Here is a 53,419-nt window from a genome sequence, read left to right as displayed (position 1 = left end):
GCACCAGAAAATGTGTCACAACTGAGGTCGTCCCTCGGGCTGGTGAACTACTACCATAAGTTCTTGTCGAATTTGTCTACAGTACTACACCCACTGAACACCCTACTGCAAACGGGGGTACCATGGAAGTGGAATGACGAAAGTAAACGAGCTTTCCAGAAGTGCAAAGAATTGATCACATCAAAAGAGGTGTTGGCTCATTTCAACCCAGCACTACCAATTCGGTTGGCGTGTGATGCATCACCCTATGGCATTGGAGCGGCGCTGTCGCACAAATTTTCGGACGGCTCGGAGAGGCCAGTAGCCTTTGCGTCTCGGTCACTAACTTCAGCCAAGCGTAACTACACCTAGATTGACAGGGAGGCCCTCAGCCTAGTGTGGGGAGTGAAAAAGTTCAACCACTATCTGCACGGGCAGAAGTTCACCTTGCTGACTGACCACCAACCACTTGTCTCCATCTTTAATCCAAAGAAGGGCGTTCCGATGATGACTGTGCAACGGCTACAAAGATGGTCCCTTTTTCTAGGGGCGAACCAATATGAAATCGAGTATAAGGGCACGAAACAGCATGGAAACGCTGATGGGCTATCACGCCTGCCACTGCCTACTGCGGAGGAAGCACCAGCAGTGGACCCTGTCGAAATATTTTATTCGACTATAATTGAACGCTTGCCAGTAACTAACGCTGATATAGAGAAGGAGACCCGAAATGACCTGACACTGTCTCGGGTATATGACTTGACGGTGAAGGGATGGCCAACACATGGCGACTCACTGTTGCCAGCATTCTCATCCAGAAGAGAACAGCTGTCAGTATGCCAGGGGACCTTGATGTGTGGATCCCGAGTGGTAATTCCACCCAAGTTAAGGGAGAGAGTGCTCAATGAGCTTCACGAAGGCCATCTGGGTGGGGTGAAAATGAAAAACCTTGCTAGGGCTTATGTGTGGTGGCTGGGAATCGATCAGCAAATCGAGGACCTGACAAAGAGCTGCTCAGGATGCCAGAAGGTCCAAAATGCACCACCACATGCCCCTTTACACCCATGGGAGTGGCCCTCATCTCCATGGCAACGAGTGCATATTGATTTTGCTGGTCCATTCGTGGACTCAATGTTTTTAATAGCCGTGGATGCGCACTCGAAATGGCCTGAGGTGATCAAAATGTCCTCCACCACCACGGAGAAAACGATTGCAGTCCTACGGACCATATCTGCCAGGAACGGCTTGCCAGAGCAGATTTGCTGTGATAACAGACCACAGTTTGTGTCCGAAGAGTTTCGAAGATTTATGAAAAGGAATGCGGTAAGGCATTACACATCCGCCCCGTATCATCCAGCCACAAATGGATTGGCTGAGAGGTTTGTACAAACCTTTAAAAAAGCAGTAAGGGCCATGTGCGATGACGACATTCCACTGCAGCATAAGGTGGACAATTTCCTGTTAGCCTACAGAAATGCGACACATGCAGTCAGCAACCAGACCCCGGCCATGATGTTCTTTAACCGAAGGTTGAGATCTCGTCTGGATTTGCTCAGACCAAATGTACGAAGAGATGTTGAGAGTAAGCAATTCCAGCACATCAATGAGAAGCCGACAAGGAGCTTCAATGTAGGGCAACCAGTCTTGGCCCGCGACCACCGAACAGAGAAATGGCAGGAATGATGTGCACACGGCAGGGGCCACTAATGTACACAGTGGATGTTGGAGAGAACATTGTGAGACGCCATGTTGACCAGATCCTAGAGTCACAGGAATGAGTCAACCCCATGTCTCGCATACCTGGTGATGAACCCGACATACAGGTAGCATCTACCCCAGAAACAGTAGCATCGGAAGCTGATGAACCAACCGATGACAGGGGCCACAATCGCCTCCGCACCAAGAGCAAGACACTCAGGAAAGGTGCTATCCAGAAAGGATCAGGAAGCCTCCCCAAAGACTGAATTTATAAATAGACTATTTTCAGTTATTGTTGCATGTTAAAAGTGTTAATTGTAATTAGTTGATATGTAATTGTTAAATGAATGTTATGGTACTGTTAATCTAAAAGGGGAGGAATTGTAGTGTATGTACCTTTAAGGGGAGAACTACTTTTTACAGCTCCTGTATACTGTAGTACCGACAGTGACCACACCGGTATATAACCCTGAGTAGGGATCTGTACGTTTAGTTTTAGAGTAACCCTCATCCAGTAAACACCTGTTGTTTGTTACCTGCAGTCTCTTGTCTAGTTATTGAAGAACATACAACATCAAGATACGCGGATTTAACAAGGACAGCCCAGCCCCGTGTTATGCCCCTCTTGCTCTATGTGGGAAATCGGGGACGCTGCCTGTGTCCCTGACGACCATGTGTGCCAGAAATGTATCCAGCTGCAGCTACTAGTAGACTGCATTGCGGCGCTGGAGCTGCGGATGGATGAGTTTTGGAGCATTCGCAATGCTGAGAGGGTCGTGGATAACACGTTTAATGAGTTGGTCACACCGCAGGTAAGGGCTGCACAGGCAGAAGGGAAATGGGTGACCATCAGGCAGAGCAGTAGAGGCAGGCAGGTAGTGCAGGGGACCCCTGTGGCCATCCCCCTCTCAAACAGATATACCGATTTGGATACTGTTGAGGGGGATGACTTACCAGAGGAAGGCAGCAGCAACCAACTTCCTGGCACCAGGGTTGCTTCTGCTGCTCAGGAAGGGAGGAAAAAGAGTGGGAGAGCAATAGTGGTAGGGGATTCTATTGTAAGGGGAACAGATAGGCGTTTCTTTGGCCGTAGACGTGACACCAGGATGGTTTGTTGCCTCCCTGGTGCCAGGGTCAAGGATGTCACTGAACGGCTGCAGGGCATTCTGAAGGGGGAGGGTGAACAGTCAGAGGTCGTGGTTCACATTGGGACCAATGACATGGGTAGGAAGAGGGATGAGGTCCTGCAGCAAGAATTTAGGGAGCTAGGTAGCAGATTAAAGAGCAGGACCTCAAAGGTTGTCATCTCTGGATTACTCCCGGTGCCATGTGCTAGTGAGTATAGGAATAGGAGGATAGAGCAGGTGAATGCGTGGCTAAAGAGTTGGTGCAGGAGGGAGGGCTTTAGTTTCCTGGATCACTGGGCCTGCTTCTGGGGAAGGTGGGACTTGTACAAGTCGGACGGGTTGCACTTGAACCAGAACAGGACAAATATCCTTGCGGGGAGGTTTGCTAGCGCTGTTCGGGGGGGTTTAAACTAAAATGGCAGGGGGTTGGGAACCTGAGCAGGGAGACAGAGGAAAGGGAAACAGGGATAAAAGCAAAAGATAGGAAGGAGAAAAACAAAAGTGGCAGTCAGAGAAATCAACGGTTTAAATCAAACATGGCCACAGTAAATAATCATTCTAATAGGTCTAAGAGCGTTAAAAAAACAAGCCTGAAGGCTTTGTATCTTAATGCGAGGAGCATTTGTAATAAGGTCGATGAATTGGCTGCGCAAATAGAGGTAAACGAATACGATTTGGTTGGGATCACGGAAACGTGGCTCAAGGATGGCCAAGACTGGGAACTCAACATCTAGGGGTATTCGATATTCAGGAAAGATAGGCAAAAAGGAAAGGGAGGTGGGGTAGCATTACTGGTTAAAGAACGGATTAATACAATTGTAATGAAGGATATTAGCTCTGATGACGTGGAATCTGTATGGGTAGAATTGAGAAATACTAAGGAGAAAAAACATTAGTGGGAGTGGTATATAGACCTCCAAACAGTAAGGCAGAGGTTGGGGATGGCATTAGAAGGGAAATTAAAGAAGCGTGCAATAAGGGCACAGCAGTCATCATGGGTGACTTTAATCTACATATAGATTGGGCTAACCAAATTAGTAACAATACTGTGGAGGAGGAATTCCTGGAGTGTTTATGGGATGGTTTCCTGGACCAATATGTCGAGGAACCAAACAGAGATCAGGCCATCTTAGACTGGGTATTATGTAACGAGAAAGGATTAATTAGCAATCTTGTTGTATGAGGCCCCTTGGGTCGGAGCGATCATAATATGATCGAATTCTTCATTAAGATGGAGAATTAAGTAGTTGACTCAGAGACTAGGGTCCTCAATTTAAATAAAGGAAACTACGATGGCCTGAGGAGCGAGTTGGGTAGGATTGATTGGGGAATGGCACTCAAAGCGTTGACGGTGGATAGGCAATGGCAAACATTCAAAGACCGAATGGATGAGCTACAGAATTTGTTCATCTCAGTTTGGCATAAAAATAAAACAAAAAAGGTGACTCAACCATGGCTAACAAGGGAAATTAGGGATAGCATAAGATCCAAGGAGAGGACATATAAATTGGCCAGAAAAAGCAATAATCCTGAGGATTGGGAGCAGCTTAGGATTCAACAAAGGAGGACAAAGGGATTAATTAAGAAAGGGAAAATAGAATATGAGAGTAAGCTTGCAGGGAACATAAAAACTGACTGTAAAAGCTTTTATAGATATGTGAAGAGAAAAAGATTGGTGAAGTCAAGCGTAGGTCCCTTACAGTCAGAATCAGGGGAATTTATAATGGGAAACAAAGAAATGGCAGACCAACTAAATTCATACTTTGGTTCTGTCTTCACGAAGGAGGACACAAATAACTTCCCAGAGATGCCGGGGAACATAGGGTCTGATGAAAGGATGGAACTGAAAGAAATCAGTATTTGTAGGGATAGGGTGTTAGGAAAATTGATGGGACTGAAGGCCGATAAATCCCCAGGGCCTGATAATCTACATCCCAGGGTACTTAAGGAAGTGGCCCTAGAAATAGTAGATGCATTGCTGGTCATCTTCCAGAACTCGATAGACTCTGGAACAGTACCCATGGATTGGAGGGTAGCTAATGTTACCCCATTATTCAAAAAAGGTGGTAGAGAAAAAGCGGGGAATTATAGACCGGTAAGCCTGACATCGGTAGTGGGGAAAATGCTAGAGTCTATTATAAAAGATGTAATAGCAGAGCACTTGGAAAGCAGTGACAGGATCGGACAAAGTCAACATGGATTTACAAAAGGTAAATCATGCTTGACTAATCTACTGGAATTTTTTGAGGATGTAACTGGTAAAATAGATAAGGGAGAACCAGTGGATGTGGTGTATTTGGACTTTCAGAAGGCTTTCGATAAGGTCCCACATAAGAGATTAGTGTGCAAAATTAAGGCACATGGGATTGGGGGCAAGGTATTGACTTGGATAGGGAACTGGTTGGCGGACAGAAAGGAAAGAGTTGGAATAAACGGGTCGTTTTCCGAGTGGCAGGCAGTGACTAGTGGGGTACTGCAAGGATCGGTCCTAGGACCCCAGCTGTTCACAATATATATTAATGATCTGGACGAGGGAATTGGATGTAATATCTCCAAATTTGCAGACGACACAAAGCTGGGTGGGAGGGTAAGCTGTGTGGAGGATATTGTGAAACTCCAGTACGATTTGGACAGGTTGGGTGATTGGGCAGAAACATGGCAAATGCACTATAATGTGGATAAATGTGAGGTTATCCACTTTGGTGGCAAAAACAGGAAGGCAGATTATTATTTGAATGGCAATAGATTGGGAGAAGGGGAAGTGCAAAGAGACCTGGGTGTTCTTGTGCACCAGTCGCTGAAGGTAAGCATGCAGGTGCAGCAGGCGGTTAAGAAGGCAAATGGTATGTGGCCTTCGTAGCAAGAGGGTTCGAGTACAGGAACAAGGATGTCTTGCTACAGTTGTACAGGGCCTTGGTGAGACCGCACCTTGAGTATTGTGTGCAGTTTTGGTCACCTTACCTGAGGAAGGACGTTCTTGCCATGGAAGGAGTGCAGCGAAGATTCACCAGGCTGATACCTGGGATGGCAGGAATAACGTATGAGGAGAGATTGTTTCGAATGGGCTTATACTCACTGGAGTTTAGAAGATTGAGAGGGGATCTCATCGAAACCTATAAAATTCTGTCAGGCCTGGACAGACTAGATGCAGGAAGGATGTTTCTGATGGCCGGGGAGTCCAGAACCAGGGGTCATAGTCTAAGGATAAGGGGTAGGCCATTTAGGACTGAAATGAGGAGGAATTTCTTCACCCAGAGAGTGGTGAACCTGTGGAATTCTCTGCCACAGAGGGCGTTGGAGGCTAGTTCATTAAATATATTCAAGAAAGAGTTGGATATATTTCTTAAGGCTAAAGGGATCAAGGGATATGGGGAGAAGGCAGGGACAGGGTACTGAATTTGGATGATCAGCCATGATCTCATTGAATGGCGGAGCAGGCTTGAGGGGACGAATGGCCTACTCCTGCTCCTATCTTCTATGTTTCTATGTTACAATTCCTACCCGTGATGGACCGATATAAACTGAGTTTGAGAATCTCAAAAGAGTCATATTTTGTTTCTTTACATGTCCCATTATTATAATCTCCTTTTGCCTTGCACCATCATCCCTTTTGTCTCTTAATCTCTCCTGCCTTCCATCCTATCACAGGCCTTCCCTTTTGTTCTTCCCCCCCTCCCCCCTCTCCCTGCCCCTACACTTGCTTAAAAACCTGTTACATCTCCAACTTTTTCCAGTTCTGATGAAGGTTCATCGACCTGAAACGTTGACCCTGTTTCTCTCTCTACAGATGCTGCCTGACCTGCTGAGTATTTCCAGCATTTTCTGTTTTTATTTGAGAATCTCAAAGCTTTTACTCATGGTAATGGGTCCATAATATAAAGCTGCATAAAATTCAAGAGAATTGACACTAAATTGGGAATCTTATTATATAATGTTGCTTGGTATAAAGTCGTGGTCATTATTCCTCCATCCAATAAAAATTACTTTAAGTCTGCTGGAGAAAAGCAATTATGGATGTGTGTGAGGCCATGTCATTTACAGTGGCAGGAAGCTTGTGGCAGGATGCTACCTTTACACATCGAAAACATAAACATCTCCACGTTGCTGCTTTCACAGCACTGCAAAAACTCCTTAGGTTTACAGGACAGTTCTCTGTCTAAATATAGATTCCTAGTCATTGTCCGCCCTTGGCAAGTCTCTGCTAAATTTAAAACTGTTCATTAAGCTGTAAGCATATGATAAAATAGCCCCACCCCCACAACAATATGTGCTTCAGTACAACATACACTTCAGCAGTTTCTGTCAGTGTAAGCACACTCTCAGTGGTGCATGGTATGTCTTCTATTTCAGTCCTGCAGTAGCGCCATACAAAAAGAAACATGATATTCCGGTATTAAATTACTGAAACCATATATGGTAAGAAAGCACCTGCCTTGCTCTAACCTTGGTAAAATACAACAGTCCGCTAAACACACCGAGGCAAAATTGCAATGCTCAAAGTAGAGCATAAAGATAGATTTATACTAGTGGATCTCCAGCAGCCTTGCTCATGGGTAGTCTTGGGTCTGAACTTGTTTGTGATCTTTAACTGCTAACCAGGCCGATGCCCCTAAGGTCACTATTCTCAGTAGGCAATTCCAGGTAATTGGAGCTACTTATAAACTGTTGAGGTCGATCAAAGGGCAGTTGTAACTGCTTATAAATTTCAGGCTAAAGATCGGTAGCTGACTTTCTCTTTTTTAAATAATTTTTTGCTTCTGTAATAACACGTGACATCTAGGGGGGAATTTTAACTTTTCGATGCGCTGGGATTGTGGTGGGGGTTGGTCCGGTAGCGCACGGGAAACCCTGAAGTCTGGGTTTCCCCACATGATCTCCACAGCGAGCGTCTCCTGTCAGCGACAGATTCCCCGCCCGGAAGTCAGCCTGATTGACAGGCTTGGCTTCCAGTCGGGTGGGAAACGCTGGAAAGGAGGCCGCAGGACCAGGTAGGTCCAATCCCCGACCCGAGGGGTGGGGTGTCTGACCCTTGACCCCGGGAGTGGGTCTGACCCCAAGGCGGGTCCGATCCTATGGGTGGGTCCAATCCCTGACCTGGGGGTCCCATCCCCGACTGGGTGGGGGGAGGGGTTGGGGGGTGTCCGATCCCAGGGGAGGGTTTGTATGGGCAGGGAGGGTTCTGATGGTGGGGGAGCTTGTGGGCTGGGAGGAAGCACACCTACTCCTCCCGGTCCACAAGGAGTGCTCCCTGAGGCCTTGTTGCAGCTGCCGGCTGGCTGTAGTAAAACCTGCAAAGCAGGTTAAATCCGAGGCTTCCAGCCTCATTAATATATTTAAAAAGCCAACCCGCCTCCAGGAAGCAGGTTGGGTGCCCGCCTCTTGTCCTGCCTCAGTAGAACTCAGAAGTCGGCGGGTTGGAGTCGACTTCCCAACACGCTTTGATTTCTTGCGCATTTAACCCCCCACCTGCACCCACTCCCACCCGCTCACTCCTGTTAAAATTTCCCCCTAGTGTGTGAGTCGATGGATGCGTGTTAGGTGCAAGAAAAGTATAAAAGTCCCAAACTCCCAGGGGCCTTTGATCCAGGTGTTACGACCGGAATCTGCTCGCAGGTGTCCTAATTTAAATGTTTCTGGTGAGCCTCCGTGCCATATGTGGTCCATCTCGAAACCTTGTCTGCCCCAAGAGGCCGCAAAGTGCAGCAGAATTCACTCACTCAGCCAAGTTCACCCCCACCGCCTCCATCCCCGAAATATGCTGCACTATAAGGGGGCTGAAAAAACCTTTTAAATTACAAATTTTCAGAGGGTGCAGGCTGCGTCCCAGGCTGTGCCCCTCAAAGTGGTTGCACTTCTCCCGATCAACAGGCCAGTACACCTGCTTTCTCTTGATGTACTGACCTGCAGATATCCCCCGATGCCAGGAACAAGCTGTCCCTGTTTCCGGCCATTTACCCTCCTACACCACTGGCCTTGTTTTGGGCGAGTGAGGGCTCTGCCTTTAATAAACCTCTGTGAAAACTGCTGGAGATGGCTGGGACCTTGCCAACTGGAGTCTTGGCCTTCTGGCAGAGTTACAGCTGGAGTGCTGCAGAAGGGCTGTGGATATTCAATCCCCGATATACTAATCAATCTCCCACAGTGATGCACATGTTGAAGCAAGACCAAGTGTAGTGTTCAGGTGAAGTGGGGGTTACAGGATAGGAGATAATTGGACCGGGGGTGCAGACATAATTCAGTCCCTATTTTAAAGTTATACATTCTGTCCTTATTTTTATGTAATCCTTTGATTTTATATTCCTACTTATAGTCAAATAGCAAAACTTGCCGCAATTTGAGATGTAGAGCTGGTTCGAGCATAAGAATTTCTCTGCAGTTCAGGCTGAGGAGCTGGAAGATGCAAAACAGAGGCACTACAGTGCCACCACAGGTGGGAGTATGTAATTACAGTGTGACCAGTTTACACAAGCAGTTTTCATTATAAATGTGGATGTAGGAATTTATAACAGGAAAAGTTGACACAAAAGTGTGACAAAAAGTGACACATGGAAGTAAGGTGTTGTAGCCACAAAGTGCCTGCAGATGTAAGATTTTTAGCTATATTACAGATAAATAATCTGTAGACTGTTCTTGCTAATATGATGATTGTTACTATGGGCAAAATACCACTATTTAGACTCATGCCGCTAGATTAGGGAGAGAAACAATTACCCAGGGTTCTCTTTCCTGGCTGCTGTTGAAAGATTTCTCCTAGAAAATATCTAGGTATGGTTGTCAAATGAAGACAGGACTCGGCTGTGATGCCCCCCGATGCGAGAATAGCCTGCCAACACTCACTGGGCTAGGTATCCTTCCCCTTTACTGAAGGTTCTTGCCACTTCTGGGGTTTTATTCCGGAAGTGATGGCAGACTCTGAATACACCAGGCCAGCAGGTGAATGAAAAAAATGAAAAAATATGCTTCCAAGGTATTTTTCCTTCATTCGTGTCTTAGCAACACTGTATACTGTTGCAGTCTCCAGTGTTGCTAACAAGGTGAGGAGGGGTTTTAAATTTTAAACGCAAGCCCACACAATAGCATGCCAAATTAAAAATTTGCAAAGATTTTGCACACTTCTACAGCTGCCCCAGAGGTAACTGGCCATGTTTTGTTGCTGGAGATGCCCGAAGCCTGCACCAGTGACATTCCAATCTCACAGAGGAATGCTCCCTAGTGCTGCTGAGCCTGCTTAGAGCCTGTCCAACAATATTTAAATTGTCCAACTCAGGAAAATCCAACAGGGTCAGCACCAGGAGCCACTAGTGGGCAAAAGGCCTGCCCCACTGGTAGGCAAGAGGCCTGCTCTGCTGGTGGGCAAGAGGCCTGCCTTACTGGTGGGCAAGAGGCCTGCTCTGCTGGTGGGCAAGAGGCCTGCCTTACTGGTGGGCAAGAGGCCTGCCTCGCTGGTGGGCAAGAGGCCTGTCCCACTGGTAGGTGAGGCCTCCCCCACTGATGGGCAAGAGGCCTGTCCCATTGGTAGGTGAGGCCTCCCCCGCTGATGGGCAAGAGGCCTGCTCTGCTGGTGGGCAAGAGGCCTGCCTCGCTGGCGGGCAAAGGGCCTGTCCCACTGGTAGGTGAAGCCTGCCCTACTGTAGTTCCAGCAGGATTACTGCTGAAAAGGAAAATCTAGGGCTTTGAGGTTGCCATGAAGAATGACCACTTAAATGAGGTGTGAGAGGGCGCCAGATGCCAGTGGATCTGTAGCCTAACAAGAATAAACATGCTCAGAAGGGGAGGGCAGGAACCTGGGGCAAAACCTCTACCTATTCAAAAACAAATTCTATTGTGAAGGAAGTTGAATTGAGTTTGATTAACAGGTCATTGGAAAAACACTCATTGAACAAGAATGTAACTGTGTTCATATAGATGAGAACCTGCACTGTTAAATGGATTTTTTCAGCATATTGGGGAGATTCTGCTGCAAACTGAGGCTCTCTCAATGCCTGGAGCTTCCAGTAACCACAGTAGAAAGTTGCTGCTACAGCAAACACTAGCAACTGAGCCCAAGCTTTTGCCTTGTAAAATAAAATATGTTCATTTTTTTTATTTGTTCATGGGATGTGGGCAAGGCCAGCATTTATTGCTCTTCCCTAGTTGGTCATGAGAAGGTGGCAGTGAGCCGCCTTCTTGAACCGCTGCAGTCTATCTTCTTTGTAGTGGTTTGGTACAACTGAGTGGCTTGCTCGGCCATTTTAGAGGGTAGTTAAGAGTCAACCACATTGCTGTGGGCCTGGAGTCACATATAGACCAGACCAGGTAAGGACAGCAGATTTCCTTCCCTAAAGCACATTTGTGAACCAGATGGATTTTTACGACAATCCTTTAGTTTCATGGTCACCATTACTGTTATTAGGTTTTTATTCCAGATCTATTTAATGAACTGAATTTAAATTCCCCAGCTGCTATGGTGGGGTTATGAGCTCATCTCTCCGGATCATTAGCCCAGGTCTCTGGATTACAAGTCCAGTAACAACCACTATGCTACCGTACCCCTAATTTTTACTTAACATTATCAGATTTATGGCTGGTAAGATGATGAGATAACTATGTCACTGATGTCATTAGGGATCCCTCTGATTACGGATCTGCTAATATGTCTTGCAAGACACTTCTAGGTGATAATCCCCTTTAAACCATTGATAACTTTACAATTCTACCCTGATGAAAAACTGCAGTAAAACATTTAAAACAGACTGATTATTTGTTGTGCTTTTTGTACACGGAGCTTTATGCAAATGAAAGCTTTCTATTTTTGTACAAAAGAAACCACTTTTTATTTAAGAGATCAAAGAACATTTATTGTGAGCCTTTCCTTTTCCTTAATGATGTTCAAAAATATGAATTACAAAAGGATTAATTTTACAGAGCAAAGAAAAGAATAATGATGACATAACACTGCTCTGAAAACTGACAAACATCATGACAATCAAATGAATTGTACTAAAAATAATGCCTCTTTGCATTAATACACTGCCTAACATGTCTCCTCTCATGTTACAAAGTACATAAATGTGATGATTTTACATTAATAAATGGAGCAACCTTACATTGACAATGAAAATATCTAGCAGAGCTTGTAGTGTATGTAACCGTTCTACCTTTAAGAGAACTATTGTATGTAACCGTCCACCTTTAAGAGAACTATTTTAGGTGTTGCACGACTTTATCTTGGCTGCTGTATACTGTAATACCGGGAGTGACCACACCGGTATATAAGTGCTGTGTAAGGATTTATTGGGCAGATTCGCCCTGACCTTCGAATAGTAAAGTCCTGTTAAAGTTACTCTTGTAGTCTGTGTATTAATTCACCATATAACCCACAGACTTTACAGTGGCGACGGGTTCGATCTTACCCTGCGGCAGCGACACACCCGAAGCAGTTAACGAGCGTCGAGAAGAGGCACCCGCCCTCGTCGTTCTGCTGAGAGAAGACTCGAGTCTGCAGAGCAAGGAAGAAGGAAGGATTCAGACACGAAGCCTTCCATCAGCAACAGGCAGTGATCGTCCCTTCTGCCACGGCGGTGAGTGAGCCGATCAGCCAAGAGAAGCAAGTCGGCCACGTTGACTGTGAGTAGGGGGAAAATAAAAAGAAACGGAGGATAAGGGCGGTGAACTCGGCCACGGTCGGGGGAAAGGAGCCGGACAGAAGTCGGGCCCAGAGGCGCTGAGACTGGGGCAGCGTAGGGCATGGAAGCCATGGTACAAGCGGGAACGCAGCCGGTGTGAGAGACCGGGATACAAGCGGGAACGCAGCCGGTGTGAGAGACCGGGCTACAAGCGGGCTGGGAGACGCAACAGCGTCATGAGACAGCTAGACCGCGACCGGCGAAAAAGGCCGGGCAGCTACCGAGGCCACGAGGCGCTGCGACCGGGATTGTAAGGCGCGGGAAGATATAAAAATAAATAAAACCGCGGAGAACTCAGCCGCAGCCGGGGGAGGAAAGGACCGGACTGCGAGAGGGCGGGGAGGCGCGATTGGAAGCCGCTGAGGGAGAGACAGAGCCCGAGTGAAGGGGGAACGGGACCGAGCGAGGGAGACCGAGCGAGATTCCGCCCAGCGGCTGGAACTGTTCGCCGCCAACGGGTTGTCCCCAGCGCCGGTTGCCGGCCGAGAAAAGGGAACAAGGAACGCACTGAAGCCGGCGCGCAGGCTGCGAACACCGAAAGCCAGCGGTCGTCACCCGAAGGAAAGCTTACCCCTCCTGCCAGGGGAAGAAACGCGGGAAGCCGCCAGTAGGCGGGGGAGAAGACAGAAGCGGGAAACCGCCATTTTGAAAGTGGGCGGGGAAGAAGACAAGCGCGGGAAACTGCCATTTTTGGCAAAAAAAAGTAACGAACAAATTCGTTGTGGTTTCTCAAAAAGATAGTGAAGATGCCTAAGCATGGTAACATCAACAACTTCGATTCCGAGGTGGAAGATTGGGCCACGTACGTAGAACGCATCGAGATATATTGTGAGGCCAATAAAATAGCAGATGATGATAAAGCGCTCACCTTATTAAACGCAATGGGGGCGAAGACATACGGGCTATTGAAGCGTCTTCTATCACCAGCTAAACTGGCGGATCAGACTTTCGCTGATATTGTTGCTGTCCTGAAGGATCATTTGAACCCCACACCGCTGATGTTGGTGGAACGATTCAAATTTTATGCGAGAACGCAACGGAAAGAGGAAAGCAACGCGGAATACTTGGTCGAACTGTGTAGACTAGCGAAATACTGCCAGTTTGGGGAAAATCTGACAGTGGCATTGAGAGACAACTTCGTGTGCGGGTTGTCGAAGGAAGGAACACAAAAGCGACTGCTCGAAGAGAACAATCTTACACTTGACAAGGCTGTCCTTATTGCAGCATCACACGAAGCAGCCGCGAGAGGCACTGCGGAAATGCAGCTGAAGGCAGCGGTACTCAGCGTGGATCAAATGACTTCGGGTACAACAAAATGTTATCGTTGTGGGAAGACAACACACGACCAGAACCAATGCTGGTTTAAAAACAAGGAATGTAGAAAATGTGGCAAGCTTGGTCACATAGCTAAAGTATGCCGGTCAGGAAAGAAGACCAACAACAGAAAAAAGTCACCGCAGGAAAAGTACAGCAAGGTGGCTGAGAAGAGTTCAGATGAACAGAATTCGGATTCAGACCCGAACGGCCAGGAACTGGGTAGTCTGAGAATTTACAATGTGAGTAAGGAAGCTGACCTACAAACTATCTGGGTCACACTAAAAGTAGCCGGAGTCCAAGTGAAAATGGAATTGGACACAGGATCAGCCCTATCAGTCATAAATCGAAGGGATTACAACCGGCTATTCTCACATATACCCTTGAGAGATACCAAGATCGTATTGCAGACATACACGGGGCATAAAGTATACCCCATGGGAAAGATACAAGTCAAGGTGAGAGACAGGGGCAAAGAACACCAAGGAATGGACTTATATGTACTACCTGAGGGAGGTCCACCACTTCTGGGACGGGAGTGGATCAGGGAAATAAACATGGAATGGCACTACCTAAAAGCAATAACGAGTGAGAACTCGGTGAAGACAATCAGCTCAGACTCTGAAACTGATGACGACAAGACCAGCCCAGGTGCGAAAGACAAGTCTAAAATGGACTTGCTGACTAAGGTTGGAAAAACGAAGGAGTGCATAAATACTAATGCTTCAAAGGAGAACAAAGTTTCAGAACAGAATTCCACTGAACAACAACAACATAGTTTGGCAGAGAATTCTGAGTCTGTCCAGTTTACAGACATGCACAAGTCTGAGGAACACCGGGCTCGAACTCAACTCCATTTCAAATTACAACAGCAATTAGAACAATTGAGTTGCCGTCTCGAGCAAGAGATAAAAGCAATGAAAACGTTCTTTGACACAGAGTGGGAGAATCTGGAAAGACAACAGAAACAGCTGAGGGAGAAAAGGGAGCAGGAGCACACAAACCGTCTGCGCAAGGAGGCCAAACGAATCAAAGCTGATTCGGTTTCTGAAGGGGCGTGCTCTAATCTGGTGGAGCAAGATGTTCAGCAACTGAAGGCGCTTGTTAGCAGATTGCAGGCAGAAAAGGCTGAGTTGGTCGCCATGAATTCCGAGCTCCTACTGAAGTTGGGTGCAGCATCACCGGACGATTCATTTGTGGAAATTCGAATGGTGGAGGCTGCGGATGATGGCGAAGTAGAAACAGCAAAGGAGCCCCAGGGCAAGGTTATAAACAGCCCTGCAGCTACTGGGAAACAGATGAGGTCAGAAGAGTCAACGGTCAGCCAACTCCTTTATATGCTGAGGGACAAGACTCTGAAATGGGAACAATTTGGACATGAGTCTAAATCTTCAAAGGAGAGGGGTTTGGAGCTCCCAAAAGTTATTGGAATAGCTGAGGTTGCAACACAGACTGAGAAGATGGCAGCAGAGCAAACCTTGGATGCCAAAAGTACGCTGATTCACGTCAATGTTGAACAACAGAATGCTGAAACAGCTGCTCCAGTAGAGGGATTGAATAATACAATCAATCAATCTCCCAATGAAGTTGAAGTATTGAAATCACGAATGAGGTCATTAGTAAAAGACTTGCAGGAAGCCCAGAAAAAGCTGGATGAAACTGAACGCATGAAGAAGTCTCTTCAGGAAAGATGTCTGGATTTGGAACAAATGCTGGCTAACGTCCAGCTGGGTATGGAGGAAATAGAAGATCCTCTCGCTGGCCTAGCTCAGGACGACACCGAATATTACCATGACCTGTTGGACGACACCGAATATTACGATGACCTGCTCTGCCCAGCTTGTGATGAAAACTCCCAAAGTGCGGAAACCATGAAGAATCACCTAAAGTCTAAGGAACATCGGGAGATGGTGGCGCTACTACGGAAAAAGGAGGACGAGTAGGAGGAACGGTGCATGCAGCTGGCAGCTGACAGTGGAGCCCAGAGAGTCTCCAAGAAGCAGAAAAGGAAAAGACGAAGCAGAAGATGATGACCATCTGAACCATTATCACCTCTACCAGGTCACGCACGTGGTCTCTCCGTACGGAGCCAAATCAGTTTGGAAGTAGAAAAACTTCCCAAGGTAGTCAAGCTTTTAAAAGTCAACAATGCTGTTCAGAAGTGACGGAAGTTCAAGCTGTTAAGTCCAGTGAAGGACTATTGGATGAGTCACTCCAGCAACGTGAACCGACTACACCGAGACTGAATCTGTGAACTGTTTTCCGCAGAGACTACATCTGTGAACTGTTTTTACATGAAGTTGGATATATGTTATGTTTAATGGGGAATAAGTATGTTGTAAGCTAAAAAGGGAGGATTGTAGTGTATGTAACCGTTCTACCTTTAAGAGAACTATTGTATGTAACCGTCCACCTTTAAGAGAACTATTTTAGGTGTTGCACTACTTTATCTTGGCTGCTGTATACTGTAATACCGGGAGTGACCACACCGGTATATAAGTGCTGTGTAAGGATTTATTGGGCAGATTCGCCCTGACCTTCGAATAGTAAAGTCCTGTTAAAGTTACTCTTGTAGTCTGTGTATTAATTCACCATATAACCCACAGACTTTACAGAGCTAATTATCCTAAGGGCCTAATTAAGGTAATGCCCTTTCGTAATGTATAAAAGATAATAAGCAGCACACTTACTGTTTCTTTTTCAAAAAGCACATTTGCCATCAGGCACCTGAGATAGGGCATTGCAAATTCATCATCTGTGTTAGTTAATTATCCAGCACAATGATAATTGAGTTCAAAGACTGTACATGTAAGTACCTTTTGAGTTATTTTTGTAAAATACTCAGCACCATCTGAGACGTGTCCAATACCCGATTATTAAACTCTTGTATCAGAAAACAATCTTTGAAATTTTACAAATATAATTAATGTCATTAAATATAATTTTCACTGTAATACGGCCCTTGGTCGCCATAGAACATTTGTGTAATTGGCTGCTTAGAGTGGAGTATTTTCTGCCTGTCTTTGAGAATTTAACTTGCAGAGAACGATTAAAAAGCCTGGACTGCTAAAATTGCAGACAAGGCTGAGGAAGCTCTCTGAAGTAACAGAATCAGCTTTTGCAGCATTTAAAAGAGTGAGACATTAAGGCTCCCATATCTCTGCCCCTATCAAAGCCTCAGATTAATTCTTGTTGGTGGATCAGAATGCACAGCTGCAGCGATGGAGAGAATACTTCAGTGGCCTACTTACTTGTCCACCCACCCTCCTTCTGAGGTGCTGTCCTAGGTGGCTTCCATGGCTGTACCTGAACCAAGCATTTCAGTGCCTGCTCCATCATGGGAGGAAGTCACAAAGGCAATTGCAAGTATGAAGCAGGAAAAGGCGACAGACTGCTACCACTCGAACTTTTTAGAGCTGGTGGAGATATAATTATTGACTACCTACACCACTTTGCTGGGGTATGGAAATTTGAAATTATTCCTGAGGATTGACTTCACGGGGTTATCTTGCTGATCTATAAGGGCAAAGGAAGCAGAGCTGAATGTAGTAACTATAGGGAAATCATCCTTCTTTCTGTCACGGGAATGATGTTTACTCATATACTTCTCAGTAGATCAGGACCTCTTCTTCATAAGAAGAGAAAACAAGAGCAAAGTGGCTTCACCCCTGGCAAATCAATGATTGATTGGTTACTTCGGCTCAACCTGTTTGCAGAGACCAGGCGAGAATATCATCACCAGCTACATCCTAAGTCAGCATTTGACCTTGTGTATAGGCTTGTCCTTTAGCAAATATTCTCTATCCTTGAGGTCCCTGACAAGCTTATACGTTTGGTCTTTACCTCATACTCAGAGACCAACAACTTGGTGAGCATTGGAGGGGACGAGAGTCTGCCTTTTCTGATCAATTCTGGTGCCAGACAAGAGTGCTTCATCGCTCCAAATTCCTTTGATACAGTCATGGATTAGATTCTAGAAAGGAGCACTTATTTCTCAACAAATTGAGCCTCTATTGTTAGCTACTCCTTCATGGACCTAGGTTTTGCAGATGATGTTGTCCTGTTGGCAGAAATTATTGCTGTTCTTGTCTCGATCCTTGAAATCTTTGTGGAGGAAGCTGGGGTTGCATGGCAACTGAAAGAAAACACAAATCCAGTCACTCTGTGGCTTTTCCTGCAGCCACCTAATCTTGGGATTGCAGGTGGGACTGTGGAATGTGTGGAGCAATTTACATATCTGGGATCAATGATCCATTGGTCATGTTGAAGCACCCCAGATATACAATGCAGAATTCCGTTGATGCACCAGGCAATGATGGGCTTGGACAAGAACATATGGTCATCGCATCTCCTGCTTCAAACAAAGCTTTGCCCGTAAATTGCTACATCACTCCAATTCTCCAGTATGTATTGGAGATTTGGGATGTCTCACAAGCAGACCGAGCAATTAGCAGACCAGTGGTGTCTTCTGTGCACCTGCCACATTCGACGTTTGGCTATGTCACCAATAGTCTGGTCAGAAAGATGGCCGCCCTCCCTCCCCTGAGGCTTTATCGCTGTTTGGGCACGTGGCCAAGCTCACATGACACCTCCTGTCACATGACACCTCCAGGGCACTCCGATCCTATCCTCTGAACACTGGGAACACCTCCCTGGAAGGCCAAGAAACACCTGGCTCTCAACCGTTACAGCTGATCCACCGAGCAATGCTCTAGAATGATGATGATGATAAATTTATTGCTCATTAAATAACATCACTTTGTAATGTGTGGCTTATCCTGCAGAATATTGCTGCATTTAATACATCGGTTAGCCTGTAGAATTCCACTTTCTAAATGTACTGTTCATTCTATAACCATTGCAATGTACAGTACTGTTCATCCTAAGGGTCATCACTAATATAGATTCACCATCTAATATACTTAAGTATATAGAATTCTATTGTGTTGTGTACTGTTCAAACTGAGGTGTGCTCTATATAACGTGCTATATGTTTTGTAGAACTGCATGGCATAATAAATTGCTCATCCTATGGAACTTCAGTATGCTATGCACTGCACATCCTGTAGAATGCGACCGTGTACCCCATCTCCTGAACTTGACTGTGTAACATTCTTTTCTGTTTTTGCACTGCACTACATTTATGTTGGCATAGAACACTGAAAGCTGCATAGACATATTTAACTTTTCAAACCCTGCATTGTGCAGAATTCAAAAACATAAAGATTTGGATTGTGCGAATGCAGCCAATTACACAATGTTAAAAGAAATAGCAGACAGGCTGAATCTGTTTCAATTTTTCTATTATACATAGTTTGGGCTGTTTTGGTTCTCACATAAACATGTTATGAGGATCCCACTCTTCAGATTATTCAAAACTCAGCTCGATATAAAAATATGTTTTGGGGTATATGTAAAGTCTGTGGGTTGTGCAGTTAATAAATACACAGACTTCAGAAGTAACAAACAAACAGGTCTTTACTATTCGAAGGTCAGGGCAAATCTGCCCCAGCAATCCTGCCACAACACTTATATACTGGTGTGGTCACTATCGGTATTACAGTATACAGAAGCCAAACAAATAGTGCCACACCTAAAGTAGTTCTCTTAAAGGTGAACGGTTACATTCAATAGTTCCCTTAAAGGTAGACGGGTACATACACTACAATCCTCCCTTTTTAGCTTATTACTTACAGAGTCCCCGTTAAACATACATATCTTCAACTTCCTATAAAACAAATTACAGATATAATCTCGGTGGAGTCAATGTCATATAAAACAATTTACAGATATAATCTTGGTGGGAACAGTTCACAGGTTCAGTCTCTGCGGAAACAGTTCATAGATTCAGTCTCTGATCTTGACTCGTTCCAAACAACATCTCTTTGGTGTAGCCGGTTCACATGGCTAGCGTGACTCCTCCATAGCCTTTTTCTTGACGTAACAGCTTGAAATTTCATCCTGTTGAACCAGCAGTGCGGACTTTTACAACCAACTGGCTGTCTTGATATTTTCCAGTTTTTCAACTAATTTAGTTCCTTTCGTAGTGTCCCGCCTGAGATGGTAGAAGTGCTAATATTTTAGACAGTTATTATCTTCTGCTTCTTCTTTTTCTTTTCTGCCTTTTTGACACTCTCGGAGCTCCTTTCTCGGCTGCCAGCTGTAGCGCCACCAACTCTCTATGTTCCTTAGACCTTAAGTGCTTCATCCGGATTTCAGCACTTTGGGAGTTTTCATCACAAACTGAGCAGACCAGATCCTCGTAATATTCAGTGTCACTCAACAGGTCATGGTAATATTCGGGGTCGTCCTGAGTTAGGCCAGTGAGAGGCCCTTCTACTTCCTTCTTATCCATCTGGACGTTAGCCGACGGTGGTTCCTTCCCTAACCATCTTTCTTGAAAAGACTTCTTCAAACATTCATATTCATTCCGCTCTTCCGGGGATGTCTGCCATTCCTTCACTACTGGCCTCATTTGTGAGTTCAATACCTTCCCTTCCATCGGGGAATTCGTTGTCAGGCTATTTAATCCTTCTACTGGAGTATCTGTTTCCACCCCCTTCTGTTCCCCTTGACGCAATTCAGCGTACTTTTGGCATCCTTGTAAAAGCTGTGTTGCCCCCTCAGCTATCTCCGTGACTTTTGGAAGCTCCGAATTCTTTCCCTTTGAACCCTGAAACTCGTGTTCCCATTTTGGAGTCTTGTCCCTCAGCGTGTGTAAGAGTTGGCTGGCCGTTAACTCTTCTACGGGGACACTGTGGATTAGAGTCTTCTCCATTTCATCCACCTTTCCCTCCAATGTTTTCACCTTCCTTTCCTCCGGTACTTTGGTTTTAAGCGCTCGAAGAAGTTGCGCCTTGATGTTCTCTAACTCCTGTTCAGGGGCCATTCCTACAGTCTCTGTGATCCTTCCAGTTGCCTTTCCTTCCACTGCCCGGATTCCTAGTTGAATATGTTCTTCAAGTTGTTGAACCTCGGCCATTGCCGCCTCATATTTGTCCTGGGTTGCCTTCAATAATTTAATGAGTTCTTGGACATCTTGAATTTCATGTTCTGCTATGTCTTCCACCTCTAATTTTTCATCGATGGATGGAATCTCTACCGATGAGTCTGTCTTGGCCTGGAGCTCATCAAACATTTCCTGCAGCCTTTGTAATTCTCGCTCATGTTCAACCTTTAGCTGTTCAGATGCTTTCACTAAAACTAGCTTTTCGGAGGTTGCCGAATTAACCCCTTCCAGGATTGTAGTCTGGGCCTGTTCATACTGTTCTTTCAACTTGTTACACTCTGCTTGCAACGAGTCGTAGAGATGAACTGGGATAAAATCCTGGCTTCCTGAAGATTCCTCTTCCTTTGGTTCGTTCTGTAAATATTCTAGTTCCTGAACAGCATCAGGGGAATGTGATTGGTATTTGGCCACGATGGCTCTATGGTCGCTCTCTGCTTGAGCTAGCTGTCTCTGTTGTCTTTCCAGGTTCTCCCATTCGGCGTCCCAGAACTTTTCCATATTTTTCATCTCTTGTACGAGACGGTCACTCAACTGTTCTAATTGTTGTCGTACTTTGACATAAGTTTGAGTCCGAACTCGGTGTTCTTCCGTCGTGGATGAATCCTTTGCTTGAACAGGCTCAGAATTCTCTGTCAACCTGGAGTTCTGCTCTGCAGCTTTATTCTTCTTGGTAACATAAGTCCTTCTGCATGTCTTCGTTTCCTTCCCCATCGTCGGCAAGTTCCTTTTAGCCTTGTCTTCCAGCTGATCGGCTCACTCCGCACCGTGGTAGAAGGGTAGTCAGTGCCTGTTGCAGATGGAAGCTTTTGTTGCTAAAGTCTTCCTCCTTCCTCCTGCTGCAGCCTCGTGTTTTCTTTCAGCAGCACGACGAGGGCGGTTGCCTCTCTTCGGCGCTCTTCGTTGCTTTGGTAGTCTTGCCGCAGGGTACGATCGGACTCGTCGCCACTGTAAAGTCTGTGGGTTGTGCAGTTAATAAATACACAGACTTCAGAAGTAACAAACAAACAGGTCTTTACTATTCGAAGGTCAGGGCGAATCTGCCCCAGCAATCCTGCCACAACACTTATATACTGGTGTGGTCACTATCGGTATTACAGTATACAGAAGCCAAACAAATAGTGCCACACCTAAAGTAGTTCTCTTAAAGGTGAACGGTTACATTCAATAGTTCCCTTAAAGGTAGACGGGTACATACACTACAGTATATATTAAGTTGCATAACAGCAATTAAGTTGAAGGCAACTGTAACAAATACAGATGTCTCGTGGATTTGATTGAACAGAAAAACATTGTGAAATTATACTGGCATGTGAGTGGGTGACCCAGATATGTTTTATAAGTGCTGATTAACTACTTTTGGAATCAGGATATAAGATACAGAGTTCCAGGCAATGATTTTAAGTGGGAGACAGTTCCACATGAAGAAGAAGCTATGTGGCCTTGTTGCAATTCTGTGCAGACCTTTTTGATTGGTGCAGAATGTTGAGGTATAGTTGCAGAAGCCCTTGTGTTCCTGGCTTAAGCAAACACTATCTGACACTGAACATTTGTAGCACCGGCAGATCAGAAGAACTAGAAGTCTTAAAAGGTTCTAGGTTGGCTTTTCAGTAAACATTTAAAACCAGCAAATTCATATGCTCCAATATTTATTTAACATTGAATTCATCAGCATTTCATCTTAATGACATCTGTCCTTTTTAAATGTAGTTACATTGTTGTTGCCTTATTTTATTTGAAACAGATGTATATAATGACACGAGGCCCTCGAGCGATATGGACTTCACTAATGGTGGGCAGAGACTGCAAAGTTGGGCCTACAACCTCATGTGCCCAATTCTTGGCATACTACATTTAGTGGCACCCAATTTGGGAGGACATAAAAGATCCAATCCAGAGATGAAAAGACTAACATGGCACCAGGCACCTACAAACATTTAGTTCATGTGCTATTTGCTGCTATTTATTTGTAAAAACAGCCCACAGTTTTACTTATATACTGTCTTTGTCTTCTAATTTATATAAATGCCTCTTGTAATTGTAATGTATATACCTTTAAGGGGGGAACTATCGTTTACAGCTCATGTATACTGCAGTACCGGCAGTGACCACACCTGTATATAGTACTGAGTAGTAATCTGTACAGATCAGTTCCCGTGTGAGCCACGTTGAGTAAACACCTGTTGTACCGTTCTCCTGCAGTCTGTGTCTTCTTATACACAGACACAACAGTAATAATATTCTGTATAAATAGAGACAGCTTTAGAAATGTTTATAAGACTGAAAATAAGAACCTTCACTTGTTTTGGTCGCATCTGTCTGAGGCTGAACCACACTGTTCGCAACCTTGGTGTCATATTTGACCCTGAAATGATCTTCCGACCACATACCCGCAGCATAACAAAGACCACCTACTTCCACCTCCGTAACATCGCCCGTCTCCGCTCTTGCCTCAGCTCATCCGCTACTGAAACCCTCATCCATGCCTTTGTTACCTCTAGACTTGACTATTCCAACGCACTCCTGGCTGGCCTCCCACATTCCATCCTATGTAAACTTGAGGTCATCCAAAACTCGGCTGCCCGTGTCCTAACTCGCACCAAGTCCTGTTCACCCCTCCCCCCATGCTCGCTGACCTACATTGGTGCCCAGTTACGCAGCACTTCGATTTCAAAATTCTCATCCTTGTTTTCAAATTCCTCCATGGCCTCGCCCCCTCCCTATCTCTGTAATCTCCTCCAGCCCCACAACCCCCTGAGACACCTGCACTCCTCTAATTCTGGCCTCTTGAGCATCCCTGATTATAATCGCTCAACTATTGGTGGCATGCCTTCTGTTGCCTAGGCCCTAAGCTCTGGAATTCCCTGTTCTAACCTCTCCGCCTTACTACCTTTCTTTCCTCCTTTAAGATGCTCCTTAAAACCTACCTCTTTTACCAAGCTTTTGGTCACCTGTCCTAATTTATCCTTATGTGGCTTGGTGTCAAATTTTTTGTCTTACAATAGTTCTGTGCAGCACCTTGGGACGTTTTACTACGTTAAAGGCACTATATAAATACAAGTTGTTGTTGTTGTTGTTTCATAAAGATGTGTTGATCATATATATTTTAGTTTTCAGTGTTTCAAGTGATGCGGTTTGAATTTTTATTTTTCTTATATTTTAAGTTCCAGATATTATGTAACAGTTTGAAATAACAAAGCTGAATCAGCAATAAAGCCTATGGCTCAGTAAGTGCACATAGACAGGATTCCACAGAGCACCAATGGCTTTTAGGAAGTTAAAACAGAAGAGGCTGGAAATACCCAGCCGGTCAGGCAGCATCTGTGGAGAGAGAAACAGAATTAATGTTTCAGGTTGATGACCTTTCACCAGTTCTGACGTTAACCCTGTTTCTCTCTCCACAGATGCTGCCTGACCTGCTGGGTATTTCCAGCATTTGCTGTTTTTATTTCAGATTTCCAGCACCTGCACTATTTTGCTTTTGCTTTTAGAAAGTAACTTGGAAATCATTTTCACAATTGTTCAAATGGAGAGAGCTTCCATGTTGAGATATAAACATTGCTGAATTGTAAACGGACTTCTTCAGGTTAAATAACAAAAATATTCCAAGTCATTGTCTGAAAAAAAAAATGTCAATCTACATAATAATTAGGCATGGCTGTATTAGATGCCTTTAGGTATAGTTGGCTTTCTCTGTCTGACAAGGAAGTACATGGCTGGGTCTGCAGCCTGCAGCATAACTGGATCTATTGTAACTGCTTAGATCTATTATTACAATCTTATCAGCATGAATAGCCTTCACAATGTTATTTGGCATGATTGGAATGTAAATGTTTCCAAAACGAACTCCGGTTTGTTCTTGCTAAGTCTCTTGGGTAGCCTCAGAATTATATCCTATTTTATGTAAAATAATACAAAAATATGGTATTATTTAGGGTATTCAGATCTTTCAATTATTGAAGTAAGCCAACTAGAAAGCTACATTACCTGATATAATATAGTACATCAGAAAACATTGTATAGAACTAGCATGTAGAAGGAAAAAGTCAAACAAGAAAATATAAAGAATACTCAGATATTAAATCCATCCTAGTAACAAGCTACACTGTATAGCAAAGAGCCATGAAATATCACTATGGCAACAGCACAATATGGCTGCTCTCTCAAGACTGATTCAGGTGCATTTGAATTATGTAAATTTTTCTGAGTGAACGATCGATCACATTGTACTGTGACTGGTATGATAGTCTAATTACTCTATGGGGCATTGTTCGAGTCAAGTTTTAGACTTCTGTACTGAGATGTGTGGTAAATTTTAGGCAATGAAGGAATCTTCCATTGTATTGTTTCAGGTTTTTATTAATTCATCTAATTTTGTGTAGACGGTGAAAATAACACTATATACTTGTCCCATACATCACATAACATAAATTAATTTCCACAGGATGAACCTGAACAGATATTGCTCCAGTAGCAGCATTTCACTGGATTATTTCATAATTTTGAAAGGCCCATAATTCATAAACCCTGCAGACATGAGTGGAACAGAAGTTTTTTTTTCTCATTATTGAAATCAACCCCGTGATGCACTGCTCCATGTGTCTCGATACGAGCTTAGTTTAACCCTTTGATCACTGGCTTCAGATTATACGTATACTAGATAATCTGAGTGACAATCATTGCCTCTCTCAGCGTGGTGTTATTTTATGACTAATCTGCTGCTGACTACTTTTGTCAAGTAGTCTTAGTATTTTAATTATCTTAATGCCCACATGTGTTGCACAATAATACAAGCAGGTTTAATTGATAACGCACCACTAAAACGGCAACTTTGGCCAACAGAAAGCAACATAACAGTGAAACTTGATGACAAACTAGGTGACAAGATCAGTCAACAAAAAAGGTTTTTATTGCTGTTTACGTTATGGGTATTCATCACCTAATACAGTAATACAGTGGAAGGAGTGCTGTGAGGATGGTGTTTGGATTACCTAGTTGCAGTGTGCCGAGTCTGATATTGCGAATATTACATCACGTGCAGAGATTACTAAGTGGCCTGTAGTTTGAGAGTCAGTTTCTCATTTCACTTTTAAAACCCATAGGCCTAGAAATTCAGTTGCGTTCGCCAGCCGTTAGCGCCTTAGGAGGGGTAGATCTCGAGCGCTAGGCACTTAGCGCCCGGGCGCAGGACGATCTGCGCCTACGCCCAACTTCAGTAGACATTTAGCGCCGGCGCAAAGTGTTTGCGCGCGCTCAGCTGCGCGCGCAACTTATGACATCATTTCGTCGTGCAACGCCCTTTGTGCGCCCCAAACCGGAACTTCAGTCGCGCCCGCCCAATGTGGGCGTGGCGGTGTTAAGAACTGTGAAGTGGAACGCAGCAGAGGCCCTGCGGGCCTCGGGGAGCGCTAATTAAAGGGCACTTACACTGAACTATAAAGGCCAGCCATTTTGCTACAATGACTTTTCTGCAACGGATTTCTGGACAGAGACCAAGGAAGAGACCTTACTGATTTGGCCCAACATAGGAGAGGTATTTTTGGCTTCTGGCCAGAGCTTGGAAATTTGCCTCATTGTGATTTCATTGTTTGCAAGTATATTATGGGGGCTGCATGGGGTTCCAACCCTCAGTTCCAGCATTATGTGCGAAGGGCTCGCAGACGCTGTGTGAGAGGGGCAGCCATGCCTAGACGCAGAGGGGGCATCAGGCGTCGGCAACGTAGGCCTTACCCACTCAGGGAATACCGCCAGCAGGTGTCCTATCTCACCATGACTGCCGCGCAGTGTGTTAAGAGGCTGCGCTTCAGAAGGGAGGTGGTTGCAGAGATCTGCCAGCTGCTTCACAGAGATCTGCGTCCACAGCTGATGTGCAGGACGTCTCTGTCGGTGGAAGTGAAGGTCACGGTGGCTCTGAACTTTTATGCAAGCGGCTCCTTCCAAGCCGCTGCTGGGGACATAGCTAACATCTCCCAGTTCGCCGTGCATCGCTGCATCCGGCAGGTCACCGATGCCCTTTTCACAAGGAGACACCAATTCATCTCCTTCCCCATGACCCTAGAGAGGCAGGAGCAGCGTGCAGTCGGATTTGCGAGGATCGCCGACTTCCCCATGGTGCAGGGCGCCATTGACTGCACGCATGTGGCTTTGCGGGCACCTATCGACAATGCCGAGGATCACCGCAACCGGAAGGGCTACCATTCCCTCAATGTACAGCTGGTGTGTGACCACAGGCAGCGCATCCTAGCTGTCAATGCCCGCTTTCCAGGCAGCAGCCACGATGCATTTATCCCACGCCAGACTACTGTGGCTGACATGTTCCAGGCACAGCCTCCCCCAAGAGGATGGCTTATCGGGGACAAAGGCTATCCTTTGTGTACATGGCTCATGACCCCGCTCCGCGCGCCCAGGACCCCTGCTGAGGAGGCATACAACGAAAGCCATCAAGCCACAAGGAACATCATAGAGCAAACGATTGGCGCCCTCAAGCAACGGTTCCGCTGCCTGGATCGCTCCGGCGGATCTCTGCAGTATTCACCGGATAGAGTCTCCCAGTTCGTCGTCGTTTGCTGCATGCTGCACAACCTGGCTATCCGCAGGACTCAGGCACTGCCACCTCACGTTGGACCACCACCTCAGGAGGAGGAGCAGGAGGACCATGAGGAGGAGGAGGAGGAGTACCAGCCCAGGAGGGAGCCACAAGGTCCAAGGGCCGTCCGTCGCCGGCTTATTGAACGACACTTCTAGGCCCCCTGTCAGGGAATGGCTTGTGGCAATGAAGGGACATGAATGCAGCCGCTCCGCAAGCCCTCAGCCGGTTAACGCAACAACCACTTGAAACATCACACATGGACAAGCTGAATAAAGAAAAAGCTTTATTGAACAAACTCAGGGCCCTTCCCACATGAAACCCAAAAACAGACAACGCCCCCAAAAAACAGTCAAAAACATATCTCACTCCCACAACCTGGGGAGGAATAACAAAACTTGTCCATCCAAATGGCCTTCATCCTCGGCCTTACCAAAAGAACCCCCCCCCATAGACAACACAACCACCCCCATATAAAAAAACATTTGCCAACACACTACTTTGTGTGCCGAGAGGGCGAGTCCTTGTCCAGCCTTTTCCGGCCCCTGGCCGACCTGCTGCTCCGCCTCAACCTGGGCCCTGTGGGTGCTGCAAGGCTGGGGGAAGGCTCCTGAGGGGCACATTGCGTGACGGCAGATGCCCTTGGGGGTCGGCCTAGACGAGCTCTGGCCCTCGAGGGGCCAGCTGCTGACTGCTGCAGCTGTGGCTGGGCAGCATCAGTCCCTCCAGCAGCTCGTCGCAGCTTCGCTGGGGGAGTGGCAGTGGCGGCTGCAGCAATGGGGGCAAGCTGGCTGATGCCAGGCGCTCGCTGCTCGCCTGAGACACTGGCACTCGGCCGGGCTGGCACTGCAGCAAGCGCAGCAATCTGGTGAAGGCCAGACCGCTGTGCTGCTGCAGCGCGGCGGGTGCCCTGGCGATGCCTGCCTGACACAGCGAGTGTGGCAGCAGTGAGTGCCCGTACTGCCCTGGTCTGTGCCCGCATCAGACCAGCCAGTGACTGCACGGCACCACTGATCAACTGTCCACTCGCTGCCTGTGCTGCCCTGAATTCATCCCGACTCACGTCCTGTGCTGCCCTGAATTCGTCCCGACTCGCGTCCTGTGCTGCCCTGAATTCGTCCCGACTCGCGTCCTGTGCTGCCCTGAATTCGGCCCGACTCGCGTCCTGTGATGCCCCGAATTGTTCGAGACCCCTGGCCTGTGCTGCCGCGAGTTGTTCGAAACCCCTGGCCTGTGAGGCCCCGAAATCGGACACACTATGAGCCAGGGACTCAATGGCCTCAGGCAACCGTGCCACAACCCCCATGAACTCGGTGTGCCGACGATCCGAGTCCGCGGACATTTGATCAAGGAGGCGCACCTCCTGGGCGAGGACCGTCTCCGGACTGGAGGCCGGACTCTCCCTCTGGGGAGAAGGCCGCCGAGCTGCCCGACCCTTCCCGTGTGGCTGGACGCCACTGGGCACAGGAGCTACACTCCCCTGCAACACTTCCCCCCTCTGGGGAGAAGGCAGCCGTGCTGCCCGACCCTTCCCGCGTGGCTGCACGCCACTGGGCCCAGCAACTACACTCCCCTGCAACACTTCCCCCCTCTGGGGAGAAGGCAGCCGAGCTGCCCGACCCTTCCCGCGTGGCTGCACGCCACTGGGCCCAGCAACTACACTCCCCTGCAACACTTCCCCCCTCTGGGGAGAAGGCAGCCGAGCTGCCCGACCCTTCCCGCGTGGCTGGACGCCACTGGGCACAGGAGCTACACCCCCCTGCAACACTTCCCCCGGCTCTCCTCCAGGGAAGACGTGTCCCCTCCATTGCCATCCCCTGGCGCGGATGAGGGTTCCCCCGATGGGCCGCCTTCCTCTTGCTCCTCCTCGTCCTCCTCTTCCGAGGGACTGACACTCGCAGCTTCAGGGACCTCCTCCTCACCAGCTGAAAGCAGGAAGGCACAAGAGTAGCTTTAGAGTGAGGACAGGGCGTCAGCGAGGGAGGCATGAGTGGTGGCATTCTGCGCATTGGTCGGACAGTGGCAAAGGATGTAGATCTGAAGCGCAAGGGGAACGAGAGAGGTCCAAAAGGTCATGTCCTTACCATTGGGGCCCAGCACAGGGTCGGCATCTCCAATTGCAACGGGGCCAATCACCCGGGCACCCATGAGTCGACCCACGCGCTCCTCCAGGTCACTGAGCTGCTGGAACTGGGGACGGCCTCCCCCGGTGACAGTCCGGCTCTTCAGATTCTGGGCCAGCTTGGCCTGCAAGAGAAAGGACGGCCTCTAAGTACAGTGTGCTGCCCTGTTGTTGTGTGCACTGCCTCCCATGGTCGAATAGCTTGGCCAGTGTGGTGCCCTGTTGCTGTGTGCACTGCCTCCCATGGTCGAATAGCTTGGCCAGTGTGTAAAGTGCAGAAAGTGCAATTGATGTTCATGCCAGTGCCATAGCTGCTGGATGAGGGCTGGCCATTAGGCCTTTGAGGTCCCTTTGCCCATAATGTGAGGTGCACATGCAAGGATGAGGAGGACACTGGAAAGGGTACTCACCCTGACAATCCGAGTGAGGTCGTTAAACTTTTTCCTGCATTGGACAACAGTCCGGGGGACATCGCAGGTGGCTGTGACCCTCTGGGCGATATCCCTCCAGGCTTTCCTGTACACCCTGTTGGGAGGCTTCTTGCCACTGTCCGGGAACAAGATATGGCTTCTCTTCTCCAAAGCCCTAACCAGCACCTTTAAATCATGGCCAGAGAAGCGCTGCGCTCGCTCACGGGCCCTCTGCATCCTTCCTGGCGCTATTTCTCTCCAGCAGCAGTGTTTAGGCCTAGCTGGAGGGCTGCAGTATCCAGGGCGTGGCAGCAGACCAAGTCGACCCTTCCCCCTTTAAGAGCTGGCCGGCGCCAGGGTGTCTGCTGTCAATCAAAACATGACCGCACCTGCGCTGCGCCTGGCCTCGGCGGTATCAGTCTGCACCGCCGGCTTAGCGCCTAAAGATAGCCGTGCATCGCCAGTTTTAGCGCTCGAGCAAACTCCTTGGCCAAAGCTACTGAATTTCGGCGAACTGCCCTCCACTTTCCGGCGGGCGCAAACTTTAGCGGCCGCCCGACTTTACCGCCCCAAAAGTGGCTATACTGAATTTCTAGGCCATAGACCCTAAAAACCATACAACCCTCATCTAAAACAGTACAGCCGAGAACCATTACCTGTGCTGTCTCACAATGTCGTGACAAACAGAAAGCAAAAATGTATTTCTTAATTTTAATTTTGTAAGAGTTTTATTTTTGAGTGCCTAATTGGCGATATTCTCTTCTGGGGATGAGGGAACGATTTGACCTTCAAGACCTTGCCAGGCATCAATGCAGATTCCTGAACACTGTCACCAAATGTAACATGGAAAATAATTCTAAGTGTCATCACTGCTGACTGGCCTTCCCTCCTGAGGCTTCAAGATACTGAATCAAAATGGCAACATGTCAAAATTTACCAGTCTTACTTCGAAGTTAAAAAACATTTGGATTAAAACTTAATCCTGGGCAACCACAAGTGACATTTTTGTGTGCCAGATTTTTCAGATTAATTTGCCGTTGTGCTTTTGAACATTGTTATTGCTTACATAGGATATACGGCACAGAAACAGGCCATTTGGCCCAACCACTCCATGCTGGCGTTTATGCTCCACACGAGCCTCCTCCTGTCTTTCCTCACCTAAATCTATCAGCATAACCCTCTTTTCCCCTTTCCCTCATATGCTTGTCTAACCGCCCCTTAAATGTATCTATGCTTTTCGCTTCAACCACTCCCTGTGGTAGCGAGTTCCACATTCTCACCGCTCTTTGGGTAAAGAAGTTTCTTCTGAATTTCCTGTTGGATTTCTTGGTGACTATCTTATATTGATGGCCTTTAGTTATGCTCTTCCACACAAGTGGAAACATTCTCACTGTATCCGCTCTATCAAAAATTTTCAGGATTTTAAAGACCTCTATTAGGTCACCCCTCAGCCTTCTTTTTTCAAGAGAAAAGAGACCCAGCCTGTTCATCCTCTCCTGATATGTATACCCTCGCATTCCTGGTATCACCCTTGTAAATCTTCTGTGCACCCTCTTCAATGCCTCTATATCCGTTTTATAATATGGTGGCCAGAACTGTATGCAGTACTCTAAGTGTGGTCTAACCAAGGTTCGATACAGGTTTAGCATAACTTCCCTACTTTTCAATTCTATACCTCTAGAAATAAACCCTACTGCTTGGTTTGCTTTTTTTATGGCCTTACTAACCTGTGTCGCAACTTTTAGTGATTTGTGTATTTGTACTCCTAGATCCCTTTGTTCCTCTACCCCACTTAGACTCGCACCCTCCAAGTGATAGGTGACCTCCCTATTCTTCCTACCAAAATGTAATAGCTCACATTTATTTGTGTTGAACTTCATTTGCCAATTATTTACCCATTCTGCAAGTTTATTAATGTTCTCCTGTAACTTGTTGCAGTACTCCCCAGTATTAACTATTCCCCCCAATTTGGTATCATCCACAAATTTAGAAATTGTGTTTTTGATTCCTAAGTCTAAATCGTTAATGTAAATTGTGAACAGCAGTGGTCCCAGCACTGATCCTTGTGGAACACCACTGCCCACCTTCTGCCACTGTGAATAGCTACCCTTTACTCCTATTCTCTGCTTTCTGCCCTGAAGCCAGCTAGCAATCCATTCTGCTACTTGTCCCCTGACTCCGCATTCTCTGACCTTGCTCATCAGTCAGATGATGGGGTACCTTATCGAAGGCCTTTTGAAAATCCAGATAAATTATATCTACTGCATTACCCTTGTCTACTCTCTCTGTTACCTCTTCAAAAAATTCAATGAGGTTGGTCAAGCAAGACTTTCCCTTTTGGAATCCATGTTGACTATTCATTATTATATTTTTGGTTTCTAGATGTTCTTCTATTTTCTCCTTTAGTAGGGATTCCATTATTTTTCCTACCACCAATGTTAAGCTGACCGGTCTATAATTCCCTGGACATGTTCTATCCCCCTTCTTAAATAGTGGTATTACATTAGCTATCTGCCAGTCCTCTGGCACTACACCTTTTTCTAACGAATTATTAAATATGTGTAGTAATGCCTCTGCTATCTCTTCCCTAGATTCTTTTAAAATGCGTGGATGCAATCCATTCTGACCAGGGGTTTTATCCTCTTTGAGTTTGATTAGTTTATTTAATATATCCCCTTTTTTATTTTAAATGTGCTTACCTCATTACTAATCTCATGGTCCAATGGCAAGTCCACCTGTTCTGTCTCCCTGGTAAATACTGAAGCAAAATAATTATTTAATATTTCTGCCATCTCTCTATCGTTACCTGTGGTATTATCCTGACTATCCCTTAATGGCCCTATTCCCATCCCAACCTTCCTTTTTTTATTGATGTGCCTATAAAATATTTTACTATTTTGTTTTATGTTCCTTGATAATTTAATTTCATAGTTCCTCGTTACCTCCCTAATTGTTTTTTTTTACTTCTCTCCTAACCTTTTTTTATTCTCTCTTATCATGCACTCCATGCTGTCTATGTGCTTAATGTATGCCTCTTTCCTTACCCTCAATTGTTCCCTTATGGCTTTATTCATCCATGGAGTCTCATTATTGTTTAGTTTGTTCTTTCCTTTTAGCAGAATATATTTTTCCTGCACTCTGTTGAACACCGTTTTAAATGTTTCCCATTGCTGCTCTACATTGTTATTTGCCAATATTGTTGCCCAGTTTTTTTCCCCAAGTTCTATTCTCAGAACCTGAAAATCAGCTTTTCTCCAATCTATTACCCTGGTTTTTGTCATACATATGTCCTTCTCAATTATCATCTTAAAGCGTATTATATTATGGTCACTACTGCCGATATGTTCCCCTACCTTTACTTCTCTTATCTGCTCTGGTTCATTCCCCATTACTAGATCCAATAGCGAATTCTCCCTTGTTGGACTTTTTACATATTGGGTTAGAAAGGTGTCCTGTACAGATTGTTATTTTTTCTCTATTAAATTGCATCTTTGTAAAAAAAAACTGTAATGGTATAAGTTCTGCGATGAAACAAAGTGCATCAATAATGATTGTAAACACCATTTGCATCAGATTAAAAGTTCCTTGTGTCAAATCAAATGCGATTTTTTTCCTCTTGTCTACTGCTGATAGATCACAAATACAGGAAAAGGCTTTGGAGGGATCCTTGCAGTCAGCTTGTTTGAGATGATCACAAACACAGAAGAAAAGAAAAAATTCAGTAACAAAAAAAGAACTTGCATTTATATAGTGCCCTTCACATCCTCACGATATCCCAAAGCACTTCACAGCCAATTAAATACATTTGAGGGGTAATCACTCATAGGGCTGGATTTTGCCAGCGCTCAGAGAGCGGGTTTGGAGGCGGGTTTGCTGTCAAAATAGCAAAGATTGACAGCGGGTAGGAAACCCACCTCCACGCGAGTCTCCCAGGTGTCGGGTCTGTCTGTGCAGAACTGACCCGACACCAAGCGGCGGGGGAGACAATTTAGATCATTAAATGGCTTGTTAACAGCCAATTTAATGCTATTTTGAGGCTACCTTGCAATTTTACGTGCTCCCCCACGGGTTAGCCGCTGCTCGGGGAACACGCCAGCTCACCCTGTTGTGAGTTGAGTCTGCTCTGATGTTTCTGATAAGCTGACAGCTGCAGAAGTGGTATAAAGAATGCCATGTTGCAGATGTTCAGTTTCAGAGTTCTGAAACTGCTGGTTACTGCATTTGTAAGACATAATAGAGATTTCTTTAGTTTGCAAGTGTTTAGAGCCAACTGTATAATCAGTGCCACCTCATTGGAACAACCTGTCTCACCATTGACAGATCACTTTTGTCATCTCATCTGCAGCTGCCATCTATTGCAGCAACATCAGTGTACTTGGAAAAATCACACCTTGGTCCTCAGAATCCCTCCACGATCAGCCCCAACACCAACATCACCAGGCACACCAACATCACCAACCTTCTCCACCATCACCTGATGCCGCACAAGACACAGGGCATCAGCCCCTGACAACATTGCTGGCCGGGAGGCCAGCGATGGCATCACCATGGCCAGACTTTCTTCACTTGATGCTGCAAACTCTGGCTGCCACATGATGCGCCAGGTGGACACCATCACACACCAGCACCATAAAGCATCTCTTTAATGTCCAAGCCATTCCATTCACACTCATTATTATAGTGGGGGGGGGGGGCGGAGTTATGTCTCAACATTCACTGGAACTCACTAAGACACTTCCAAAGGGGAGCACAGATCTGTCCAATAAGGTGGAGTTTTGAAAATATAGATTTCACTGTATGACAACACATTACCAGAAACTTCACATGAACATTGGCTAAACCTCTCAAGTGCCTACACTTGTGTATTGTTAGTTGGTGTGCTTGCAGTAGGATGAGGGTGAGTGTGAGGGGTGGCTAATGAGATGGGGACGTGATAATGTAGATAGAGAGGGATGGGTGGAGGTGTAAAGTAAGTTAGTGTGAGTAAGGATGTGCAGGAGTAGGGTATGGAAGGCAGAGTGATGGGGATCCAATGAGTGGCACAGCAGGGTGAGGTTGAGTGTGGCATTGCAGTAACGTTTCGTGATCTACTGAGATCATTGAAAGGTTAGCGCCACTGCAGCCTGGTCCTCCTGACGACATCCCGGCTTGTGTCCTGCTGTGCAATGTGCAAACAGGCTGTGTTGATCTCCTGGGGAGGTCTCTTCCGCCCATGTGAAGAGAAGAGAACCTCCCTACATGCTGTGACTCCCTCCATAAGCATATGGAAGGAGTCATGCATGAGCCTGGATGCAAATGTGCACATTTGTGCAGCGCTTGTCAGTGTTTGCAGCACCTCAATGCTACAGAACACTGACAGCACAACTGTCAAAATCAATGTGGCTGCGGTCCCTTTAAGGAAACCGGCTGATGACATGTCATCAAATGATGTCATCAGACCCACGTCCTGTTAATTGGCCAGGAACCCCATAGGGCGGGCTTAACAAGACCAATCTAAGGAAAATCTTTTTGAGAGAGCAGCTGCAGATGGGAGTGGGACCGGAACACGCCATCCAGCTCTCCCGACGTCATCCCGCCTCAGCAGGGAAAATCAAGCCCATATGTAGGCAAACGCAATGCGCCATTTGGGCTTAGCAAGGTCCCACAAGCAGATAAACGACCAGCTAATTTGTTTCTGATGGTGCACGTCCTCCTCTTCTTTGAATAGTGCCATGGGATATTTTACACCCACCTGAGAGGGCAGACAGAGCCTCAGTGTAACATCTCATTCGAGAGACAGCACCTCTGGCAGTGCAGCAGTCTCTCAGTATGGCACCAGTGTCAGCCTAGATTATGGCTCAAGTCTCTGGAGTGGGGCTGGAACACACAATCTTCTGACTCAGACAGCAAAGTGATGGAAGGTGTCATCGACAGTGCTATCAAGCTGCACTTAATCACCAATAACCTGCTCACCAAAGCTCTCAGTTTGGGTTCCACCAGGACCACACAGCTTCAGACCCCATTACAGCCTTCATCCAAACATGGACAAAAGAGCTGAATTCCAGAGGTGAGGTGAGAGTTACTGCCCTTGACATCAATATTTAACCGAGTGTGGCATCAAGGAGCCCTAGTAAAATTGAAGTCAATGGGAATCAGGGGGAAAACTCTCCAGTGGTTGGAGTCATACCTATCACAAAGGAAGATGTTTGTAGTAGTTGGAGGCCAATCATCTCAGCCCCAGGACATCGATGCAGGAGTTCCTCAGGGCAGTGTCCTAGGTCAACCATTTCAGCTGCTTCATCAATGACCTTCCTGCCATCATAAGGTCAAAAGTGGGGATGTTCGCTGATGACTGCACAGTGTTCAGTTCCATTTGCAGCTCCTCAGATAATGAAGCAGTTTGTGCCCGCATGCAGCAAGACCTGGATGACATTCAGACTTGGGCTGATAAGTGGCAGGTAACATTCGCGCCACACAAGTGCCAGGCAATGACTATCTCCAACAAAAGAAAGTCTAACCACCTCCTCTTGACATTCAATGACATTACCATCATCAAATCCCCCACCAACAACATCCTGGGAGTCACCATTGACCTGAAACTTAACTGGACCAGCCACATAAATACTGTGGCTACAAGAGCAGGTCAGAGGCTGGGTATTCTGTGGTGAGTGACTCACCTCCTGACTCCCCAAAGCCTTTCCACCATCTACAAGGGGCAAGTAAGGAGTTTGATAGAATACTCTCCACTTGCCTGGATGAGTGCAGCTCCAACAACACTCAAGAAGCTCGACACCATCCAGAACAAAGCAGCCCACTTGATTGGCACCCCATCCACCACATTAAACATTCACTCCCTCCACCACCGGCGTACCGTGGCTGCAGTGTGTACCATCTACAAGATGCACTGCAGCAACTCGCCAAGGCTTCTTCAGCAGCACCTCCCAAACTCACGATCTCTACCACCTAGAAGGGCAAGGGCAGCAGACGCATGGGAACACCATCACCTCCAAGTTCCCCTCCAAATCACATGCCATCCTGACTTGGAAATATATTGCTGTTCCTTCATCGTCACTGGGTCAAAATCCTGGAACTCCCTACCTAACAGCACTGTGGGAGTACCTTCACCACACGGACTGCAGCAGTTCAAGAAGGCGGCTCACCACCACTTCTCAAGGGAAATTAGGGATGGGCAATAAATGCTGGCCTTGCCAGCGACGCCCACATACCGTGATGAATAAAAACAAAGAGCCAAGGCTGACGCTTCAGTCATTAATTTCCTTTGCAGCTCTCAGCTTGCGAATGAGTATTCTGCCTTTCCATTGTCATTATTATCATCATGAATAAATATCTCAGTCTGGGTGTAAGTATTCTCTGCTGTTTTACAAACGTTGCAGTAAATTGGCATTATTAATCATAAGACCATAATTGCCTCAGACAGCCCAAAATTTGAACTGTAAACAAGATGATTCACTAGATGTACCTGCCAAGTTCTGATGTGAGATTTATTAATGGGATATGTGATGCTGACAGATGAAGGGAGAAATTCTACTTGCACCCAAAACGGACGCAAAGTTGATGGAGTCCGCTCTGCACAATTGTGCTGGCCTGAGGACCGAGCCAAATTTGGATTCGGGTGTCATTTACTGTCAAGCTGCTGCCGCCAAACGGTCACCTTGCTGCAGCTCACCAACTGGGGAGGGAGAGAAATTGGCCAACTGTCACGGGAAGCCAGCCGGCAGGTCGGGTCTCGGTGGGGAGGCAATCCCGGGAGCGTGCCTCAAATGCACCAGCAGCGGGTTGGAGGTCCACGAGGAGCGCTCCTGCTTCCCCTGGGCTCAGAAAAATTAAAAATGTAATTTTATTGAGCCTTTTTTGAGTGGCCTCTGGCAGTTCCTTTAAGCACTGCTGGTTAGTCCGCTCAAGACATCATTGGAACATGTGTGGGACAAGCTGAGCCCCTTTGTACCTGAATTTTGCATTGCGGGTCCGACAACAGGCAGAGGATCTAGATTTGCTAATTTAAGGTGCTTAATGCCTGTTTCAGGCAGGCGCTCCTAACGGCTAGTTTGGAATCTGACACTTTTCCTGTCCAGATCAAGTGCGACAGATGCAATAAATTAGACTCCTTTCATCATCTTGTTCAGTTTTGAAAGCCAAAAAACTGACAAGTAGAATTTGCCAAAAGAAACTAAATGCTTTCCATTTCCACAGGAGGGTGTTTTCCAATGTGAGGTACACCAATGTGTTCGACAAATAGTTATAAAATGATTAGATCATTGTAGGCAATTTTAAACCAACCCATTGACGGAAACCGGATGGGGGGGGGGGCGGCAGGGAAGTCAAAATCGCCACGGTTACTTACCCACCGAAAAACTGCCAGAATCCTGCTATCCACAATTTTAGTTGCCCAAAGTTCTTCTTTACATATGCATGACGTCATCATTGAGACCTGACTGCATTTTTAACTCAGGCCTGAGTGGGGAAGACGATCAGCTGCAGAGAGCCCGAAAACATGAACTTCTTTTTCTTTCCTCTGTGGGGCCAGGAGCACCAGGAGTGCTGCTAGGATAACTTAGAGCTCCCCAATCCTGGACTCCTCCCCTACCCAAACACAAGAGCCCCACGAGATGCCTCCAGAACTTAATCCTGCCACCCGGCAAAGTGTTAGCTGTGGCTCAGTGGGTAGCACACTTGCCTCTGAGTCAGAAGGTTGTGGGTTCACGTTCTACTCCAGGGACTTGAGCACAAAAAGCTAGGCTAACACTCCAGTGCAGTGTTGAGGGAGTGCTGCACTGTCGGAGGTGCTGTCTTTTGGATGAGACATTAAACCGAGGCCCCGTCTGCTCTCTCAGGTGGACGTAAAAGATCCCATGGCATTATTTCAAAGAAGAGCAGGGGAGTTAGCCCCGGTGCCCTGGCCAATATTTATCCCTCAACCAACATAACAAAAACAGATTATCTGATCATTTTCACATTGCTGTTTGTGGGAGTTTGCTGTGCGCAAATTGGCTGCCGCGTTTCCCACATTACAACAGTGGCTACACTTCAAAAGTACTTCATTGGCTGTAAAGCGCTTTGAGACATCCGGTGGTCGTGAAAGGTGCTATATAAATGCAAGTCTTTCTTTCTTTCCCTCCGGGCCACGTGATTTTCCACCACTTTCCAATGATTTCCCCCTGGAACAGGTGAAAAATCAACAGTGGGATTTAAATAAGACTCAACAGTTAAAATAGCCCGGTCCTCGTTTTTGCATCAGTGGATGAGTTTTGCACTCACCTTGCTACCCACCCACCCAAAACACGCCTGGAGTTAAAATCGGGTCCACCGTGATTTGCAATAATACTTTCACATATACTGTATTAGCAATCATGAAACAAATAAATCTTTCCTGTACCTTTTTTATTGAAACCTGACTACAATTAAGAGAATAAGATGGCTCAGCTAGTAAACTCAGAGGGCTGGATTTTCCTAAGCCCCTGGAGTCGGGTTGGAGGCGTGCGGGCGATAAAAATCAGAGATCCGGGGGTCCCGACCCCATCCCGCCTTCAACCCGCCTCCATGTCAATTTCATAGGAGTCGGGTTGCCGACAAGTGCTGGAACCCGACTCCCAGAGGCGGGAAGGGATTAAAGGCAATTAAACTGCCTGTTAACAGGTAGTTAACAGGTAGTTTTTTGCCTATTCGCGATTTTTATTGCTGGTTTGTGGGCTTCCCGACAGCTCCAAACCACGAAAAGTTTTTGAGGCGGGACGTGGGTCTGAGGTCTTGGAGGGGTCGAGATGCCCAGTGTTCAGGTGAGTGAGGGGTGCAGGAGTGCAAAGGTAAGTGTTTAAAGTGTTTAAATAAGTTTAACTTACTTTTACTTACCTTTACAGGAGTCCTGCATTCCGGTGTCGGGAGTCAGCTGCAAGAACCACAGAAGCTCCGATTTAAAAAAAAAAATCAGCTTCTTGGTTTCTGCAGCAAAATGATTTTAAAGTTATCCTGAGAAAGGACTGAGGCTGAATTAGCAGTTTTTCAGTGCTTGACAGCTTCAAACAGCTGTTAAACACTGATATTTCATCTGCCAAAAGCTTTTGACAGATGAAATGTCAATCTCTGACGTCACCTGTTGCCGGGTGGCCCTTAATTGGCCTGCTGAGCCCACAGGGCGGGCTCAGCAAAGTCAATCAGAGGAAAATCCAGTGGGTTGGCCACATCTCCATGGAGGCGGGACAACAAGCCCGAATGTGGGTTTCCCACCTCCAACCCGCCCCCGTAGCAAAATCCAGCCCAGAGAATCCAAGGTTCAGTCCCTAATCTGTGCTGTGCAACTGATCTCAGCTAGGATGGCACTGGAGCTGTTACAACTGTCTTCAGTTCCTCTAGCTGGGAGTTGAAAAATCATTTAACCAGTGACCCTGGACATCAGATGAGGACAGGGTTGAGCTTGTCTCATGGCTAAATAGCATGCCAATGTTCACTGTTCAGGGGCAAGCATGAAGAATGGCCGGAGGCTGTCAGCACTCGTGAAGCATGTCACTACCTTCAGGAGGTGAGGGGAAAAAAATAGAGAATGGAGGAAAGTGAACAATCTGGCATGAGGGTAGCGTAGCAGAGTGCTGGTGTTAAGGATTGGATCCTCCAAAATTTATTTTCTAGGGTCACGATGCAATTAACATTAATAGCCTAATTTGCCAATATACTACAAACCATACACTGATATTGCTGGTGGGTAGGGTAGAGGGATGACTTTGGGTCTTTAGAGCTAGGTTCAAGTATGTTCCAATCCATACAGACATGGACATGTAATTTACGCTGTCTCTTACACTGCTACTCTATTTTCTTATCATTAAAAACAGCTGATGGTGCAAGTCAAGGTTTTTCAATTAGAATGACAAGTCAGTAAGCAGTGTGAGTTTCTAAATTAGGTAATTAAATATGTGGTTATGGCTCCACCAATGGCTCAGCTAATTTATTCAATGTAGGTTTGATGCCCAGTCTGTGCTGAGTTGGCTAATAGGATGGTGGTAAGGGGGCTACAATTGGCCTCAGCCCTTCTGAGTGAATACAAGGTAGGGCTCCCATTCCTGCGTACTATTCATTTACCCTACTGGAGGTATGTGTTTGTGAACATCAGAGCCTAGAAATTCAATTGCGCCCAAAAACTGGCATGCAGGGGGCAGGACATGTTTTGCTCGTGCCCGTTCAGGTGGTCACAGGGGCAACGTTAAATTGGTGCTACCAGCTCATTGTCATGACTCAGGCATGCAGCCAGCGCTGCCCGTGCTATTCATTGGCTGCATGCCTGTTTGGAGTGGGAAATCAGGCTAGACTGACACCACTTAAAAGCAGCCAGCACCTCTTAAAGGGGAGGTTCGATCAAGCTGCGGAGAGCACAGAAACTTCAGGGGAACTTCACTTCTGGGAAAATGGCTGGAAGAGGGCACCCAGATTCTCAGCGGACTATCAAAAAACTTTTTGTTCCTTACTCTTGCTGTACAATCAGTTTTCCCGTGTCCTCACTGAGATACAGAGATCTGGTCAATGCCTTCTGCTGTGATATAAATCACCCTCATTTGCATTGATCAAGTGGCTCAGTTCTAGCTTTTGTATCTTTACTGTACACTATTTGGCTTTATTAAATACAGCTGTTAGTGGGTGGCTGCTGCACATGTGTGGGTGGTTGTGAGAGGAAAATGAACTGTAAGCATGTATATAGCAAATGGGACCTCCTAGTTCACTGGTGTATGCTTGTTTGTTTTTAATATGAATGGAGCTGAAGCAAGATATCAGACTGCTAAAAGGAAAAGCAGACTTGCGCCTTTCATGACCTCAGGATGTCCCAAAGTGTTTTAGAGCCAATGAAGTACTTTTGAACTGTTGTAATGTAGTTAACGGGCAGCAAATTTGCAAACAGCAAGCTCCCACAAATAGCAATGTGATAATAACCAGATACAGGAAACTTTGGTTTATCCGGAGGTTATATGTCTGGAATACTCGATCTAACGGCAAAAATCAGGAGCCATTTTCTATAAGTTTTTTAGTTCTCGTTGCTTTTTTTTCCCAGTCAGGCACTGCAAGGTCTGTAGCTATAGCAACAGCTTCAGCTAGAGACGCTTGCAGTTGCAGCCGACTGTTTAGAAGCTGTTGCTAAGCAACAGTGTTTGTTGTCAGATACGGAGATGAAAACCTCCGTATGCTTCAACATTAACTTTGTATGTCCGGCAGTTTTGATAGATCGGCAACAGCTTGGTCCCGTCTATCACAAAGTTTCCTGTAATCTGTTTTAGTGTTGTTGGTTGAGGGATAAACATTGGCCAGGACAGCAGGGAGAACTCCACTGCTCTTCTTCGAAATAATGCCATGGGATCTTTTACATCCACCTGAGAGAGCAGACGGGGCCTCGGTTTAATGTCTCATCCAAAAGCTGGCACCTCTGACAGTGCAGCATTTCATCAGTACTGCCCTGATATGTCAGCCTAGATTTTTTTTTGTGCTCAAGTCTCTGGAGTGGGACTTGAACCCACAACCTTCTGACTCAGAAGCAAGAGTGCTTCCACTGAGCCACGGCTGACACTGAATGCTGCTCAGATCATGATAGTCCATCGTTTTTAATTGGAGAACTTTGGATTACATTTACACAAACTAACATGGGTTAGACAACCATTGGGCAATTAACTATCACCCATTTTGCGCTACAGGCCAAGACTAATTTTATAAGCGTCTTATGATACTTATTATTCAAATTAAATGGTATTTGTTAAGTGTTATTTGTTCTGTCTTAAACAATGTTAACACATTATTTTTCTACTGTTAATTCAGATTGGAATGCATACTTCCATTTAAGATATGGGATTTTATTGATTAGGAATGGAACAATTTGCCACTTTTTTTTACCTGGTTTTAGCACTAAATGCTCCTAGGTTAGGTACAGCACATGTTACATTAGGTATCGATGTTGATCTCCCAACACCAGCCTCAGACAGTACACTGCCTTCTTTCAGTCTAGATTGCCATTTTTAGTGTTGGTATGTGCTGAAGAATGAGCAATTTCATATTGTGTGCGTGGCTGGGGGTCAGTATGTACTTGGCATTGCACTTGATATCATTGAACTGCTTTCTGTAACTTTGCAAGGTCTTTGTGACTGTGGGCCTTGTATTAATTCTGTCTTAAGGAGGTAGGTGGGTTGAGGGGGATCCCGGGCATTGTGGTCTTCTGGAGCTTGCATGATTGCCTAAGCAGATTGGATAGGAATTTCCCAGAGTTATTTTTTCCCTAAATTGGTCAAAAAAAAATGTCTCTCTTTTTGGCTGTCCCAGGAGGTTGTGCGGCTGCAGGGGAAGGGGCGGAGTGGGATGGATTTAATAGTGAGCAGGTTGCACCATGTGGGACAGGACAGTCTTGATGGACTGGCTGGTCATTTTTTATATGTTTCATATGTAACTCCTTCCTGGCTTTTTGATCCTCTGCTTTAGTCATTGGGTATCTAGTCTCAAATCACCAAATACCGTTTTGAAGTACCCGAGGATCTAATTAGGGAGAAGGTCCACCCGCCTTTGTAAAAAACACTTGTATGAAACTACTTAAAATATCTTAATAATATGAATTTTAAAAAATTGCAATTTTGCACTATGAACAGACCTGCTTTAATTATCATATACAATTTGTGTGTCATTTGCCATCATAAATAGCTTAGCTGACACTTTTATGCATTTTGTGAATGCACATTGAAGAGAAGAAATAAGAAAGAACATGCATTTAAAGACTGCCTTTTTGACCTCAGGACATTCCGAAGCACTCCACAGCCATTGAAGTATTTTTGAGGTGTGGTCCCTGTTGTAATGTAGGGAAATGTGGCAGCCAATTCGTGCACAGCAAGGTCCCATAAATAGCAATGAAATAAATGACCACATAATCTAGAAGGCAACATTCTTTCATCTGCCTGGGAATTCTTAAGAAATTGCAGCTCTACTTGTCACCATCAGAAACTTCAATGTCCTACAAAGGCTATATTTGCTCAGTGATTAAATACTGTAGCACTATTTGGCAGCCTATAGAGAAAACTTATCTCTTGGTCCTTGAATCAGTTCAAAAGGCATGCAGGCGAGGGATTGGATGAGGATAGCCTACCCAATGCCAGAGTCTACCCCAGACATGTCAAGCGATGTGGCTAGACCATCAGAATGTTATTACATTGTAACTACGCTGTTAGGAAAGCAGCCAGTTCAATAGTCTGTCAGTCTTCTCCAATGTCATAGTAGTATCATAACAGTTGTTAGCGCTAAGCCAGACCTCCATGTTTATGCCAGTGGCAGTAAAACTGCTGCAGACACACCTCAATATTCTTTGTCAATCCAAAAAGTCTGCATGGAATACGACGAGCAAAGCTTCACACATTGCTTTTACTGCCTGTGGAGCTCTTTCACAGACAGTGTCATTTTCTGAAACTCTTATTAATTGTATGCAGAATTCGCATACAGATTTAACCAGCACTTACCTGTTTCCTCATGTATTAGGCAATGGGAAATCTGTGATTCACCGGTTAGTGCCCCAGTACAATTTCTCCAAACCTTTCTGTGTACGTAACATCCAACAGGATCAAACTCACATGATATCTGTCAATGTTACAGTTGCTTCTGACCTTCCCTATTGTTATACCATTTGATATATATTCCCTACTAATCATTTTTTTACTATCATTCTTCCATTTAAAAGCAGTTTCTGTTCTGGGTTGGTGGTCTTGCGGGTAGTATATAGTAACTGTTCTGAGATTATAATACAAATTACATAATCTGATTGTACCCATATCAGTTTCGTGGAAGTGATGAGCAATTGAGCATTTGACACATATATTTTAAACAAAGCCATGCAACCAACCTATCCTTTCAATAATTAATGTGGTGACATTTTATCTTGGTAATTTTGTACACTTCAAATGGGTTGTTTTATCATGTTACATAGAAGAAACTAAATACAATAGAGCAATCACAATGAAAAGCTGTAAACAGATTCACCCTGAACTCACTGGAACCCTTCTATTTCCTTTCAACACTGGAAAACAATCTCATGTAGCAAAGTTAATTACAAAGTGGATGAAAGATTATGTCATATTTTATTGTACATTGTGAAGCAGAGTATCAGTCTGAATCCTCCTGACTGTGTATTCAGCTAAGGGTGAAACATTTTACAATAACAAATAAATGGAATATGGGATCTATAGGTAATTTTACATTGTTATTATTTACTTAACTATTAATTGTGATGTGGAAGGCACATCCTTTACCCAATTTATGATGCCATTGGTAAAGCTAACGTAGACTTATCTGATCATGTAATGTTGGCAACTATGGCAACATATTTCACAACTTAAATACACAAATTCCTACTAAATCAATGATATTGGTGAGAAAATATTTGTAGAAGTGTTTCTTGTGAACATATGATAACTTTTTAGTTATTTAATGAAGTGTAACTTCAGGTGGATGTAAAAGATCCCACAACACTCTTTGAAGAGGAGCAGAGGGAGTTCTCAAGATGCCTCAACCAACATCACTAAAACAGATGATCATTTTATGGGAACTTGCTGTGCCTACATTAAAACAGTAACTACACTTCGAAAGTACCTGTACTTAATTGGCTATGAAATCCTTTGGGGCATCCTGAGGTTGTGAAAGGCACTATATAAATGTAAGTTTTCTAACCTTTTCCAGCACTACAATTGCCCGAGCCCTCCATTCCTCTGACTCTGGCCTCTTGTGTATTCCCACCTCTCTTTGCCCCACCATTGATGGCTGTGCTTTAAGCCGCCAAGGTCCCACATTCTGGAATTCCCTCGCTAAACCCCTCTACCTCTACCCCTCCCTCTCCTCCTTTAAGACTCCTTAAAACACACCTCTTTCACCAAATTTTTAATCACCCCTCTTAACATGTCCTTCTTTGGCTGGGTGCCCGTCATTTTGATTACGTCTCTGTGAAGCACCTTGGCAAGTTTTTCTACGCTAAAGGCAAGTTGCTGTTGTTGATAGACATGGATTTCTCTCTAGGTAGACACCAGGCAGAGGAACTCCTTATGAGCAGAATTCACAATAAAACGTGTGATTGTGTTGTTACCATCCTCTTGACCACAGCACAGACACACACTATATCCCATCGAACAGTGGAACTTTAGCAACAGCTGTTTGCATCTCTGTATCCAAATCATGGTAGGCAACCCTGATATATGAGAAGGCATTTTCATATGTGCCTTCCAGGTAATGTCTTCCAACAGCTATCATTTCGAGCCTCAGTTTTGTCATCAGCTATTGCCATGCACTTCTAATTTCTGCTATGAAACAGTCTGGTTCCATTTGCTATTCTGCACTGTGTTTCTGCAGTTCTTTTATGATCTTTCTTTTTAGTACACCGCCAGCTCTGGTTGGGTTTCAGTTTTGTACATTTACAGACAGTGAACAGAAAAACGGCCTCTAATGAGGGGTGATTCAAAATGAGAGCCCAGAAATTCTGGCCTGCTTTAGTTGTGGAATCGGCTCAATCTGGGCAGGTGGGGTGGTGGTGGGGGGGGGGGGGTGGAAGAAATTTGGGGTAGAACTCATTTCTGCCAGGTTCTGCCAGCGGGTAGTCAAAACTGCCCAATGCATTACCGGCACCCGGCTACCGACCATAGAGCACATATACCAGAAACACTGTTTACGGAGGTCACGGTCCATCATCAAAGACCCTACCCACCCCAGCCACAGTCTGTTTGCCCTCCTGCCATCTGGGAGACGCTACAGATGCATTCGCACCCGTACGACCAGATTTAGGAACAGCTTCTTTCCCAGGGCTGTCATCCTACTGAACTCCACAAATAAACTCTAAAGCCTGCACATCTGCCAATGCACTTTATTATGGTTATGTTTATGTTAATGTATTACAAGCCAAATGTATGTTGAATGTTTAAATGTCTTAATCCAAATATACACTCTCGGGAGCCACAAGCCTACATTTCGTTGTACTGCACTTGTGCACTAACAATGACAATAAAAGTTGATTTGATTTGATTTGATTGATTTGTTTCTGCATCTCCCTGGCCACTTTCAGAAAATTCAATCGGGGTGACGGGTGACTGGGTGGGGGTGGGGGGGGGGAGAGCGGGTAGAGTGGGGGAACCACCTGCACCTCTTTGTCATGATATCTTAGCTACATTGACAGTGCCACTTACTGGTGCAGTACCTTTGGAATCCTCAGACTACTCAAAGTTTTTAATATATAACAGATGCAAGAACTGAGAGTATCTATAGTGTAATCTTTAAATGGCCCTCTGAACATCCAAATGCTCCTAAATTCAATACAATGGGAATGCCATAGTGGTGAATAAAATGTTTATGATTATCTTAACTACCACTCTACAATGCTTTAGAGTACTGGTATGTGCAATTGAACTGTTTGGCCTGTGGCCTCACAGCCCTATTATATACTTCATGCTTGTGGAAACACTCAACAATGTGGAGTGCTGATTATAATGATCAAAGATGTATAATGACAACTGTAGAGCAAAAGCAACTCTTTGTAACTGACCCTGTTTTAAAAGAATAATTTGAGCACCACATGCAATTTTCAATTTTCTCTTGCAAATAATTTATCTATGCTAATAAACCACATTTCCAAAGATGAGAGTTGTTTTGGGCATATTGATATATGCCCAAAAATGAGTGAGCTAAATGTGCTTTGGCATATCATGTTTGAAAAATGTCTTCTCTTGCTGCATTGCACAAGAGATAGTAGGTTTAGTGTAATTTGTTGATGATTCCAGACTTGAATATTAGTAAGTAATAAATGTTTGATAAAATTATTTTCTGTCCGCACATAGCTGAATAAAACCTGAGGTTTTTGATGATCTAGTCAGCAGTCATTAATTCCTGCTAAAGGCATTTGAACTGGAGAATAAATTCTGAATTTGTAAACAGTGAACAAAAAGAGGTTTTCTAATGTTTCACTGGATAATAGGTGTGGTACTGAGCTATACCAAGGAGAAAGTTATCAGGTTCAATCCCTGACCCATGTTGAGTTAGCTGACCACTGCAGGTGGCCTTCTGCTGAGCACTGATTGGTGCGATAGTAGCAATGAGATCAGTCAAAGTCCTGCCTGAGGATTTTCTCAGAACTATTCCCAAGCCTAATGAAGCCGCAAGCGACAGTTTGTTTCATCCAGGTCTGTGAGGCAACAGTCAGAGCATCCGTGCGAGAATCACTAGCTGCCCCTGGGGTCTTTGGAATGGGAAGCGACACTGCAGATGTCTCTGAAGTTGCCACATGTTCCATGGTAGACTGCATATTTCTGCACATGGGGTTAGTGGTCTCATCAAACCCAGCTGCCAATTGCAGTACAATGTTTGGCATTTTCCCCAGTATTTACATCAGTGCTTGATGCTCAGAACACATCCTTTTTAAAACTGGGGCTCATGAGTTCAGAATCCTAGCATCATCAGCTAGCTGGCCCTCCACAAACCTCTTGGGGCGATTTTGCCAGCCCTGGGGAGGCGGGTAAGGAGGCGGGACTGTCGGGAAAATGGCAGAATCTGGGGGCGGGTACCCATCCCACTCCCAACCCGCCTCCGTGCCATCATCCCAGGAGGCGAGTACCCGACCCGCGCCGGGTCCCGTCTCCTCGAACGGGAAGGGGATTAGTGCCAATTAACTGCCTGTTAACAGGCAGTTTTTGGACAATCCCTATTTTCAGCCCTGAAGTTTGGGCTTCCCGACGGCTCCGAACCTCGCCAGGGTCAGCGAGCTGAGCCGTGAGTCTGCGGGAGTCGGAGGGGCCGAGATGTCCGGTGTGGAGGTGAGTGATGGGTGCAAGTGTGGAGAGGTGAGTGTGTGAGGTGAGTCTAAAGTGTTTTAATGAGTTTTACTTACCTTTACTTCTTCCTGCAGGCTTCATCCCTTCAGGTCTCGGGAGTCCCTCAGCTCACCGGCACAGAAAGCAGAATGGCCGCTGAACTGTCAAAAGCTGCAGCCCTTCTGCTTTCTGCTCAGGAGAGTCTCTAACTGAGCCTGAGTGGAAGGACTCAACTTAGAGGACAGATTGTCAGTGTTTGACAGCTTCACAGAGCCGTCAAACGCTGACATTTCATCTGTCAAAAGCTCTTGACAGATGAAACGTCACTCGTTGATGTCACCTGTAACCGGCTTTTCCCTTATTGGCCTGCTAAGCCCACTGGGTGGACTTAACAAGGTCAATCAAGGGAAAATAACGTGGGTTGGCCACAAGTCGATGGAGGTGGGACTAAAACCTGAAAAGTAGGAGTACCGCCTCCAAAAGCTCCCCATTGAGAAAATCCAGCCCCAAGTTCCTTCTGCCCAGAAACTCCTGTGCACTCGTGCTGTATATCTCACCCATGCACTCTATTCTAGGGATTGGTACCAAACCTTGAACCGGTGAGTAATCTCCTCTTTCCCCCATCTATAATACCCTTTATGGCCTCACTTCTGAGAATTTTGAGTGCTTCTTGCTCATACAGTGTAAGAGGTCTGAGGGTTGATGGATCGCCACTTATCATTGTTATTCATGGCTGTAATGGATTGTCTTCTGCTTTAACAGGAGGGCAAGCAATGAGAAGATGCACTTGTTAAGGTAACGTGCGGCAATACTCAGTGTCAGAGGCATCTCTCCGACCAAGCTTTCAGTCATCCATCCTAATATCTCCTTCTTTGGCTCAGTATAGATTTTTGTCTGATTACCGCTTTGCTGAAGCACTTTGGAACGTTTTTCCATGTATAAAAACAAGTTGTTGTAACGTCATGGTGGGCTTTTCTACCTTTGCTGACTTGGTAATTGAAACTTTCAGATCTTCAGGGGTTCAGGCCAGAATCCTTTGTCAGGACCACCAGGTGGGCCCCACCTCTGTTATTTGCAGAGCTAGTATGCCTGGCCTCACCAGGTGTACCACACAACAATGATCTAAACAAGCCGGTAGACCGGGGGAGGCGGGGGGGACAATAAGTCCCAGCATTGAGAATCCCCCAGCTCCACCCATTGTGTCAATGGCCTTGTTTGGGGTGGACAGAGGTTTCTGTGGCATTGCTGGGCCCTGACATATCTGGGTAGCACCCTAAACCTGTAGCTATTTTGCTGAACTTCTGCCAGAAGGATCACTGGTTTTCAGGCTCAGTGCTTTCTGGAGAGGAGAAGAGAAAAACTGGGAAAATGAGCAACCAGTAAAGAGCAGAATGAGAAAAAAGTAATAATGTAAGAACACATTTGAAAGCTGTGTCTATCAGTATCAAAAAAGGAACAAAAATATTACCTTAAGTTGAGTGTAAGTATAGCTCATTCTGAGCCATGTTTTATTCAGGAATGGAGGATATCAGATTAAATAAAGTACTTTGTTTCTTTTTTGTTTGATGATTGAATTAGCTGTCTGTCCATCGCCCAGGGTTAGATTTGCTGGATCATGCACTATCTATATATATAAATCGGTACATCTGTCTGTCTGTCTGTCTGTCATTCTGTCATTCTGTCATTCTGTCTGTCAATCTGTCTGTCATCGCCTGTGCGTCTGTAGGGCTATGCGCTCGAAAGTTACAGGGCGTACCTACGCGCGCGTTACCTCCAAAGAAAGCTTACACTTCCGAGACGGTTTTTAAGCGTATTTACGTTTCAGCCGGGCTAGAATCGCGCCCGCGGTATCCCAAAAACCTTCAACGTTCGCTCATTAGCATCTCATTATCCGCTCATTAGCGACAGAGTGACCTCGAGCTCGACCAATCGTACGCCGGGTTGCTGGCGTGTGCCGCCGGGCCAATCGGTGCGTGTGTGGCTGGGCCTTATCGTTCTGAACCGAGGTGAGGTCGCCGCCATCTTGATTCCAAACTTTTCCTTTCTTTTTCCCGCTTTCTGCATCTTTAAAAAAAACGTTGCTTTTAAAACACATAGGCCTAGAAATTGAGTTGACGCCGCGCCAGGGCTTGAGCGCCGGAAATTTAGCGCCGGCGCTAATTCCCTTGCGCGCGCCAAAAATTCAGTAGCGCCGCGCCCAGACGGCTGCCGGCGCTACTGGCGGGCGTGAGCGCCTCCCAATGTGCGCTGAGTGCCGCATTGCGGTGCTAATCCGGCGCTGCGGCACCCGATGCGGTGCGGCAGGCTGGGGAAGTGCAGGCCTCCTCCTCCCGTTAAGGAGGCGCTGCCTTCACCCGATCGCTGGCCGTTTGATTTTTTTCAAAAATGAGCCCGGCACCTCGGACAAGTGCCGGGCTTGCAGGCCAGACGCATCTGTTCCGCGGGGGGGGGGGGGGTGGAGGAGTCCGGGGAGGGCGGTGCGGGGCAGGCGGCCGGCGGGGAAAGCGGCCGGCCGACCGCGCGACCTTAATGCGCCGGTGCTAACTTGTGTAAGACTCGGTTGCCAGAGTCTTAGTTGCGGCTAGCCACGGGCGAGGCAGGCCGCAACTGAATTTCGGCGTTCGGGCGCGTTGCCACGGCAACCGGGACGCTGCGCACACCGATGACGTCATCGGTGCCGGCGCAGCGCTACCGGTGCAACGCCGCTTTAGGCCCCAGGGAGATTTTTCAACTGGCCATAACTCTGGCGCTAGTCCCTCTAGCGCCTCAAAAGCGGCGCTAAGGCTAGTGAATTTCTAGGCCATATTGTTTTAAAAAAAAATGATTTAGAAACGAATTAACTTATCTAATCTCTCATTAATTTTCCGACCTTTCCCCGTTTTTCCAGGTAGGGCCTCGAAGCCTCAGCTTCTCCTTCGTACCCACGCCCGAGCTAGGCACCTCCTGGCCCCACTTGAAGGCTGGAGGGCCGAGCCTCAGCCCAGCGCCGCTAGGGTGCGCGCGCAGCAGGAGCTGAGACGCGGCGTCTCTCTCTGGCTCGGCCGGGGGGGCGGGGCTTGCTGAGCGTCAAGCGTCAACCCCTGGCAACCGGCCCCCCCGGCCGTCTCGCACAGCCGCAATCGGCGGTCTTCACCTCGGGGGGGGGGGCTGCGACCCTCGGGGGGGGGGCCGCGACCCTCGGGGGGGGGCGCGAACCTCGGGGGGGGGCGCGACCCTCGGGGGGGGCCGCCAAGCGTCACCCTGGCAACCGGCCCCCCCGGCTGCCTCGCACAGCCGCAATCGGCGGTCTTCACCTCGGGGGGGGGGCGCGACCCTCGGGGGGGGTGCCGCGACCCTCGTGGGGGGGGCCGCGACCCTCTGTGGGGGCCGCGACCCTCGGGGGGGGCGCGACCCACGGGGGGGCCGCGACCCTCGGGGGGCGTGACGCTCGGGGGGGGGGGGCCGCGACCCTCGGGGGGGGGCAGCGACCCTCGGGGGGGGCCGCGACCCTCGGGGGGGGCCGCGACCCTCAGGGGGGGCGCGACCCTCGGGGGGGGCCGCGACCCTCGGGGGGGGGCCCCCGCCCTCCCTCCCCCCTCCCCTCCCCCCCCGCGCCCCCCCTCCCCTCTCTCCCCCCCGCCCCCCCTCCCCTTCCCCCCCCTCCCCCCTCCCCCCCTTCCCCCTCACCTCCCCTCCCCTTCCCCCCCACCCCCCTCTCCCTCCCCCCCCTCCCCCCTCCCCCCTTCCCTTCCCCCCCCCCCCCCCTTCTCCCCCCCCCTTCCCCTCCCCCACCCTTCTCCCCCCCCTCCCTCCCCCCTTCCTTTCCCCCCCGCCCTCCCTTCCCCCCCCGCCCCCCGCCCTCCCTTCCCCCCCGCCCCACCCGCCCTCCCTTCCCCCCCCCGCCCTCCCTTCCGCCCCCCCGCCCTCCCTTCCCCGCCCCCCGCCCTCCCTTCCCCCCCCCGCCCCACCCCCCCCTCCCTCCCCCCCCCCACCCACCCCCCCCTCCCCTCCGCCCCCCCTCCCTACCCCCCCCTCCCCCCCCCCCAGTCGCTCTCTCTCTCTTCCAACAACAACATGCCCCTCGAAAAAGCCTCGGCACCGCCGGGCACTTCAGCTAGTCTATATATATATATATATCTATATATATATCGGTACTTCTGTCTGTCATTCTGTCTGTCTGTCATCGCGTGTGCGTCTGTCGGGTATGCGCTCGAAAGTTACAGGGCGTACCTACGCGCGCAATTACACCTCCAAAGAAAGCTTACGCTTCCGAGACGGTTTTAAGCGTATTTACGTTTCGGCCGGGCTAAAAATCGTGCCCGCGGTATCACAAAAACCTTCAACGTTCCGCTCATTAGCATCTCATGATCCGCTCATTAGCAACAGAGTGACCCTCGAGCTCGACCAATCGTACGCCGGGTTGCTGGCGTGTGCCGCCGGGCCAATCGGTGCGTGTGTGGCCGGGCCTTATCGTTCTGAACCGAGGTGAGTCGCCGCCATCTTGATTCCAAACTTTTCCTTTCTTTTTCCCACTTTCTGCATCTTTAAAAAAACGTTGCTTTTAAAACACATATTGTTTTTAAAAAAAAATGATTTAGAAACGAATTAACTTATCTAATCTCATTAATTTTCCCTACCTTTCCCCGTTTTTCCAGGTAGGCCTCGAAGCCTCGGCTTCTCCTTCGCACCCACGCCTGAGCTAGGCACCTCCCGGCCCCACTCGAAGGCTGGAGGGCCGAGCCTCAGCCCAGCGC

At 46.8% G+C, this 53,419-nt stretch overlaps 1 long non-coding RNA gene across 2 annotated transcripts; it reads left to right on the top strand.

The window, feature by feature from the left end:
- The first annotated feature begins 7,316 nt into the window (after window positions 1-7,316).
- Window positions 7,317-24,079, top strand: LOC147106267 (uncharacterized). 2 transcript variants are annotated; one of them, XR_015081402.1, is made up of 3 exons: window positions 7,317-7,445; window positions 9,115-9,234; window positions 22,534-24,079. It is a non-coding gene; the product is annotated as an uncharacterized LOC147106267 (long non-coding RNA). The 2 variants fall into 2 exon arrangements; XR_015081401.1 differs by lacking the exon at window positions 7,317-7,445 and adding an exon at window positions 7,540-7,792.
- The last annotated feature ends 29,340 nt before the right edge of the window (window positions 24,080-53,419 follow it).

Source organism: Somniosus microcephalus, chromosome 16 (genome assembly GCF_052327205.1).
Source record: "Somniosus microcephalus isolate GS21.2 chromosome 16, FLI_Smic_1.0, whole genome shotgun sequence".
In the NCBI taxonomy this organism is placed as follows: domain Eukaryota; kingdom Metazoa; phylum Chordata; class Chondrichthyes; order Squaliformes; family Somniosidae; genus Somniosus; species Somniosus microcephalus.
This window is presented reverse-complemented; position numbering and strand designations above follow the sequence as displayed.